Genomic DNA, 72089 nt, shown 5'->3' with positions numbered 1-72089 from the left:
CCACTATACTTTCTCTCATATACATACATTCTCCTTTCACATATTCTCCTTTCACATACATTCTCCTCTCATTCATACATTCTCCTTTCACATACATATATTCTCCTTTCACATTCGTACATTCTATTCTCACATTCATATTAAAGTGAAAATATATGAATGTGAGTGAAAACATATGTATGGGAGAGTAGAGTATATACTGTATATCTGAAAGTACAAGCTCAGAATGTATAACGGCTTACACGGCCCCTCATACTATTAACATACGTAATTTGCATAGCGGGTTAACGATACACAATGTAACCTGCTCAGTCTCTGTGGAAGTGAACTTGGTCGGTCATCAGTTTCTTTGACAAAAACAGCTATAGATCCAATTACTGTTACATGTCTCAAACAACAAAAATATACAGGCAGTACATTATTTTAGAGATATCATTGGCGATATCTTTTATTGAGGGGTGGGTTGGAAATGGGTGTTGGGGTGTGTCAGGGGTGGTGGGTTGGAAATGGGTGTTGGGGTGTGTCAGGGGTGGTGGGTTGGAAATGGGTGTTGGGGTGTGTCAGGGGTGGTGGGTTGGAAATGGGTGTTGGGGTGTGTCAGGAGTGGTGGGTGTGTGTGAGCACAGGTGTCAATGTGCTCAGGAGTCACTGTTGGAAGTGACTCCTCCTCCTGCTCCCTTGGTTCTCAGGTCCTGCTATCCGTCGAGTTCCTCTATTTCTTGTTCGAGGACCTCGTTCTCCTTCTCACAGGCCTTGAGCTTACGGTCCCGCTTCTCCTTTTTCTTCTCCTTTCTCCGTTTAGGGGACAGAGCATTGAAGAATCTTGTCAGCATGGAAGGCTTCTTTGGCTTTTTCTGGGGTTTTTCTTCCAGATCTTTTGTATTTTCCTCTGGGGAGCAGCCCACCTGTGCCTCAGCGCTGTTGTGGAGAGCCTCCTCCGTTATCTCAGAGGCCTTGAGCTGCATGCCCTGCTCCAAGGTATGTTTTTCCAGGAGCATTTTGTTGTTCTCCTCCTGCTGTCTTTGGAGTTCCTCTATTTTTTGGCAGAGGGCCACGTTCTCCTTCTTATAGGCCTCAATGGTCTGCTCCTGGGCCCTCGGCTTTCCTTCCAGCTCCTCCACCTCACAAGTGTTGAGCTGAATGGCCAGCTGTTGGAGTGTTTCTTTGAACTCCTGCACGTCTTCCTCACAGGCTTGGAGCTGTTCCTGGAGCATCACGTTCGCCTTCTTGTCATCCTCCTGCTGCTGCATTAGAGACATAATCACAGCGTTGTCACTGTGGTGTCTCTTTCTGAGCTCCTCCATTTCTTGAAGGAGGGAGTCAGCCTCAGAGGCCTTGAGCTGCGTGCCCTGCTCCAAGGTGTGTTTTTCCTGGAACATTTTGTTTTTCTCCTCCTGCTTGGTCTGGAGTTCCTCTATTTGGTTGGGGGCCGCGTTCTCCTTCAAACAGGCCTCAATGGTCTGCTCGTGGGCCCTCAGCTTTCCTTTCAGCTCCTCCACCTCACAAGTGTCAAGCTGAACAGCCAGCAGATGACGCGCTTCTCCGTACCACTGCACATCCTCCTCACAGGCTTGGAGCTGTTGCTGGAGGATCTCATTCTCCTTCTTGTAGTCCTCCTGCTTCTGAATTGGAGACATAATGTAGGTCTTGTCACCTTGGTGTCTCTCTCTGAGCTCCTTCATTTCTTGAAGGAGGGAGTCTTGAGAGACGATTTTTTAAGGTCCTCAATTTCTTGGCGGAGGGCCACATTGCCTTTGCGGAGTTCCTCGTTCTCCTTCTTATAGGCCTTGTGCTTGCTGTCCTGCTGTGGCATAGTGGCTGTCAAATTGTGGAGTCTGTTTCTGGCCTCCTCCGATTCTTGCCGGAGGGCCTCCTGCTCACAGGCCTTGGACTTTCCGGCTTGCTCCATGGCGCTCAAAGCTTCCATTCTACGGAATGATTCTGTCCTCCTGATGTCCTCCTTTTCTTCCAACTCCTCCATTTCCTGGTTTGGGTGCCAGTCTGTACATTTTTTATGCTTGGACCTATGCGCTGAGCATCGGAGATATGCTGCATTTAAGACTGTAAGTTCATGTTGGAGTCCAAGGTGAGTTGATTTTATTTTTCCCCAACAGCAAAGATCCACAAATCGGCGGTTGTCACTGCCACTGTTATATGCATGGATTTTACATGTATCCCATGAGAAAATATTCATTGATATTGCATAACCAGTAGCTGGTTAGCTGGCTCCCAGCATGTTGTTTGATGTGGTCAAATGTCGGCAGACTGCTTTTCGTTGTTGGCTGTTTGAAAGAGGGAAAGGAATTAGACACACAAAAGTTTCTCGTACACTTCTTGCAGTTTGTTAAACGAGCCATTACTTATAGGCTACGCATAACACACACATAACGTGCATATATACATGTGTTCAAGCTTATGCAAACATTAGTTGGAATTGTTATTGCTTATTATAACCTTGCTATTTCTAGAACACAAAATGAATCACATCCAATGAGTGAATGGGAAAGAAAAAAAGAGGGGGGGCTATTCTGACTTGCTATAATGATATCAATTAAATAATTGTTGAGATTTCTGAAATCATGAGCTGATTTTGATTGTCGATTGTTGTTGTCATATAGTTTACTAAGATCAAGAATGAGTCATCTGTGTTCAACACACAGAATAGCCAGTGACCATCTACAGTACATTAGCTTTTGTTGACACTGCTTGGATCCATGGATTATGGATTAATTGTCCTTACCTACAGTGAGCGCAATGTTTCCAGTGGAATCCAATGGGCAATGTGCTTTGTATGTCTTTGTATTGCACTCATGTTAACTCTTTATCTGAGTGTTGGGTAGTTTTACCCAACAGTGAAATCTTGGGGTTGTATACTGAACAGAGCAGCGAGTCTGTCTGGGGGGAGAGGAGGATTATACATGTCAGAGAAGGTCTTAAAAATGTCCATGGCATGTCCAAAACATATGAATCAAATCAGCTGGAGACTGTTGGCATCTGTTACAGGCCTCGTCAGTACCAGGGTATATCCGGGCCAGTTTTGCCTTGGTCAGGTGAAGTCGGTGAAGAATTTTAAATTGGACTAATCCATGTTGTGCACAAGGTGATGAGGAGTGTACCTGTTCCATAATTGCCTCCCACTGGTCATTAGAAAACTCTAATCCCAGGTCCTGCTCCCACAGTGTTTTTAACTTCGCTATACTTTGAGGGTTAATATTGCATATATTATAATATATATCAGAGAATAGACCTTTAAGGCCCAGACTCAAAACAAGCAAACTATCAATGTCATTTGATGGTGGTAAGTTTGGAAATGTGGGAAATTGTTTTGGGGTAAAATTACGTATTTGCAAATAGTGCTAAAAATGAGAACGAGGTAGGTTATAAGCTTGAGATAATTGCTCAAAAGAGCTGAATATTTTGTCATGAAAACAGTCTTTAATGGTCTTGATCCCACTCTTATGCCACTTGTGAAATATTGCATCTGAACGGGATGGTGCAAAGGCATGATTAGAATATATGGGGGCATAAATGGAAGGTGCCTGTAAACCAAAATGGTTTCTGAACTGAGACTATATAGTGGAGCTACATTTAACTGGAGGAATTTGGAAGTTGTGAGCATGCCAGGGAGGGAAGTTAAATTTGGGTGAGTGATTCAACTTTAACCTAAGCTGGGACCTTTGGTACCTGTTGCATCCAAAAGAGAATTTTAGTGATATTATTTGCCCAATCTCATGGCTGTTTTTATTCTGTTTTGGAGAGAGAATTCACGCTCTGCGGGCACACTGGACATGGGAATTGTGCATGCAACCTTTGCCAGTTTTGCCCAGTCGGGACAGATTTCTCCGAAATCTCTGATGACCGTCTCACAGGCTGTGTGGTACGTCAATCCGCCGTACCCACGCAGCACTGTCATCATCGGCACTGCATCTTGCCGAGCATCCGACCTGCAGATGAATGGTGCCACTGTGCTGGTCCCACCTCCTTTGCTGTGCCAAAATGGTCAATCAGTGGATTGATTGCTGGTTCAGCATATTCCCAGAGCTCTGTGGAACAAATGTGAGTTTTCAATTATTAACAATTAAAGGTAGGCTGTGTGATTCCCTTGTCAGTCTTGTTGCTCTCCAAGCTGCTGAATGTCTCCGTAGCAGGAAAATAAATCCAGTGGATTATCATTAGGCTACACCAATTAAAGGAATAGTTTGGTATTTTGAACCCTGGGCCCAAATAACATGTTTTCCGTCATGATCCCTAGAAACCATAACTTCGCTAGCCACCTGCTCCATCTGTCTGGTAACACCTGGCAGCCCCCACCTTCTCTACTGCAATAGAAACCTAGGGGCATACATCGAGTTCACAGTGTGTTTGTAGCTTGAAACCTTTTCAACAGCTTTCGATGCATCCACTGCGGCCAAAGCAACACGGTGGGCAACGCAGTGCAGTTGGATCTAAAACGGACTCTCCTCTCTCAAGAGGGAGCCAACTCCAGAGTGAATACCAGTCATGATACTAGCCCCATCTGATCCCAGACTGGTCACTCGACTGATATCCACATCTCTCTCTTTGAGGGCCTCCACCACTTTGTTGTAAATGCACTGTGCTGTCCCCGTGTGCACGTCATAGCTGGTTCTGACTGGGGTGGATCTAGCCCTACTTTGCCGGACAGGGTAGGGTTGAAACAATCTATTCACTTCGTCTGAAAAAAAAAAGTAAATTAAGAAATGTGGTTTTGCAAATATGCAATATTAAATAACATTCAATGTACAGTACTTTACAGAAAAGTTTGGATTGCCCATTGTGATTGCATGACACATTTCATGCCATGCCAGTATCCGCAGCAGATGAATAGCTACCTCATCACTTTCAACATATATCCATTTCCTCATGTCCAATAGGAAACCAATTTCATTCTCAAAATCTTAACATGAAAATGACTGATTACAACAACAACTAACTAAACACTTCACTGTAGCTGTAATCATGCCACTGGTAAAACACAATTCAATAAAAAATCAAATACCAAAATGGCGAGCTAGCCTAAAGCTGCACAGCTCGCACACTATTCAATTTTGACATCTCATACCTGCATTCCTTGACCTGCTGGGTATGTTTTGCAGTGTACCACTCCCACTTGCAGCATATGTTGATGGTCTCATCTGGGAGAGCTGCTCGCTCCCACTTCCAGCAGATGTCTGGGTTTCTAGTTGGACAATTCTTATTGCTTCCTCCAACAGCCCTGTGACTCGCTCCCGGTCCATTGCTGAAAGAGGACATGTAATAATAACAATAATGCATTCATGATAGTAATAATATATGCATTTGGATTTGGGTGGGATCACTAATGTACTAGTTGGGTTTGCTACACTTGTGGAATATATGTTAAGTAGGTTAATTAAAAGGCTAATGCTGGCTTGCTGGCTGGCTACATATACGTAGATCTGTTATGAACAACCACAGAAACCTAATCTGAGACCTCTGTTTTCAGTGCTCTGTTATCGTTTGTACATATTAAATACCAATGGACTACTCATGTAAAATACTCTGTTAAGTGAAACTGGCACTGTACAAACAGAACTGACAGACGGACCAGCAAAGGAAGCGATGTCTGCTCGTTCCTGAAGCAGCGCTCAGAAGGGATGGGATGACGTCACACAAAAGTATCAGCCTTTTATATATAAGTGATTTAAAAAATATATAATCTGCTCATGATTAAAAAATAAATGTGTTTTTTTGGCACTTGTGTGGTGTTAACAGTTTTAGAGGACTGCTTTTTATAATGGCCGTCTATGGGGAAAATGCTTTCTGGGCCACATGAGAATTTTAGGCTGCTGTACCAACATCGATCACCACGCCAAATTGGCAGCAAAGCCCATGGACGTATCAAACTCTGGATGAGGTATAGAAAAATGTCAGTCCGTTCATTCCATTCACTCATTCATTCAAACTCGACTCGACACTGCCATGTCGAGTCGAGTTTAAATCGAAGAATCGAATGCTCCAGATGCTGCTCGTCTCGGACAGCCTGCAGATACTGTGTCTTCCAGTGGCGTGCACAGACTCTCTAAGGGGCAGGGGCAAAAAATGAAAAAGGGGCACCTCTTCTGCACACCAATTCTGGTTTGGGGAAGCATAAGCACACACAAACCTTAAGCAAGTGTGTGTCTATCGGTGGCATGGACATGTTCTGAGAAGGCACTTTTTCATTTTTTCTTTGCTAGTGGCTGGCTTTATATACTCAAATAAATCAACACGATGACAAATGTATTTCTTTGGAGTTTCTCTGCACTCCATTTGATGAACAAAACAAACCCTCCCTCCTTTTTATTTATTATTCTTAACTAAATTGTCATCAGGAATAATAAGACAATGCTGTTTACCATTTATTTAGAAAGATTCCACAGGTTTGGGGAAAACAAAAAAAAATAGGGGGAAAACCAGTTTTATCTCTATGGGGGAAACGGTCTCAAAAATGTATTCTACTTTCCTGTATCAGACTGGATTCACAGCAAAATCCTCCTATTGACTTACAGTCAATTGACTTCGGCTTTGTTCAGACTGCAGGCAAATCCGATTTGTTTCTCAAATCTTTAGTTCTGACTGTCCATACTGTTATTTGCTAGTGATCAGGTCGGATTTGTGTGTTCAGGCACCGTTAAGCTATCTGCATTGGTTGCCGTGGTAACGACGTCGGCGTGTGTACGTACGGTAACGTTTTTAATGATTTTTGGGGGGGGGGGAGAAAAGGAAGAATCTGAAGTAGTAGATTCATTTCACCTGATTGAAAGATGTAAAATTATAAAAATGCTATAATTGTGTTACAGTTTCTGTGGCAACACTTTCATTACTTCAATAGCAGAGTTGTAAGTCTCGAGACCAGTGGGCCCTGATCTCGGTCTTGGTCTTGGTCTTGGACCTATTTTATCTTGGTCTTGTCTTGGTCTTGACCTTAAGTCTTGAGGTCGAGACCAATTTTTATTCTTTAATGAAGAATACAAAATTTAAATCATGAATAAAATGGTGAATATAATTATTATTATCATTATTATTATTTTGCAAAAAGGATGACTGACCGCTTCAGCTCGGTCACCTGACCTCCTCTACCTGCTGCTGCGTGCTGCGGCTTGATCACTCCGCACTTTACTGTCGGGAAGGCGGTATCCATAGCAGCCAGCAATGTCTGCGTCCTCTGTGGGAATCCAGTTTGGATTTACTAACCGTAAGGAGTTTGTGAACGCCGTGAAAAAAAAACACTCAGCTGTGTGCCAACTTCGCCTGGTGTTACATTTACAATTGTAAATTGCGAGCGGTCTCGATCTTGATCTTGGTCTCGCACTCTTTCAGTCTTGGTCTTGTCTTGGTCTTGACCATAAAAAGTCTCGGTCTTGTCTTGGTCTTGGTTGGTATGGGTCTTGGTCTTGTCTTGGTCTTGACTGAGACGGTCTTGACTACAACGCTGTATATTACTATGAGATATGATTTTAATGGAGTGAATTACTCAATGTATTAAGTGATATTACTATTACATTATGAAAAGAAATCAAGATATTCAGAGGTTTTTCATAAGGAACAAGAAAACAAGTCAAGTCAGAGTAAGCAGCATCCAGACAGTGGCAGTGAAGATGAGCAACAACCAGGACCTGGAACTTCAGCTACACACCAGAGTATGTCAAGTTCTGCTAGTCCAAGATGTTTAAATTATACCTATTACATTTTAGTCATTTAGCAGACATTTAAACCAAAGTGACTTAGAGGTGCTTAACAAAGTCAAGAGCAACTCTATTGCCGACAATTTGTGCCATTGCGTGGGTAGAAGTGCACAAGTGTCCCAGTCAAGTGCAATAACCAAGAGAAAATTGTCTTGTTCTCTAATATTTCATTTTAGTTATCTGGGACGGTCTACTGATTTGCAAAAGCACTACTATATTTAGAAAAGACAAAAAGTGATGTTATCCATTAAGTTCTAACATATTTATGTCGGTATCCATGCTCAGGCGTGGATACTGATGATGAGGCTATACAGCGGTGTCTGCAGTTCCAGCTGCAAATCAGAACGTAAAACAAAGCCTCTATGAGTGGCAGTGAAGATGAGCAACAACCAGGGCCTGCAATTCCAGCTGCACACCAGGGTTTGTAAAGTTCTGTTAGTTCCAGATGTTTCCTCAATAAGCACATTGCCTAGTTCTTAAGATAGCCATGTATATGTCAGCGCAAAAATGACCCCTTTCTATGCAAATGAGGCTCTAACCCTAACCCTTACAGGATCATCGCTAATTGCAGCTCGCAATTAAGGTGAAATTGTTAAGTTCTTTCAAAAGCTGGTGGTAATGATGTTTAAAAGGGATGTGATGCGCATACTCTCCGGTCACTATGCTGTCAACACTTCAGCTTCTTGCATCTGGCTCCGTCCAGACACCTGTTGCTGTTTGACCTGAAAACATTTGCCAGAAAAAGAATTATAGCCAACAAGAGGGACATTGCTGCAACAGGCAGAGGGCAGAGTGACACCAGCCTGTCCCATGTGGATAAGTCAATTAGACATTTTCAGTCAGTATGTTTAAATGGTAGGTATTTGGACAATATGCACTATACAAATTGTTTATGAATAGTATAATATGCCATAAGTAGAAATTGATAAATCCCACTCTATGCTTAGAAATAGTGGTGCGCATGGTTTACGCACATATTACATACATATGCAATGTTGACAAATGAGGGCCCAGGTTTTTCCCTAGTGGGCCAGGCAGTCAGGTGGTGTGTGGCAGGTCAGAGGTATTTCTGGATGGTTCCAGGATGGCTTGCAGCATCATCAGAATCATTGTCATCAGAGGAAAAATCAAAACTGTCATCCTCAGAGCTTGTTTAAGAAAGCATGACAACTTACCCTGAAGCTTTTAAGCAATGAAATTTTTGCCGCCCCCGTCTCCTTCATCGTCTGTCAAGTAGGTCAAATCAACCTCAAACTTCCTCCACACACACACACACTATTTTCCCACCATCAGTCACTCCTCGGCCCCTCCCATCTCCATCGAGCAAAAACTTGCCCAAAAGATCAACCTGCTTCATGCTGTTTGCATCACACAGATGTATTAAAAATGACATATTCTTAACTCATTTCCAATCCCTCAAAATTTGAGCTCTTCATGTCAAAATGTTGTGAACAGAAACATTTCTTTCCTATGGTTCTTGTCAATTTGTTGTAAATGTGTGCATTCTAATGGAGTTATTTTGATCCAAAATCCAAATGTAATGTAGTCTTTAGCAAACCACCAAGTTGCTATGAAATGACGGTCAAATTCACTTTCCTTCTTAGTCCGTTTGTTGCTGATCAACTATAAGAACTATATGAACTATAGCATCATATTGATTCTTCATAGTTCGAAGAAAAATTTAAATGTGGGACAACTCTATAGAAAACATGAAAATCACCCAAATTGCAGTTGCTAAGTACAACAATAATATGCAGTATATACCAAAAAAGAATATGAGAGCATGAAGAAAACAAAAGTTTCTTTAATCTTTGGACTTAAATGAAACGCAGTATAAATGGTACTTTACGAGTTCCACATGCATGGAAAGATGATCATTGGGAGGGATAATCTTTGTTGTTTTGTATGGGAATCCTTTAGGCGCCCACAGAGCCATTTTCAATCATATCTGCTATCTCTCTTCAACACACTAGGAGTTTCCTGGATAATATTTGAGGATGAAGACAGAGAAACAGTGTCATTGTGTTATTTTCACTCTGCCTGTGCATATTTGGGACTCTACTCATTTTTAGTGTATGTACATGCTGGTTCCTTCGCCGCTTCGTCTGCACAAATACAAGCTCGGTTTGGGTATACTTGCTTAGTCTGGGACAATAGATGGCTTAGTTCATGTCTGCAACAAAGGCAGTTTTAAAGACAAAAGAAATGATGTGACTTCAGACAATGAGCCTGCAGCAATATTCTCTTGTCTGGTGAGTGAACACAATAGAAGTAGGATATAAGGCTGCTGGTTTCTACCCAAGGTCTATGGATTACCAGGCTGAGTCATCATTTGCAGAGGTAAAAAGTGCTGCAGAGCGGGGCTTCTCAAACCTTTCCATGTCACCCTCAAATAGACAGACACCCATTAGAGCCACAAACTCCCATTTGATAAGATTTAGTGCCAGGTAATAGTGGTGAGAGTGAAACCTATGATTACAACAGTCATTTGGCTACATTCTCTAAATGGGGCCATTTCGAGTGAATTAAAGTGATACTGAAATTAAACTATTTTGCTGGGGCCCCCTCAAGGGCCCATTGTGGGAACCACTTGGTCAAACTCTGTATAATTACATAACTGCTGTAGTCTAGATCTAATAATATACCTCAGTGTGACATGATTTTCTGCAGATCCTCCGAAAATCAAAATGATCAGCTATATTCTCTCGACTGCTATCCGATTTTAAAGTAACTTGCCAACTTCTGATTCTTCCTACATGACGTGAATGTGGCATAATGTTGCCGTTCCTGTTGCCAGTTCAGAAATGATTTCAGGCCTGTCCAGACAGATCAGTGGACAAAGACCCTCTTTAACGTCACCGGTACAAATCCGGCGATGACGCGCGTGGCACGCCTTCCCCTCTCACTCTCCACTCATAAATGCAATAAAAAATCATCTTAATAAACAGAAGCAGTTGGCTGGGTGTGTGTGTGTGTGTGGCTCCATCGGTTTGGCCAGGAGGACCAAATGACGTCAAAACCAGGATGTGGAAGTATTTCTGTCCCTGGTCCATTTTTGGGGGGGTTGGGGGATGTGGGGAGGGGGGTGGTGACATGTTGCCAGGAGCAGAAGTGACAACCTTGTGGCTGAAATATTTCTGCCAGACAGCCACAACCTCCTGTTGTGTGTGTGTGTGTGTGTGTGTGTGTGTGTCTGTGTGTGACGAACTGCATTTAGTCATGCTATGGGGCAGGACAAAGATACAAAAAACAGAGGGAACAGTAAGTGACAGTGAGAGGAGGAAGGGCAAGAATGGAGGGATTAGTCATTATCAAGTGGAGATGTATAATATGCACGCACACACACACACACACACACACACACCAACATACCCACTAACCCACCTACCAACCTACCTACACACACACACACACACACACAGCCCAGGAGAGCTTATCATTAGAAAGCTTCATCACCTCTCCCAAGGTTTCTACTAACATACATTCTCTCTGTTTCTCTGTATACATAACTCATGAGAATCTATGACTATGTCTTTTCTAAGTGTGTATATATGTGTGTGTGTGTGTGTGTGTGTAGCCTACAGGGCAGACAGTCTTTGTCCTCAGCTCAATACTGCTGTCACCGGCCCATGAATTATGGAGGTGTTTGGAAGTGACAAAGCACGGCTTACAGCTGAGAGACACTTTTATTGAGTTGTGAGATGTGATGTGTGTGTGTGTGCGTGTGTGCGTGCGCGCATTTGGGCGTGTTTCTGTGTGTGTTTTTGATCCCTTTGACATAGTTGTGATGAAAAGACACAGATCACTTCTTTCTCCCCATACCTCACTGTTCATCCTCTCCTCTCTGTTGTGACAGCGTTGCCATCACAACTTTTCCTCTTTCCAGCGGTTCCTAACATACAGCGAGAGCAAGTGAACAGAAGAACGGAAAATAGCAGCCAGTAGTTTGAATGAAGCTTCCACATTGACAGCGAATGAGAGTTCTGGTTGCGTTGTGTGTATTCCAGCAACATTTCACAGGTTTACCAGTCTCCAGACTGTGGTTACTGGTGGAAAACTGGATTTGTACACTGTACCATGGTTCAACAAGTGATTTTCCCCATGTTAGCCACCTGTCCAACTTCATTCTATTGTTGATTACAGCTGATCTGTATCAAGCAGGCGTATTATCTTCTATGGAGTGAAGCAAGCTTTCCTTATGTGATTGCCATCATCAACAATTGGGAATGTTTCAACCTCTGTATTGAAAAATAAGCTTTTTTTTTTATCATCAAACACATACATTTCCATGACACCTACTACCCATAATACCATAAGCCTCGCCAACTCCCGACCAATCAGCTCTTATGCAAGTATCCTGCTCGTTCCACAGCGCTGATTTGACCGGGTAGCTACGTGCTCCTTAACAGCCCTAGTATCTTTCCACAGCAGTTTGAAGGAAATTGAATCTTACCGTTTGAGTCTGATCCACTGTTCTTTCAAGCGTTCACTCTTGGGGAATCTGTACAATTGTGGACATCAGAGTGCTGGTTACAATCCGGCACAAAACCATTTTTCTGGTTTATAAGTGCTGACCGGTCGATTGAAAACGTCACTGTGGCGTAAAGCACTATATAAATTGTAGTCCTTTACTGAGCTAAGGCTGTTATGTAGTTATCCATTACTCTTCCACCATAAATTCTCTGATCAATTGAATGAGTGGAACCATATGGAGCCATCGGGATTACAATGTGACTAGCCAGCTCTATACGAGTAAGTGATAAATAGCCTATGTCAGCAAGGAGTCACAAAAATTAAGCTGTGGATGTCAACTTTGGAAGCAGTTGTTTAATTTGTTTAATGTTTAATTTTTTATAACAAAACAATATTGCATCAAGTTGTTAGCCTATTATAGCAACAGTCTCAAAATTTTGTGAAATGAGCATAAACTGAAACGTAGAATATGTGTTGCGGTCACGAATAATGTGAAGACTACATTCATCCACCATGAAACAAACAAATAGCATGAATTGAACACACTACTTTCACATGTCCGTCACATGAAAAGTTTAGCTAACAGTTAAAAAACAACAACTTTACTCTAAAAAAAAAAAAAAAATCAAAAAATTTAACACACTAGAAAATTTGTTTCTATCAGTTGGGAATTGAGCCTGGGTCATCGGAGTTGAATGTAAATGAACCCCAACCCCCACCCTTACTTTCCACTGCTCTATTTCAATGTCAAACTACTACCAGTTTCTAGTCGTGTCCCCTCCATCTAATCTTTTACTGTTTAGTAAATGTATTTCGCTCACTTTTCATGCACGGAGCATGTATTTGCATTTTAAGACATCATGCTCATTTCTTGCAAATTTCAGAGACAAGACTCTACTATATGCTACATTTACTGTAGCTATAACTAAACATCAGAAACCAGCTAGCTAAATCTGTAAGCTAGCACCTGTTTGGTCAAGTGAGTAGTAGGATAACTAGCAGGTAGACCAATGTCACTTAATAATTTATACTATAAATTAAGTCAGAATTGGTACAGTTGTCAGACATGATACATTTTCCAAAGCAATATTGTTGGCCATTAGCTTGCTCGCAGTAAGTTAGAAACTGCTGTTCTTCAGATTCCTCTTTTAAAACATTAGGATGTGAAGCCGTGCTGTGACCGCCGTAAAAAAAAAGAGCCACTTCTTAACTTAAATTTACTGTGAAAACTTAGAATAAAAGCATAACTAGATCACAAAGAGAGCCAGAAGCCCTGATAAGCATGCACACACACACACACACACACACACACACACACACAGTCTCTGGGCGTGAACGTGAGTGTGTTCCCTGAAATGCCCTGTGGTTGTTATCTTAAAGTGGCATCATGGAGCTTGCGGGCACATAGCAGTGACATCATCATTATGTGCGTGACTTGTGGAGCAGATTTTGAGTGTTCCCGAAGTGAGTAGCTTACACATACATACACACACACACACACACACACACACACACACACACACAAGTGATGGCACACACACAGACACACACAGGTGAGCACACACACACACACACACTCACACAGATGCAGGCATGTCCATACATGCCAATCAACATACAAATACACATGCACACAAAGTCATATAATCTATATATAAGACTAATAATATGTTTTTGCCTTATTTGTGTGTGTGTGTGTGTGTGTGTGTGTGTGTGTGTGTTCCCTCTGGCAGGACTACAGTCACGTAACCAGGAGGGGAAAGGAGAAGAGTCTAGCCGTCCTCAGCTCACCTATCTATCTTCCCCTCCGTCACAACTCCCTATTTTTACAGCCCTAACTTTCCACAGCCATCCATAAAGCCCACTCAGGTTGAACCTGAGGCCGGCACAATAATAGCTTCATGAGATGTAGCAGCAAATGGAACTGAAAAGTAGAGAAGGGAAATATACGCACCTTTCTCCGCTGGAGTGGAAAACATTGAGTCTAAATCATTGACGAAAAGCGAGGGAAAGTACTTTAGAGGGGAAAAAAAACAAAAAAAAAAAACATGGAGAGATGTCCTTGTAGAATTACAATTGGTTTTCTCTGGTTGCTCCAAAGTCGCTGGACTTTGTTTAAATGTGAACAGATTTTTCTTTCCCAGGCACACTGAAAAGCGGATTGAATCGTTTCTTTGTGATGGGAAATCGCAATCACACTTAACCAGACTGGGGTCAGTTAGGTGAGTTTACAAAGCCTGTGTTGAACACAATGTTGGGCTGGTTATTCAAAAAAACACAGTACTCCGTGACTCATTACTCATGATTTCAAAAATAATATCCCTTCTTTGCTTATTATTCCCCGGGAGCTGTAATTCATTACGCAGCTTGTGTTATTTCCGCTGCAAAAGTCAGTTTCTTCTCCTGTGAATGATTAGGAAAGATATCCAATGTTCTTGTCATCCTTTTATTGTCAAACTAGTGGGAATACTTCCACCTAGAGAAAGTCAATGTTTCTACCATTTCTCTATCTAATCTGGTTTTAGTGTGAAAGGACGATGACTAATAATGAGAAACACAAATCAGGTGATGGGGATAATTATAGTTTTTGGATAATTCAGCATCAAGCAAATATTTAGAGTGGATGATAACAGTAATGACTTTCTTACACTGAAATAGTGTGAAATGTTATCATATTACTGTAATATTATAAGAGCTAGTGGTGTACATATTAACTACTATGACACTGGTAATCTTGCACCATGTTGCTTGCTACTATACTGCCGTCTCCGCACAGGTCAAGCTCTCTCCAGCCTCAGCACTTCATTTCCCTTCATTAGGCGGACTCTTCGTAAAGCTGTCCAGAAGGATTTGACATCAATTCTAATTTGTTGCCCTTTGAAGTCTGATTAATTCACAATTACTGGGAGAAAGAGAAGGAGAGAGGGAGATATGAGAGGAGAGTGAGCGAGAGAGGCAGAGAGAGAGAGAGAGAGAGAGAGCGGTGAACAGTGGAGCTACAGTTATCTCATCCTCAATGCATAGAAGGGTTTGACCGATACGATACCAATATTTTTTGGATTAAAGGCTGCCAATAGCTGATATTTTGTGCCAACATCTTTCAATTTTACCATATTTCTCTTCAGTGTTTACCGCAGAATTAAATGGGTGGAAAAGCTTCTGAAACAGCATTTAGACCATGGGACACTAAAACTCTCCATTGAAACCCAGCACACAATTACTACTACTACTACTACTATAACTACTACTAATAATAATGTATGCATACTTGTATGGAATCTGACCAAAATGTCCCATTAGAAACAATTCACGTTAAGTTCTTCCCATAGACAACCAGTGTAGTTTTGATCAATTCTACCATAAATATGTAATCAAACAAACTATCATATCCATCATATCAGAGGTGGACGACACTATATACACTACACCAAATCTTATTTTTAATAAAATGCCAATATCGGCAAACCCATTTATCAGTCCAGCCCTTGTACCTGTAATCTGGTCATGAATACATAGTGCTGTGCACAGAAGACGATGGGATGAAATGAAATACAGGTCAGGGCCGTTAGAGAGATTTATTGAGTCACGTCCATCATTACAAAGAGCATGGTACAGAGACAGCTTTACTAGGCTGTTAAGAATAGTGAGGGGCGAGGGGCTCAGACAGAGGGCTCGAGTGATAAGGAGAGCTATGCAAAGACATTCAGCTTCTTAGCAATGAGCTGAGACTGGAAGCTCACACTATACCGCCTAATAGAGCTTGACATTCATATGGAGAATCAGTTCCACCAGACGAGGATTGGGGCGAGCTTAAAGCTGCTACAGTAGAATTTGAAACTTGATGACTTTGGCAACCCCTTGAGTTCATTAGTGGTAGTGTTTTACATTACTGTCGCAAAGACGACTCGCCACTCTGAAGAGAAAAGACGAATATGTATAAAGAAGAAGTGAAACTGCCATAATGTAAACTGAGTAATGGAACTGGAATAAACTTGTGTAAGGAGGCGAGTTAGCTTTCGTGTTCATCAGGAGGCAAATAGTGTTAGTCTCGCTAAACTTTACAACTGCAGTGGCTAATACATGCGTGACAAAAAATATTTTTTGCTGGCCAATATTTTAGTTACAACTAGATCGAGCTAGCAAATCTTTTGGAACTGGTGTGGAATTTTTTGAGTTTGCCCAACGCTAACGAAAACGGCGCTCTGCCACCTCGTATTGAGTGACGCTCACTCACCCGGTGTCTCACAATGTGTTTGTTTGCAACTGCAATGGCTAATGTATGCAGGAATATCTTTTACCGGGAAATATTTCACTCATGGAGCTAGCAAAACATGTTTGCGTAACGTGTGGAATTTAAGTTTGGACAATGCTAACGAAAAGTTTTGGTTAACAGGCTACTATGCTATGATACTGACAGACAGCTATCCTACTGGAGGTTAGCAATATTGTAGAGTGGATCTATCCCTACTTGTCTTGACTTCCTGGTTATAGCCTACTATTCCAGGACAACAGAGCAACAGTTGATGCTGCACACCTAGCTAAGCACTGTGGGACTGAACAGCATCTGGAATTTCGAGGCCGCTCCTTTGTGTCACAAGTCAGTCCTGCACATTTTATGGGAAATCATACCTGGAGATAAAATAACCACACAGAGAGCAACACATAGAATAAAACAATTTCCATGTTGATAGTCTCATTTTTCTACAGCCATTATACTATGCTAACAAAAGTAATTTGAGAATCATATATTGAGGTAAATATTCCACACATAGGGGCTCTAATCTCTTACTTGATTCCTTAGATTTGGATCAGGCTTGGGTACAAATTTATTGTTGAAAAATAGTATTTTTGGCATCATATTGTCAGCAACATATTGATAATTTCTGGCTTTATTTGAGTTTGGGCTCACAGAAAGCTTTACCATTTGTGCACAGATTGGCTTTAGACTGAGGCTTTTTCATATTTGTTGACTGGTTTATTTCTTTGGCATTTTACTATCAAAGTATAGTAAGGTATCTGAGACAGAATTTAGACCATGGGACACTAAACCTCAACATTGAAACCCAGGATACTAATAACATATTCATGCATAATTGTGTAGAATCTGATCATCATGTTGGTTTAGAATCAGTTCAGGTTTAGGGCTTCCCATAGACATCAGTGTAGTATTGATCAATTGTACAATAAATATACAATCAAACAAACTGTATCATATAGGAGGTGGCCGACACTGACTGGACCATCTTCAATAAAAGGCCAATATATGATATATCTGTCTAACCCTAAAACCTGCTCACACCCCCCATTTTACCTCCAACAACTAAGCTATGTTTCTACATAGGTGCTGCTCGACCAAAACAGCCCAGGGTCCAGCCCATTGTTAAGTCAGGTCTTGTGTGTTGGTAAAATACTAATGAATCCCTCGTAATAGCGGTGCTCATAAGGCATTATATGGCATCATAAGAGCATTAGTTGAACATTTTATGAGACAACTGCGCAGTTAATGACTTGATACTAAATTGAATGTAGTTTTTTGTCTAACGATTATGTTGTAACAAAAGTTTATCTGTGCTTCTAATGGGATTATAGTCAGCTGGTAATGCATCACAATGCACTTGGGGGCAGCGGCAGCATGGAGAGAAGTGGGCTTGTAATCGGAAGGTCGCCAGTTCAAATCCCCGGACCAGCTGGGAGCATTGACTGTCCCCTCCCTCAACAACTACTGTCAAGGTGTCCTTCAGCAAGGCACTGAACCCCCAGCTGCTCCAGTAGAGCTGCTCAGTGTCCAACAGTAGAAGACTGTGGTTGTACTGGGCAGCTCCCAGTGTGAATATGTGGAACTGTGTGAATGTGAAGCAGGGTGTTGCTGGAAAAGAGCACGGAGCTCAGCCAGCTTTCACTGAATAAAGATTAAAGTGGTAATGCTCCGGGTTTTTTAATGTTCTGCCACCTGGAACATAAAATAGTATGTGGGACATTATGCTGTCATGGTGGTGTCTGTCTGTCTGAAACTTCATGCTTATACCACAGGTTCCCCCTACAGAGTAGATGATCCGATTAGATTTTGGAGCACCTTGCTGCATAAATTTGCATACTAAGGAGGAAAATGGCAAGAGATTGGCCAGCTCAGGTGCCTCTTGTTTGATTTTGTCTCGATCTTTGGTGCTAAGCATTCACTGCTGTGGCGTTTCTGCACTGCTCTTCCCAGAGATCACCTGTCAATCAAAGAGTGAGTCCAGTATTGTGACGTCTTGTTCCTTGGATTTTCTGTTGATGCAGTTTGAGTTTCTCTTTTCTTTGTCTGTTCAGCCATGGTGGCTATCACTGCTCATGCTAACTACCCAGTTCTTCTTCTGTTTATTCCAAACAAACCAGAAATGTAAAACGCATCACCTCCTGTGTGCTAGAGGATTTTTCCCAGGAAAGAGCTACCAGACACCGGATGTTCAGAACAGCAAATGTAAAAGCTTTCAAGAACTGGCTATAGGCTGAATCACTATTGTGTTATATCAATCAGTGATAGAGAGTAGCAAAACTGATATTTATTTATATGAAAATGTCACCATTTATTACCTTAAAAAAAATCTACTAAATTAGTACCAAATTCATTTAGGTGGTGTGAGCTTCCAGTCCTGGTTCTTCAGCAGGTATTCCGTCTCATCCCTCCTTGCGTCCCAAGACGGCGTCGTAGATCTTGCCAGTCTGGCGGTCCTGGATGTGGGTGAAGCCAGCGGCAGCCAGCAGGGCGGCGTACTGGGCGGCCGTCCTCTCACGCCCCTCCGTCTGGACCAGCATGTTGAGGGAGTACAGCTGGACGGTCAGCGGGCCAGAGCCGTCCTCATGGAGCAACGCCTCCACCAGCAACACAGCGCCCCCTGCAGGAGAGGCCAGGAGAAATGTGTGTGTGTGTGTGTGTGTGTGTGAGGGAGAGCGAGAGAGAGAGAGCAATTCAAAGCAAGAAGAGAGCAATTGAAAGAAAGAAAGAAAAAGAAAGAAAGAAAAAGAAATATTTGCTTTCACTCTAAGACAAAAACATAAATGATGCTTGATTCATTTTCTTTCTCTCTTTCTTTCTTTCTTTCTTTCTTTCTCTCTTACGCACACACAAATGCACACACACAAAAACAAGAAAGAGAGAAAAGAATGTGTTTGTGTGTGTGCCAGTGAGCTTGTGCGTTTGTGTGTGTGTCTTTGATCAAAGTCAGGAAGGACAGATTTTTCTGGGATCAGCTGCATTGTGGGATACAATCTGCCATCTCATTTCATGCCCGGGAAAAAAAAAAAAGGCTCATCCCTTTACACACACACACACACACAGGCATACACACACACACACACACACACATACAAACCTGGCTTGCAGGCTTGGTAGACTCTGGTGAGCAGCTCTACGCAGCGCTGGTCTGTCCAGTCGTGGAGGATTCTGGCAAGGATGTAGAGGTCGGCCTCTGGCAGGAGATCTTTGAAGAAGTCCCCTACACACACACACACACACACGCACACACACACACACACACACACACACACACACACACACACACAGATTCAAATGTTCTGGATCTCATTGCTATATTTGTACATGCAGTTATTAATTCTGTTGACAAGCCCATCGGTAATATGACAGCGATTCTGTTAGCACTCTGTACTCAAACACAATTAATACAGTGGGGTGATTTCTGTGACGCCTGTGTCATATCAGTGGATAACAGCAGATATACACAGAAGTATCAGCTAGTCGCTCACATACAGCGGCAGTGGAAGTCCAGGTATGGGGAAAGGAAGACATGTTTGAGGACGGAAGGATCTACGGCCATATAAATGTATGTAAATGCCAATATTCTGCTTATTATAGTCATGTATCACCATGTCAGTAAACAAAATAGAGGATACATAAACCTATGTGACTGAAATAAATGTTGGAGATGCGGTTATCTATGGAGGTACGTTTACCCTCCACTACCCTCCTGGTCCTGGACTGTCCACTATCACCGTGCGACCGCGACATTTTCAGTCCGATAAAACAGCAGCTCCACGGGGGAATGTAGACACGGAGGTGACAGATGACATTTTCGGCAGCGATTTATCCTGCCTTTATTTGCAGTTCAAAGTGTTAAGTTGCTGCGGGGTCTTGCAGACTGACATTTCTCCTTTGATCTCAAAGATTCGGAGCTCCTGCTGTAGTGTTTCCATTGGCAGGTTCATCCTCCCAGGCGTGATTTGACTTTCAGTGGAGTCTAGCTCCTCTTCTCAAGTAACAAAAAAAACATACAGCATTGACAGAATATTTATTTTACTTAAGATTGTGTTGAGAGATATTGCAGAAATGTTTTTACATTTTCTAGAGGCAGAAAAGCTTTTCGCTGATAAAGAAATGATGAGATAAATGGCGATGGAAACATTCAGACAGCATGAAATATGGTCAACATTTGCTAACACCAAAGAATAAGAACAACTTAATCAATTCTTGAAAGACTCTATTTTTCTCTTGGTGTGTTTTCTGATGCAGATCCAGGTTCACAAAGGCTATTTATTCTCTACAGCTCAGCTGATACAGGCTGTCAGCAGGTCCTGGGAAACTGTAGACCCAAGGCACGAAAAGGTCTTGAATACAGTTAAATAAAGCATTGTAAGTCTATTTTTTGTTAAGGTTTGTTGGTATGCTGGTTTTTCCAATGAGAAATCAGCCAAGTCTGACCTATATTCTGATAAGTCTACAGTTGTTTTCATTCATTTTGTTGTTCATTTTGTGTCTGGCATTAAAATTGGAAAGAGGTTAGTGTCAGCACGTCTCAGGATGCTGAATATGAATTAAAAACTGAATTTGGAAAAACAAATTTGAAATTATACAGTAGTTACAAGTTAGATTAGATAATGATCACATTCAGTTTCAAGCCATTGCATTCAATTTCAAATTTAGTTTAAATTTTTGATTTTATTTTGGCAAAAAATCGATTTTCTTTTAATTCACTGGTTCAACATGAGCATGACAGTCAAATGTGTGTAATTCAAATACAATCTCTCCATATCAAAAAAGTTTTTAACAGTCTTAAATTTAAGATCCACTTGGTCAGACGGTGATGCGAACGCACCTAATTCACATTTTATTATTTGCACCATTTAAATTTTCCTTACAAGTTGGATTGAAACAGCCAGTCACATGCAACAGTGTGTTTCTCCGTGTTCATGATGGTGGGATTATGAATGTAAATTGATTTTGCTCGGCCCCGCTGATGTTACCTTCATGGAAGCTTATCCTCTGGTCGGCCTCGGTGACAAAGTGCTCCCTGGACATACGCGCCACCTTGGGCAGGTCAAAGATCGTCACGGTGCATTCTGGGTAGGCTGACGTGCACTGCTTCGCCAATGCCCCGCTGCAGCCTAAAGAGAGAGAGAGGGGGAGAGAGAGAGAGAGAGAGAGAGAGAGATAGAAATACTGATAGTCACTGCAATGAATACACAGAGCCTTCTCACACTCACACACACACTCACTCACACACACACACACACACACACACACACACACAGAATCATACAAGTGGAACAGATGCTTTTAGTTATGTACTGATTTTTATTCAATTGTATTTAGAGGCTTCAGCAATACGGTTCATCTAACATTCATGGCAATAAAGCAGACTGAATTGAACTGAATTGAGAGAGCGACAGAGAGACAGACACAAACACACAGAGAGAGAGAGAGAGATGGAGAGAGAGAGAGAGGGAAAGACAAATAGCATTTATCAAGTTCACTTTCCAAATCCTCTGTTTCAAAGAATCGATTTAACATGCATTTTAGTACCTTATCTTTTATATTCTATTTTATATCCTAACCCTATTGAAGCACTCTGTACAAAAGAGTGCTTCAATAGGGTTAGACTGAAGCACTCTTTTGTGCACCAGTCAATCCTAAAATTAAATATAGAGCTTAATCCCAGATCAAATGTACGTTGAAGGGCCTTGAATATTGTCTTTTGTGATTGTAATGATATGTTGAATGTATGTATCTTTGTGTCCTGTCTTAATTTTTGTCTTTTCTGTGATGTTGCAAATGGAGCTGTTGTGATGCAAGAAAAATTTCAGACTGGATCTGACAATAAAGTATTATCATCATCATCATCATCATCATCATTATATTCGTTTGAACTTCATTGTTGTCTGCACAAACACTTATTGCTTTCACACAGACAACTGTAACACACACACACACACACACACACACACACACACACACATGCACACACAGGGGAGGAAGTAGGGATTTAATGTAAAAATGTGGATCTTTCAACTTGATGCTTTGGCAGCATTATTATCAGCTTTCATGCTTCATAAAGCAAACTGAATTTAAAACAGAGAGAGAGTGAGAGAGAGAGAGAGAGAGAGAGAGAGAGAGAGAGAGAGAGAGAGAGAGAGATAAAGAATGTATGAATGAGACAGAGTGATAGAAGGGTAGTGAGGTGGAATACAGGATCAAAGGATCCCACTTTGACAAACCTACAAAGCAGCCAGACCAGGGCTTGTGCTTGGGCTGGTACAATGTGTATAAGTGTGTCTGTGTTTGTGTGTTTGTGTGTGTGTGTGTGTGTGTGTGTGTGTGTGTACAGGTTAGACTGTCTGGCCCTGTTGTGCCTTCCTTCTAACAAGGCCTGCTGCTTCTGAACCAATCTGTATTCTTACAACGCTCTCTCTCTCTCTTTCACACATAGGCACACACACACAAATACACACACACATACACACACACACACACACACACACACACTTTGGCTCCTACATCAAACAGGGGTCAGCAGAGGAGGGAAATCAAAGAGCAGCAAGGAGGAGTAAAAGCAAATAACCCGGCCCTTATACAGCAGAACTGGAGTGAACAGAACACAGTGTACAAGACCCGGCCTAACCTCACCTGACTGGCTCAGGCTGCTAATGGGAAATCCTTTGATGAGGAACTCCCACAGGTGGAAACACTCAATCACACTTACTCTCCTTACTGAAATTGACAAGCTTGTTTGTGTGCTCATACATTTTTTAGTGTTTTAAAAAGTCAGTAAATTACTTTTACGCAAGTATGCTTTGGCTGAAGTATTAGGCCTACTTCAATACAGTACACACTACCTCCAGAAACTGTAGGCTCTTCACTGCATTGCATTAGAACCTGGACAAAGGTAAACCTCAAATTTATGAATAGACCTTTTTCACAGCGCTATTCCAATGAGCCAGCATGCACAATACCAGGCCCTGGCACTGGAACACCTAAATGGAATGGAACCATCATTAATGTTATTAGTTACACCTGTGTTTACCCTGCTATGACAATGGCTGCTGTGAAAAGGGTCCATTCTCTTTATTCACAGGATGACCATATTTGGAAAAAAATATACTATATAATTGTCTAGAGATTAGCAGAGTTGGAGAAATGAAAGGCTTCAGCAACTGGATTAATGTTCATCCTTAGCTATTGTTAGCGGTTAGCTAGCCTAGTTCTTGTTATACAAACCAGCAGGTCTAATTCTAATTAATTGTCAGCATAAACAATCTCCATCTTTATTATTAGCAATACCCATCGTGTAACATGCTTCATATCCTTAGTGGCACTTTTTTGACAGTTAAATTATTTATGTTAGCTGTCTGCTAGCTAATGCTAGCGCTAGGTAACTAGCAGTTAAAACTACTGTTAAAACTAGTTCTTCTTAAAACTAGTTCTTGGCTACAAGTAACACAATTATACCTAGTTGGTTTAACGATAAATATAATACATGAAATAGGCTAGTTGACTGCTAACATTAGCTAATGTTAGCTAATATTAACTTTCTCAAGCTCTGCTCATCTCCACAATATTGAAGGATAATTTTAGTGTAGGCTACATTTTGATTTTTTCTACCAAAACTTTCCATTGAAACCCAGGGTAATAATAATAAAACATATTCATTCATACTTGTGTGGAATCTCATCAACATGTTGCATTAGAATCAATTCAGGTTCAGGGCTTCCCATAGACAACCAGTGTTGATTATACAAAATCAAACAAACTGCATCATAACCATCATATTGGAGGCGGATGACACTGACACTGATATCGGCCCCTTGTATCGGTCTAACCCTACTTGGACAGTCACATTGACAGACAGATAGACCTCCTCAGCAGCAGGTGTGTACAGACACAACAGATGCTGTGTGAAAGACAAAGTCATAGTGGGACGCTGCAGTCTCGCCCTTCATGCACCCTGCTGTCTTTCTCTCTCGCACACACACATACACACACACACACACTCATGAACACACTCACTCACATATGCACGCAGGCACACGTACACCAAGAGAGTCTTGCTCTCTTCCTCTTGGACTATCTCAGCATGGGATCGTGTGTGTGTGTGTGTGTGTGTGTGTGTGTGTGTGTGTGTGGGTGTGTGTGCATGTGTGTGTGTGCTGGTGTGCATGAATGAGAGAGAGAGAGAGAAGAGAGAGCAAGGAGAGAGTGGGATGGAGGAGATTCCATCCAGTCTCGGCTTAGTGGCTTCACAGCTCCCCCTTGTGGTCGGCTGAGGTGTCACACAGAGAGCAAACCAGTTTAGGAGTAGGAAGGCATCCACCCATGGGTGTCAGTTGGGTTTGGAAGGTGACCCACTCGCCATCCCTTAGCCTAAGTGAGCCCAAATTTGATCTTGTCATTTTTAATCATTGTAATGGAGAGAAAAGATCAAACAGAAATTGTCATAAATTTCTTTGGAAGGCATATCTAAAAATAAAACCCCATCAGCAGAGCATTGAGGACCAATGTTCCCTCTGAGCTGATAGTTTGGTGACCTACATCTAATAATTTATCACTTTGAACAAGTAATAATATCTTGTGAGTCATTATGTAATTAGCTTTGAAACAAAGGAAGCACATAGATTGTGCAACAGTGGGTACAACTCAATATTAGGAAGTCTTAATATTTTGTCCCACTCAGTAGGAATCTTTCTCACCCTTAAAGGCCAGATTCCCTTGGATCCTTTTGATGACATTATCACTTAGCATAGTCCCATGTGTGGACAGAGCCTGAGACTCAGAAAGTCACTTTTGCTGGAGTGTGTGGGAACAACTGATTTCCAAATTATAGTTACCATTATCTACTATTTTTTTCTACTGATTAAAGTTGTCAAACTGATTTAAAATGCCTTGTAAAACGTCTACAGAGTGCCTTTATAGTCAATATGTCAGTCTCAAAATCAACAAATGTGGAATGTTTAACATTGCTGCCACTGTAATGTTCAGACAAATAAAACCTCCATTGTGGCAACATGTCAGCTGCACTTCGGTGGCCTTCATTTCTACACGAGTGGTGACACAATACGAAACAAACATGCACATGTCTGATTTCTACTGGCTTTATCTCCTATTCAAAACAAAGTTCAGCTTCCAACGCTCCTGATGAAATGAAGCCAAGGACACAGGATCAGACAAAGCGAGCAAGGACTGGCAAAATCTCACAGACAAATGTCTTTTTTTCCACATTATGCATCTTATGACGTCTAACCAGGAGATGAAAGCTCTTGTGGGCAACAACAAATTCATTTTTTATTTTTTTTTCTCGATTTTGTTTTGATCCTGTCTATTTGATCCTGCTGTGTCCTTGGCTTGTTCCACAGCATTGCTTTGGAAGCCCTGGCCCTGCATTGTGGAGTATGTGATGTGCTTGTTCATTCGTGTTTTTCCTCTCATTTTTTTTAATCTAAATGTGTGTCCTTTGCTCCCTGTACAGCACTTTGTTAGGAACCTGCTTGTTAAAGGCGCTTTATAAATTAATTTGACTTGACAAAGCAGAATACATAGAGGTGATGAGTGAAGCAAGCTACTTTTTTAACAGTTATGTATCCAAAGAAGATTTCCTGAGTTCCATGCAACACTCTGCTTCCTATTCATACAGTTTCACACATTTACAATGACACTCAAGTCCAATTTGCGTTTCATTGGGATTCGAACCTACAACCTTCCAGTTACATGCATGCTTCTCCCTGTCTTCTTAAGTCTGCTTAAGAGCTCAGAAGCATCAGTTGATTGGGTGTTAATCCTGGGCTAAGGCTCCACAAATCCAAACCAAACTAACTAGGAATGCACAGGGTGTAGGGACTCGGGTTTGACCGATACTGAGAAGGCCGACATCGGTTTCCGCTGATGTTCATTTACTTCAAATGTGACCAATTTACTGCCCAAAAAATCCACAAGGATTCAGTGTTTCCCCCAGGATTGTATTCTTGTCAGGGTGGAAAAGCCACTGAAACAACATTCAGACCATCATGAGACACTAAAACTCTCCATTGAAACCCAGACTAATGAAATTCCTTTAGGTCCTGCTCTATATGGCAGGATGACCCACAGTACCTATTCACCAGAAGGGGAGACTATGGGATACATTACTGCCTTCAAACGAAGAATTAATCTACAAAAAAAAAACATTAGTTAACAATTAAATGGATAAATAAAATGTGGGGGAGGAACCTCCATCATATCAGAGATGGACAACATGACTGGCTGATATCAGATTTTTAATTCAAGACCAATATTGACCCTATATATCTGCAAATCCATGTATCAGTCTAACCCTAATGGTTCACAAGCTATAAATGCATGCTTTGTTTTTGCTTATAGATAGGGAATGACATATTATTATGTAAAGTTAAATGGAACCCCCGTGTCTTTGAGATTTCTGACTGGTTAATATAGGGAAACTCCAGGTGGGGGTGACTTTGAGTTGTGTGTGTGTGTGTGTGTGTGTGTGTGTTGGAAAAGGTTGATTGCTCTACTAAGAGTCATTAACTCAAAGTGAGGCTGGGGGGGCTCTGATAAAGGTCACAGTCCACTGTGTGTGTGTGTGTGTGTGTGTGTGTGTGTGTGGCCAACCCAGCTGCCTCTCAGTTAGTGCATGACACCAACAACTCTAAATGTTAATGATTTTGAACCCACAACCTTATGCAAATGAGATATTTTGACTCCGCACTTGCTCACACACACACACAAACACACACTTACCACCAAGGTCGTAGATGATCTTGAAAGGCGAAAGGTCGAAGGCGGTGACCGCGTCTCTGCCGCAGATGTTCCAAATGGAGTTCATTAGCTGCATGAACTTCACCATCTCCTCGTCAGACCTACACACACACACACACACACACACACACACACACACGGTTACAAAACAGTGAGTCATATTCACTACTGCTGCCTTGCTCTATCGAGGCAAAACTGTAGTTTATTTATCAGAGTTTCTTTAAGCTGTCACCTAGGGGGGTACTTGCTGTGCGTTCACCACACACACACACACACACTCTCTCTCCACTGAAGCACACACACGCTCTCCACTGAAGCAGACACATACGCAAACACACACAGTGCCTCTCTTCCACTTCCACTTCTACAAAGCTTCTCCCCATGGCAGCACAGCGTGTGTGTGTGTGTGTGTGTGTCTGACAGGGTGCAGCAGAACAGAAGAGCCTGTGGTGACTGCTGCTGCTCTGTGGAATCTCCACCTCATCACCCAGCACTCTGGCCTGCCATGGGACTACACACACACACACACACACAATTATCGTCCCACACACATCACCAGACTATTCTCTCCTCTCCTCCTCCTGTCTCCAACTCCGAGCTTCCTGCTCTCCTTCACTGCAACACTAGAACTTCATTTATATCAACCTCACTCTAATGAATTGAGCGGGCGTCTGATACATGAACCAACTCAGAAAGACACAGTGACCTCCACAAGTATTTGGAAAGTGACTCATTGTTTGGCATCGTGGCTTCATACTCCGATTACATTGGATGGGAGAAGATGAAATGACTGTGAGGCTAAACAGCAGACTGTCAGCTTTAATTTGAGGACATTTTTAAATCAGTGACTGCGCAGCTCCAGCAACTCCAGCTCTTTTAGAACAAGATCGTCATATTTCATATTTCAAACTGAAAATTGTTTTCACTAGAGAAGTCAATTTGGCAACTTTTCACTAGAAGCATAGATCAACTTTTCTTACAATATCATCATCAGAAAGAAAAAATCAGAAAATGACATTCAATTTAATATCATGTCATTAACTATACAGTTGCCACCCATATTGTGTTTACTACTGTATATCATGCTCTGGTTTCAATGTTTTTTTAATGCATTCACAATGTGCTTATAATGCCTTATAATGTCTTATGAGCTCCACTTCAAGCAAAGCGTTACAGTCATTTTTTGTATCAAAAATTCTTACTATGCAATCAATTCTAAATGCTTGAGACCCAGAAACATCAGCAGACTCTTATCTTATTGCAGAGATGTCTTTGCAAGCCTTTTTTGCATTTCAAAGTGCGAGAATTCAGCTGCGGGCCAGTGTTAAGCCCATAACCTTATGCAAATTTAATATTACACATTTTAAGCCCTATCGATTATGTATGCGATCATCACATTTCAAGGTGCCAAAATAATTTGGGCAATATGAGATCGTATTCACTGGGGTGGTTTCATTTTTAGGATGGAAATTTCTCACTATGCAGGAAACATCACTAGATTCATGTCTTATTGGCAGGTTTTCTTTACAGGCCTTTTCTACTTTTCCAAGTATGAGAATTCAAGCTGCGGACGAGACTTGGCTGCAAATTACTCTGGTGCAGTACGCAGTACATGGTCGGCTAAATGACTATGAGTAAACAGGAGTCTGAGTCATCCGGCCAGCTTTGAATCATCATGCTCCTGCTACGGCGCTTCAAGAATGCAATGTATGACTTCGGCGGTTGTTTCCCCCTGTTAATTTAGCCCCAGCATTCACCAGGGAAATCAGCAGGGACAAACAACTGCTGCTCTGTATTCCATCAATTACGGGATTTCCTTGGAAGGTATTTTCATTTTCAGTCAATTAGATTTGAGCTGCAAATTCAGCTGCACAGGCTGTATTACAATATGTGTGCACTACACCGTTTTGAATATTTCGAATATTTTCATTTTTCATTTATCCTTTTTTTTAATCACATAGTCTCACTGAGATCTATTTTTCATGCAAGACCTGAGAATCAACAAGTATAAAAATAGCAAAGAAAATGCAATACAATTCAATCACATGTTCCAGCAGTCAAACATAAACAGCATACAGGAACATACAGTTATTGATATAAAGCAATTGCAAACGTCGTAGAACTTGTGAGACAGCCTACCATTAAAACAACACAGCATCTGAATCTGTGCCTTTTGTACTGGCTGGAAATGCAAAAATCCAACAAAGACTAGATGCAAAGGGAGCTCGTACTCACAAATGGAAGACAAAACTTCTCAAATTAAAATGTCTAAATTCAAAGTTTCCATTTTTTCCCCTACACTGAACCACTGAAGTGCCGCGTTTTCAAGTTTATTGCATTGATGATGGGGCTACTCAAATATGTTATACTCATTTTATTGGTGGAATGTAGAATAAAAATGGAAAAATTGCATTGCAACATCTCCGTTTGAGCTCCTTTTGCATCCAGATACCGCTGCTTGGAATTCACACCATGTGGGGGACAAGAAAACAATATGTGTTATTCCACTGTTTTTCAATCCAAACACATTCCCAGTTCAGACGACCTCTGTTCCTTTTGGATTAGCCATGTTCTACAGTGCGGAGCCTCGGGCAGGCCGATCAAAAACTATTAGCGAACAAAAAGTGCAACTTTGAGCGAGTGACCCCTGAAAACTGCTGACCAGCAGATCAGCGGAGCGATAAAACTGAGGGCATGAGCTGCTATAAACACTCTAGACCTCAAGGACAATGGCAGATATATTCTCTCTCTCCCTCTCCCTCCCTCTCTCTCTCCCTTTCTTAAGTTCCCTCACTTCATTGCCCACACCATCTACTCCTCGCACGCCCACTCCCTCCCTCCCAACAGTCATTTTTTACGAAAGGGAGGAGAAGAGAGAGAGAGACAGACAGGGTGAAGATAGAGAGACAAGGATGGAATGTAAATGAGCCAGAAAGTAAGCGTGTGTGTGTGTGTGTGTGTGTGTGTGTGTGTGTGTGTGTGTGTGTGTGTGCGCATTTATCAAACGATCTTACCTGTACAGAGCTTGAAACAGATCTTTAGAGCTGACTCCAAAAGCCTTTTCATACTGGTTCCTCCCCTCTCTGGGACATGGTGAAGACAGACACACACACATTTCTATGGGTGTTTAAACTGTAAAAATGACTTTTATGCTATAAGTGGTATATTTGATGATATTCGACTTGTCATATTTGCCCGTTAATGTAGATGGAGTGTACAATACATCAGGACCACATTCCTAATATTAACTGCTGCTCCGTTTTGTGTGATCTAGGCTTAAAAATGTTTATTTAACCTGTATCCCCTTCATCTTCATCTCCCCTTCACGATTGAAGAAGATGAAATCAATGAGATGTTTGCATGGATTCAGATTCATATCCTGTCTGTTTTGTGGAAACAGCACATGTTCCTACTGCACACTCAGGGGCGAATTCACAAAAGGATTGCGCGGCTGTTGCTGACGCTAAACCTGTGCAAATAAGACAAAAAGAAACCGTGTAATTCACAAAGCACTCGCAAAGGGTGAAATGCCCCGCTAACTGCGCTGCCACGCAAATAGCGTCTCGGTGCTCCTGTGCTATTTGCACGTATTTAAATTAGGTAATATGCATGCATTTGGCGCAAAATTGGCCCCTTTCTATGCAAATGAGCCTCATTGCAAAAACAGTCCAATTCACAAAGGTCAGCGCTAATTGCCACACGCAGTTAGAGTGAAATTATTAGCGTCTTCAGAGAGTTGGTGGTAACTGAAGCGCATTTATAAGGGCTGTCACGCCCAGACTTTATCACTTGTTCATTTAACTGAGAATTGAATTGAATTGACCTTGCAAATGTCTCTGCAACAATTCCACCTTTGTGTGACCTAAAAAATAAAATTGTCTGTAAATAATATTTTGACATTATTATTATTATTATTACTATAGAACTTTAACACAGATTGCTTCACAAACAAAAGCAAATAAATCAGTACACCCAAACAATCAATACAACTCAATTTCTCACTCTGAAAATATTTTCACTTATCTCACTAGTCAGCACAGTGGGCTTTATTTTGGCCTAAAGATTCAGCACCATGGACAGCCCCGCTCAAACTCATTTACAGTATTACCTCCGCCAAGGAGGTTATGTTTTCGGTGCCGTTTGTTTGTGTGTGTGTTTGTCTGTCTGTCAGCAGGATTACGGAAAAACTACTGGCCCGATTTTCATGAAACTTCGTGGAAGGGTGCACCATGGGTCAAGGAAGAACCCATTAAATTTTGGAGCGGATCCGTATATTGGTTGCGCTTGCACATTTGCATATCATAGAAGACTGGATTGGCCTTGGCGGAGGTCTGCGCTCGCTAGTGCCCTTCTAGTTTATTTTGGGACGCAGTAAGATGCAATGACAAACAAAGGATGCAGTGACAGGATGCAATTGTGTCATGAAAAATAAATGAATAAAGCTCCCCTACATTCTCCTTTGTTCTCCGCTTCAAATCATGCCATCTTCTTTTGCAGTCTGAAGGTGTGCGTTTGGAAACACCAACAGCACTGATAGACTGGGATATTAAATCCCAAATATGGTTTCTCGCAGTCCCGGTTAAATTTCTTGCCTGAAGTTTTGAGGAATGCCTCTGCACCTCGTCCGTCAGGACTTGCAGCTCGCGGTCTAAAAATTTCATTTTTCTCTTTCTCTCTGCCATTGTCCTGCCTACTGTGTTCTTCGCGCAAAGGCAACGTTTATACTTTGCCACATTGGTAATTGCAATCAGACGCAAAACAGGGGCAAATTGCACTCAGTTGCAACAGGTTATGGGCGTGTTTGCGCTGGCATATCATTAGCGCAATATCTTTTGTGAATCGGTCCTTGAGACGGAGCAAATAGCGGTTGCAAATGATACGCAATTCATGGTGCTATTAGCGGCCGCAATCCATTCTTTGTGAATTCGCCCCTCAGTGTAGGTATGCCAGAGGGAATAAGTATGTGTGTTACTAGTTCAGTAATTACCTGCAAAATGGCTTTATTCCCTATATATCACCTTACTGAGATCTTTTGTCAGCATTTCTCACTAACAGACTGCACTTGCCAGCCACGACGAAACCAATCACACTGTCCCACATTCAAATATTCAATTTAACTAAGCAGAATACTTATCAGGAGAGAGACAGGGTGGCCTAGTTTTTAGTGGATGGCCATGATTTTTCCCACATTTTGTCAGTAAAAGTCACGGCAGTCAATGGCATTTGCAATGTTTGGTGTGCTGTAAAACATGAACTCAAATGTAGCATCGCTAAGTGCATGTGTGTTAAGTGTGCGAAAGCTGGTAAGGAGCATCCAAAGTCCACAGAAAACTTCAATCATGGCGTGTTGGCGTAATCCCATATGAGGTGAATGCAGCATAAACTCCTTCCAGTGTGAGTGTACTGACCTGACAGCGTCGGTCAGGTAGTGCCAGCAGAGGTAGATGGTCCTGGAGCTATACTGGATGGAGTGGTAGAGGGACAGAGGGCTGGAGCGGGTCAGGTAGGTGCTGGCCTGCTCCGTGTTACTGTACAGCACTGAAACAGATGGAGGGAGAGGTGGAGAGAGAGACGGAGGGATGAGGGTGAATGCGAATGAAGGAGTGGAGGTGTGGAGGAAGAGGTTGACCTTTGTGTCTGTATGGGAGAGAGACAGGTAGACAGGACAGAGGCAGGGGGAGTAGGCATGAAGGTGCTGCAGCAACTGATAATGTAATAACTGACTGACTGGTAATGTATAATGTAATCAAATGTCCCTCTAAATTCATATAATAATCACCACTTAATGTAATAATGTATTACATTATTAGGAACAAAAATGTTACACTATCAGTCTGTAAATGTTATTACATTATCTGGCAATTTATTCCATTAATTGGTTTTATTGGGTATTGGAAAGATGAGTATTGGTAACTTCTGCCAACTTCCACTGAACAATTCTCCAACTTTCAAAGCTGCAGCTTCCATAATGGTTTATGTAGTTTATTGTTTGTCTTCTTGAAAGTCCCGGATGTCAGACTTTCCCACCAGCACTTGAACACAGCAATATACAGTATGTAGTTATGGCTAAAAAGCAATGATAGTCTAATGGTGGAAATCCCATATCTGAATCATCTCAAACAAATAAATAACTAAAACAATATTGCATTTTCAACTCATGTAGTGGGACAAGCTCTGACATCAGTTCTTACATCATGAGTTGCTACAGGTGTGTGTGTGTGTGTGTGTGTGTGTGTGTGTGTGTGTGTGTGTGCTGACCCTGTCCGTTGTCCTGCTGGTGTGTGTTGAGGAGCTGCAGGCCGGTGCAGGCAGCCAGCAGTCTCTGTGCCCCGTCCAGACTGGCTCCGACCGCCTGGCAGATCTCCTCTGCAGACAGGGGGCGCTCCGCACCCAGCAGCACATCAAACACACCCAACTCACAGGCCGTGAACACCGTCTGGGACAGAGGTTGGAAGTAGTAGAAAAGAGCAGAATAGATTACAGTAAAGTAAAATAGAATAGAACAGGGTAGAGTAGAGCAGAATATAATACACTACAGTGGAGAGTAGAATACAGCGGAGCAGAATACACAACATTAGAATGGAACCAAACAGAATAGAATAGAGTGCAGTAGAGCAGAATAGAATAGAATAGAACAGAGTACAATAGAGTTGAATAGTTTCCTCACTATCACTCAACATAGTGTTTGCTAAAGTGTTAGTATGGGGCACAGGAGCCAATGATCTACCGGGGACACATGGATGATTTGGGTGTTCATGCTCTCATCACTTAATGGATAATTAGGTCATCTTGAATAACAGCTCAAATGCCTACAAGGTAAAACATAAAGAACCATTGTAACGCTTCACATTAGCTGGACCTGAGGAATGTACTTCATTTTGCATGTGCATTGGTCTCCAACAGTGGACTGAATTAGAATACGTTCTAAAGTAGGCTCATTAGTGCTTTTATTCTGCATACATGCCGTTATTTATATACATATTTAATTCCTTTATTTATACTTCATACATTCTACTGTTGTAACTCTTGGTTATGTTTAATATCCACCCATTTGCTGTACTCTTATTTTACTTGCTGTGTCTTTTTACCATTTGCTGCTGCAACGACCTAATTTGCCCATGTGGGTCATTAAAATTTAAAATCATACAGTATCATATCTTAATATGACGTACAAGATGATCATGTGTAACCAATGACGTACTAGTAAATAAAAAGGAGGGCAAACCATGACCTCCAGCTGGTGATCATCATAAGGGCCACCAATAGAACCACCATTAGAAACAAAAATCAAATAAGTCAGTTTGATACTACGATCATATTTACTATGAATTTAAGTCATGGAGATGCATGTCAAGCTCAGAGGGAGGAGAAATGGAAACAGAGGGTAAACTGAGTACAGGTGAGGTTACGCTCCTCTTCATCCCTGTATGTGACCTATCAAGGTGTGTGTGTGTGTGTGTTACCTTGGAGATGAGGAAGCCTTCCATGTAGTCCAGTATCTTCCTGGGGTACGTGTCCACAGCAGGTGAACCCACCTCTGGAAGCTCAGCCATGGCCTCAGCTAGGACAGGACTCCCTGACAAAAAGAGTGTGTGTGTGCTGTGTTTCTCCAAGATCCCTCCGTTGGTGAACTCAACTTCTCGAGTGAGACCTCAGCAGTCCCAGTGAAGACAGAACTAGACTAAAGGGACTAAAAACTACTGAAAGTGCCCACCCAGCAGCAGTAACAGTGAGGGTAGCAGTGGGCTAAGCTGATTACAGCCAGATAACCCAGATTAGAGCTAGAGGCTCAGTCTGCATTGGACAAAGAAACAACTCTGTGGCAATACACTGCCGCCTTGTTCATCATCATCACACACACACACACACACGGATGGAGACCCACTCGGTGCATTCTTACACCAGACCTGTTTTCCACAATAGCATCATGTTCAATGGGGTTTTTATGACCCCCAAAATGAATGAGGTGAACACTTGTTGGCATGCCAGAGCTTTGAAAGCAGAGATGAGAAGGATTCTTGGAGAAGTAGATCATGGTTGCCAAAGCTTTTCAATCATGGAAGCTTTTCAAGTAAGCCTTCGTAAAACACCATCTGATTCAAAATGAGCACTTTTGCTTCAACACTACTACCTTTTGCTAAAGTCAAGCAATTCAAAGCTCCAGTACGCTTCAGACGTTAAAAACATCAAATGAACGTTCAAGGTTTTTGAAGGATTTCAAGCACTTGTGGGAAAACTGCCCCTTATAGCAATAAAACACACAGTACAGCTCCATGGAAAAAAAAACAAGTTCTTTCAAAGTTTTCAGTTTTGAGTTTTATTTTAACAAATTAATCCCAACTTGCTGTGTGTCCAAGACATGCTCTAGTAGACGGTGAGCATATACAGGCCAAACTGGCTTTGCTCAGACAAATAAAAGTGAAAATTCCAATGGAGATGTGGCCTTAGGCACAGAAAAAGTAGGATCCAACTTCCTCAAAGCTCAGACTTTGACCAACTAAGAGCATACTTTTTACAGATACAATTACTAATGAGGCATGGAAAATGTATCAGATACTAAATCATGTATTCATAAAAGCAGAGGTTGCATTCCTAACATCCCATTTTCAAGTATAGTGCATTTTGACCTAAATCCCTAAATACAGATGCTGGTTTCCTAAACAATGGTTAAGCCTTATCCTAGACTAAAAGAAACCTCTCAAAGGAATCTTTGGACTGGTCTTAAATCCATATCTGGGATACAAGACCCACATTATGGTTCAGGCCAAAGGCAATGCACTACTTACAGAGCAGGGTGCAACAGGTCACATATGGAGGCTATTATTTGAGAATCATTCAAACTTTGAACTTCAATTGTTCACTCAGCTCACACAGATTCTCTTCAGTCAAGATGTGTTGTTGTCACTGAAACGTAAAAAACAACAACGTATGTGCTAATCAAAGAACGCTGCTGCTTGGTCAAGCTTATAGTCTTTGGCCTCGTCTCTGTGAAATGATCGCGACCAGGAAGTCAAGTCCATTCCTGTAGACTTCGGTTTGTGTGTTTTTCCAAACAGCTTCGACACAGAACACAGCCAATACTGAAACATGATGTCAAGAAATAGGCAGCTAACATGAGGAAAATGAAGTCAGTCATTCTGCTTGTCTACATAAGAGAAACATAAAAGGTACATTGCTTACAGTTGGTACAGAATCTTCACATTTCTAAATGAGCAGCAGTCTTTCGTTTTTCAAGTAGTCCACTTAAGACCGATTCACCTATGACAGCCTTAAGGAGGAGTTCAGCTGCTTGGAGGAGGCCCGGTCTCAAAAATGTGCGTTTGGGGCTTCATGCTGATGACATGTCAGTAACAGATGCTCTCTTTATTCTCTATGGTGAGACTACTAGTGTGGAAGGGCCAGAAACTGTCGCTATCTGTACTTGCTCCTTCCTAGCACCCATTGCTATTCATGCACAAAGAGAAAAATGTTCAGAGAAAACGAAGCTGACTTGTGAGATCAGGCCATGGACAGGTTTTTGGTACAAGGTGATATGTTAGTTTGCTAATATACTGGGCCAATATTGGCCTTTTATTAAAAATTGGTCATCAGCCAGTCAATGTCTTCCACCTCTGACATGATGGATATGACAACCTTAACCAGAATTTATTCTAATGCAATATTTTACTCGGGATTCCACACAAGTATACATGAGTTTATTATTATTATCCTGGATTTCAGTGGGGAGTTTTAGTGTCCCATGGTCTACATGCTGTTTCAGGGGCTTTTCCACACTGCAAGAACAAAATTATGGGGAAAAAGGCTTTTAATTTTTTTTACTTTTTTCCACGAAAATGGCCAAAGGTAAAGACACTGAATATCGGTACAAAATATCGGCTATCTGTAGCTTCAATCTAAAAATATCAGTATAGGTCTTGAAAACCCATATTGGTCGATCCCTTGTACAAGGCTAGAAATGTGGAATTTATCAATCAGTAAATTGATTATATTGATGAGTTTAGTGTCGTCTAGAGCGACTCCTGTCTCTACTGTGGCTGTGCCTCCTGTATCTTCTGTTGTTATGACTGTGACTCCGCCTGTCTCTACTTCTGTTGCTGCTCCTGGAGCTGCCTCTGCTGTATCTACGGCGGCTATGCCTATGGCTCCGCCCCCTGCTGTAGCTCCTCCCGCTGCTGCTCCTGCTCCTGTCCCGGCTAGAGCTTGAGCTGCTGTGGCGACGGCTGTGGCTCCGCCTCCTGCTGCCGTGGCGACTGTAGCTTCTCCTGTGGCGGCTGGAGCTCCTTCTGTGGCGGCTGGAGCTCCTCCTGCTGTGGCTGTGGGAGCGCCCCCTCCTGCCACGGCTGTAGGAGCTCCTCTCTCTGCGGGAGTGGTCCCGCTCCTTCCCCCGCTCCCTGCTGCGCCTGCTCCTCACCACTCCTTCTCTCCTCTCTTCCCTGTCCTTCTTCCTATCCTCCCCTCCTCCTCTCCTCTCTTCCACCGCTCTCTTTTTTTCCGGAACTTGGGAGCGGACGCTGGATTTGTGCGGCTGCCTCTCTTTGCCCTCGACCGCCTTCACTCCGTTCACCGAGGCCAGGACCCCCAACATCCCATCGCTGCTGCCCGGAACGGAGGCCTCGTCCCTGGCCGCGGCGTCCGCCTGGCCCTGGGCGCCTGCGGCTCCTCCGCTGCTCTTCTTCAGCAGGTTGCCCAGCAGCCTCTCCCTCAGCTCCTTCTCTCGGCGCTGGAGCTCCAGGGCCCGCTCCTTCTCCACCTCCACCCTGCGCAGCTCCTCCTCCTGCTTACGCCGGCAGGCCTCCAGCTGCTGAAGCCGGGCCAGCTCCTCCTTCTGTCGGGCCTGCTCCTGCCTTTCCTGCTCCTCGCGCTCTGCCCTCTCTTTCTCCTGCTGCTGCTGCTTCAGAGCCTGGCGAGGGGTAGAGGAGGATGTGGGCAAAAAGGGAAAAGAGAACCATGGCACAACTTTGACTCTAACTCAATATAATGGTCTTCAAAATCCAGATTGAATCTCAGTGACTTTTGTAAGGCATCATTGGTTTTATCCAAGTTCTTGATATATATATTTTGTTATTTGTTCTCATTAGAGTGGAATATTTATGAAACTTCGGTTGGTTAAAATAAAGTTCAGTTCTGTGACACTCATGTTTTTTCTTGTTTTCCATGGTATTATAGTATCAATTTTTTAGACATGAAACTTCATTATTAAAGTCCAACTTTTGCATTGTGACACTAGTGTCTACCCAGTTGGAGGTGTGTTCATGTATGTGTGTGTATACCTTTGCCCTGGCCAGCAGCTCGGCAATGAGCCGTATTGATTCCAGGTTGCGCTGGGCCAGCAGCAGCCTCCTCTCCTCCATGGCGATCTTCATTTGCAGCTTCTTCTGCTCCTCCTCCTGCCGTCGCTTCACCCTCTTCAGGTTCCTCCGCTCCTCTCTCTCCCGCAGCTTCTGCTCCCGCTTCCGCAGCCTCTCCTCCTTCCTCCTCTCCTTCTCCTCCTCCTCCTGCTCCTTCTGCTTCCTGAAAAAAAAAAAAGACAACTTTGATGAGTTTGACATCAAAAGGCGTTGGGTAGTAATGCATTACGGTACTGTTATTACTTTACCCGGTAATGAGTTGTGTACCGTGTTACTTTCAGCAATATATTTTAGCTATCAACCCAAAAAAATATGTTTATTTTTTATCATCCCCTAAAATATCAAGCTAGTTTCGATGAGAAATGGTAGAAAAGTTGACTTTCTCTGAGTGGAAGTATTTCTACTATTTTGATGAGAAATGTCTTGACTTGACTTTCTGCCATTTTAAAGCCACCACTTTCCATCTGCCTTGCTGCCACTCCGTAATACTTTATAGTAAAAACTGTGGTGGCAGTTTGGAAAAAAAAGCAGAATAGTATGAACATGCAAGGCTGCTGTGAGAGAAAAGGGATAGATGTAAATGTAAAAGCAGGCAAACCATATAGGCTGGAGAAGCCCTACTCATATTGCTTCAACCCACACAGTTCCTACATAATGACAAACGATGGAAGACCTCTGCGGAAGAAGACTAGTCTGCCTTTCTTGTGTATATTCACTCCAGCGGGAAATCACAGAGGACTACAGACATAAAACATCACAGTAAAGGAAAGGCCTCGCCACACTCCAGCGTGACTACACGATTCAAAGCAACGACTTGGAAGTGTTCCCGCGTTCAAACTGAAGCTGCCAAACGCCATGACTGAAGTTTTCTGTAGATTTGGTTGCTCCTGATCTGCTTTTTCACACTTAACAGATACACTTAGTGAGTGATACATTTGAGTTGACGTTTTACAGGAAACCAAACATTGCAATGTCATCCACAAACAAAAAATACAGAAGTAGTTGTGTCCTGCCCTGGCATTTTAGGGTTAGAATCAGAAACTTTGCTAAAAATCATTTTGGTTGTTTTATCTAAGAGCTGTGGTTACAAAAAGTTCCAACTGTCGGATCAAGAAAGCCGTTGAATGTATACCGTAAAAGAATGAGCCAATTTGCAGCAGCAAGCAGGGCTTTAGTAGGCATGTCGTCCATCTGGCATTGACAGTTCATTTCTGACGTTGTGGTTTGAATTTCACAGCCTATGATCAGAGATTAGAACCAGTTTAATGTATTGGACAGAAGGCAGAGCCGATGCTGCTGCAGTGAAAAACTTTCCATGCGCTACCAGTGGCGGTAGGTGAGGAAGCACCTCAGTCATCAAGCACACAATAACATTTAATTTCTATGTTTGGATAAAACCCAGGATTTATTTACACATGGATAGGTTGGCTACAGTATGTCATGCAGCCATAAGATCAATCTGTTAAACACAGTGCTACATTGGAATTTTACTATTTATGCTCGCTGTGCACTTTTACATGATGTGCTATTATTAGTAGGAAGTGGGTAGTATGCATCATTTTAATCCACGATAGGAATCAGCCCCAGAGAACCTGATTAGTGATCAGGATAATGAGCTGAGGTATAAAGGTATTTTCAAGTAATTTACCAGATGAAAGCTCAGGTGAACGGTATTTTATCTTCAAGTAGGAAAGCTTTTATTTACCATCTTCCTCATATAACATGAAAGAAGCATCACACCAGGGGTTGGGAGCTGGCTGCCCTGTTTCACACGGTCACATTCTCTTCCTGGAGTCTTCTTTCATCACACATAAGCTGCTACTACTTTCCATTTCTCCACTGTGTCCCGTCGTACCTCTCCTCCTCCTTGCGTCGCTCCTCCTCCTCCTTCTCTCGTCGCTTCTGCTCCTCCCTCTGCCTCTCCAGCTCCTGTAACTTCAGCCTCTCCTGGTTCCTCCTCTTCAGCGCCAGCTCACTCAGGTGCTTACTGGTGTCAAAGGTCACCTGGAAAAGACACACACACACACAGTGAGAAAGATGCATCTAACCAGTATTTTGATGATGTGAGTCCATTCCAGTCAGGTGTTTTGAGATTAATCAGCAACAAATTCAGATTGTGTCCAGTCCCAACCATGACATATAGACCTAATTAATGATCAGCTGCCTTCATCTCCGCAGACATAGCTTATAGCATATTAGAAACATATAGAAGCACTGCTTATACAACAATGTGGTTTATTACAGACTGAGTATGTGTTGTCTTACCAGCATAAAAAGATTTAGCTATATGTATCACTGTATGGCAGCAGTCCATGTAAACTAATAGATGAAGAATGCAGTATAGTAAAGTATGTTCTCTCATTGTGTGCCATCATTTAAATTCATTTGCAGGAGTGGGAGTGAAAAATCACAGCGAATATGCAAAGATTTATAGTTAGTTCAATTTTCACAATAATACAACTTTTATGTCCTTTTATTAATTAGATACTGCTCAATAAAGAACAAATGCGATTGGTAGAAAATGTTTTTTACCACAGCATGATGTACTGTGATAGCGTAGCAGTACAGAGAGTGATGCAGGTTGATAGTGTATTGATGATTTGCCTCGTTATGACCACAGCGCCGTGGTAAAACAGAAACAATAAAATAACTGATGAGGCTGGGTTATGAGGCCAATAATTTACCCAATGCCTCAAGTCACTATCTAGGCTTTCTCACTTCTCACTTGTGCATCTATGCAATTAAACAACAGAGCCAACTCATCTCCTTTTCCTCCTCTTCTCTTTTATCCAGAGCCTCCTTTGCTTCTCCTCCCTTCATTTAGATTTTACAATGAGGCTTTATTCTGTGGATTAAGGGACCGGGCTCCCCACCTCCCCTCATGATCCTGGGAATGATGATGATACAGTCTTGTTCCTCATTACACTAAAAGGTCTTAAAGCTGCGGTGTTATGCTGAAGAAGACAATCTCGTTGCTAAAACTGGCTGAGCTAACATGTGCTTTGTCCTGGCTCACACTCAGATAAAGGCCAACCCTTCACTTCTGGCCTTATCCATAAAACAGAGGCATAAAGATCATTGTTCTGCCCCATGTCAGGTTGAAGAATGAAGAAATAAAAATATTCACCCATTATTAGGTTAACGCTGATTTGCTTTTAGGGATGCACCGATACCGTTTTTTTACTGCCAATCCGATAACGATACCAGAATTTTGAATATCAACCGATACCGAGTACCGATCCGATATTGACGCCTTTTTTTCTTCTGTAATTACACAGCTGCATACAACATGTAAATAACATGGGAACAATAATTTTATTGTTAAAAAAAAGAAAAGCAGCAGGGCAAAAGAACTGACCAAAATAGGAATGACAGTTCCTAGGATATATAAAAGATTGCTGCAATATAGGGATACAGTGCAAAAAAACTCACAAAAGTGCAAAAGAGCAATAAACTGACCAGTGCATACTGCTACAAAACAATATTGAAACAACCATACAGCCTTTGCTTATATTTTTTTCCCTCTTCTTTAGTGTGAATAACTGACAGAAAAAATACTGCTACACATAGGCTTTTTCTGGGCATAACATCCAGTGTGTGCCAAGTCTAGTCTAGTTTTAATCACTTAAGGACAAGAGGCAGGTTTTTCTTCAGAAACAGAAGCATCTCACCTCTCTCTGCTGTCAGCCTGTTCCTCCGTTCACTGACAGTGTTGACAGTCACTGACGCACGCACAGGTCACGTCAGCGTCATCAGCGCGGTAGCATTAGCTTTAGCCCCCATCTCCAAAAAGCTTCGTTTTGTGAAAACGGAAGACTTAATTGAAACCTTTATGGTGGCGTGTACATGATACTAAGCCCAAGGACACTCGATGTAAGTTTGAGCTAAGGAGCAGGCGTTTGGAAGGCGTCGCCAGATGAAGTTCTTGGTAAAGTGAGTTGGATAAAGATCTTTGGGACGCTAGTAATGGCATAGCCATCTAGCATCCCTTTGTGGCTAAAATAATTCCCAACCGCTGACATGTTTACATCCGCACATTGCCTGCACGCTCGCTTTCTTTTTCCAACTTCTTCACTCACTCGTGTCGCGTCACGTGCAAACTCAGGCATGTTTTACGGCAGGCAACTACGCCCGTTTATTACTCCGGGGGCTCGAACTGATTGCTCTGGCTCGGATCGGATTATAACGTTAGCTGCCACCGATGTCCGATCCAGCATTTTAGGCCAATATCGGCCCGATACCGATACCAAGTATCGGATCGGTGCATCCCTATTTGCTTTCCCTTAATTTGGTCAGTGATAGCTCCTCCCTTCAGCTCTCAGCATCTCTCATTCCAAGAGAGTTACTGAGCTGCACAGCCATTAAAATAATGATTTTCTCTTTGTTAAAGCTATGTTAATCAGACTCCTAGTTAGCACTAAATGACACAGCTGAGACCAAATGAGAGAGATATAATTAATTAATTACTGCCCGTTTCTATTTGAACTGCATACATTTGAACTTGTAATGGTCATATTGAACTGCTGTTGAACACATATATACACAAGTTTAATTTATAAGGCACTAATCTCTTTCCATAAGATCCAGACACGCTAGATCAAATCCAAACACCATTGGCCAAATCCGGACACACACTCTTTGATATTAAATTTCATATTTAGCTTCTCAAATATGTATGATTTCATGTCACTTTGCCTTTTGGCAGGAAACTTAAATTTGCACTAAAAGACTGGAGACCTCATTAAAGAGTGTGCCCAGATTTGGACAAGCTTGTCCAACTTTGGTCACTGTTTCAATGCAATTAACATTTGAAGAACTCTGAATCATTGTGTCTGTCCATAAATGTATGTGGATGGGTATTTCCGCATGTGCATTTATTTGTGAGTGTAAAGTGGATTATTATCAGGAACATAATGCTATAAATGAGAGGATAATACCGTACCTTGATGTTGCAGGCCACAGCCTTGCCGTCCTCTCCCTTCAGCATCAGCTTCATGCCGCGCAGAGTGTCCATGGCCTTGGTGAAGCCGCAGTACTCCTGGTACTGGACGTAGGCCTCAAAGTTCAGGTGACCCCCGAAGCTGAACGTACTGAAGTTCTTGTCCAGCATCTCCTCCCTGTATGGGTCCAGCATGGGGATGTCCACATTTCGCACCTACAACCAAGGCATATTCATTTCTTTAGGAGGAGACAGAGGTGCAGAATGATTTTTAAAGCAAAAATCCAACCTATAACTGATTCCACATCTATTGTTCCTGAGATCATAGTATAGATCAGGGGTTTTCAAATGTTTTCATGTCACAGACCCCCAAATAGATACATATTAGGGTACTGGACACCCGTTTCAAAACATTTTAACCCAGGTACCCCCATGAGGAAAGATTTTTGTGCTTGTTGATTCAGTATTGAATTATACTGTATAACTGTCTAAACTACATGTGGGGAGATAATAGCAGCGAGAGTGAAACCTACGACAAGAGAAGTCATTCTTACACATTCTCTAATCAGTGGTGTCCAATCATGTGCCATAGAAGGCAGAGAGTGTGCAGGTTTTCCTTCCAATCTATCACTACACCAGGTGATTTCACTGATTAGTTCATCCCATATTTCAGTAAACCTGGTTTCAGCTCATATTTCAGTAAGGGAAAATTATATATTATATTGTGCTTATATCAAGGCTGGATCAGTGAGGTCATCCAATGAAACTGTCTCCAGGTATGCAAGGCAGAACCTACAAATAAAGTCTCATCTGACAAATGTGCTTTTCCTCACCAAGGCTTCAGAGCTTCTAGCCGTGGTTTATGGACCACTTGTATGCCAAATTCACCGGTTAATACCAACAATTCAGAAAAGGTCTTGAGTGATGTTCAACTAGGTAGGCCTATGTCAAGTTTGCCGAGACAAAAGGCCACTACAAGAATAGCATCTCAGATGGAGTTGAGCATGACTTTATCTAAATACGAAAGAGAACGGTGAGCATCTGGGCTAATGGACAACACATTCTGCATTCGGGTGAAGTTCCTGCTTCATGCAGAGAAGCAATCAGAAACATGTCCCACCTTGCCGAAACCCTGGAAGATGGTGGTGAGGACCTCCTCAGAGGGGCGGTCTGGGTACTGGCTGTCCCTCTGGCTGAACCAGCGGCAAGGAAGCCCCTCCAGGTGGATGGTGTCGGGCCTTTCCCCCGGCAGAGTCTCATTCATGTCCTTGGCGTCACGGAAGAAGGAATCCCAGTCGTGACGGGTCGGGAAGTCCACCTTGTTCTCTACCGCACGAACCTGGGGGAAAAGAGGGAGGCAAGAGAAGTGAGAAACAAATAACAAATAACAGCATTACTGCCATTTTAAACCTGTCTACATTGCTTTTGGTAGCCACCAAGGAAAGCTATGAAGTTACTATTGTAGCAAAACGTGAGAACTTGCATGTTGGAATTAACACAGTGTACTAATTTACTGCTCCCCGCAAGTAGAGCAATATTATTACTTTTGAAATGATTCATGAATAACGAGTAATACATTACATTTTTGAGTAACAAGTCCAAACCTGGTCCTCACTGCATTTAGAGATGAATGCAAGAAGAGAGGACAAGAGCAACCAGCATAGTTTCTCCCCTCCACTAAAAAGCCAGTCCTACCTTCAGTATGTCGGTGAAGCCGCTCAGTTTGATGCTCTTCCCATCCAGCCGGCTCAGCAGGCCCTTGACCACCCCCTTGTTCTCCACCTCGCCCTCGAAGCGGATGAAGTCCATGGTGCTCTTGGAGATGCGCAGGGCTGAGAACTGCTCTGGAGCCACCATGCCCTTCACCCTCTCCATCACCTCCCAGTTGGAGATGCTCTTGCCCGGCAGCTTGAGCTGGGGCAGCGCCACGCTGATGGTCATCTTAGCAATGGGCTTGAGGTACAGGTTGTACTCGGCACAGAGGCACACTGCCTCCGTGGTGTCGTGCACTATGGTGGTCATTGAAGCTGATTGGAAAAGAAAGAGAGTACAGAATGTGAGCACATGGATAGCTGTGCTTGAAGTAGCCCTGAATCAGCACACCACTGTTTTCATGTCCCAATATGAAGAAATCCAAAACAGGGGTTTACAGATTGCTTTTAGCGATTTACAGATGCTTCTAACAGCCCTGATATGTTCTGCTCTCTCTTGTATGGAGAGTTCTTCTTGTCAGTCTGGCAATTAAGTGTTGCCTGCCTTGTTGATCGGCAAACACACACACCTCATAGAGCATAGCTTATGGCATTTAATAAATCGTCAGTGTCCCCTGTTAGATTCGGCATACATCAAGTAGCACATATTTCAATAACATTTAAAGTTATGTAATTGGTTAGCTTGTAAATCCCACAATATTCTCCCACCAAAGTACAGCGTGCTGGGCTGTAGCGAGCAAATTTACCAGACTGCCCTAGTTAGTCTTAAACCATGTCCTCCGGGGTGTGTACTTTAACTGATAACCAAGGCAGCATTAAATTGCTCCATTTGTGTAAGGAGTCTGGCGTTACCTTGTTTCCATAGAGAAAACCGCACGTATCATAAGTTCTGCTTCAAACCACTCATAAAGCTTAGCTAGTAACTACACTAACTAGTACTTTAGTGTTCTGTTGACAACTCATCGTGCTAACTTAGTTGAAATGTTGTATAAAACGATAGCGGCTAATTAAACGCTAGCAAACTTTGGTAGCTACCTATTGTAACGCCGCAGCTAAGTTGCTAGCTTGTACAGTTAACGTTAGTAGCTGTAACGTTACTAACTGGTTAGTTCCTGACAGAGGGCCGTCTGTTATGACTTGCTTTTGCCGAACACCTAATATGCATCATTCATAATGTCTTGATTCAACTGCGATATGTTAGTGTTTAATCACCCCAAACATTAGCTACTAGCTAGTTAGCTTAAAGTGTATACTAGCTAACGGTAGTTAACTACGCCTGAGTTTCTAGGCACAGCATTATTATAAAGTTAATTGTCACAGTAAAATTACCTACCTGACATTAGCTTGCCGCCTGGTAAAAGCAAAATAAATGTGTTACATTGATTTATTTAGCCTAACACTGCAGCAGAAGATAACTAACTGCACAGCCATTACTGTCTGTGCTAACTGTGCACACTACACGCCACTTCCGTATCCAATGAACTTTGACCTTCAGCAAAAAAATCAACGCGCAGAACCTCCTTGGCAAGGCCGCTTTTACAAAATAGCGATACCGTGTGGAACAAAGTGGTATGGAAAGAGATTAAAATGTGTTTTTTTTATTTTTTTTTTTAGGCCTATATATTTTACAATTTATTTTAAATGTGTTGTTAGGGTTAAAAAATATTATTATTGTTCATACATTAGGTTTTTGTTTCTATCTGTTTATTTGTTGCTAATTTCTTTCTTACTTGTCTACTTATGAAACTGAATTTTGGACTGTAGCCTGGTGGGAAGCTTTGGCTTCAGCATCATTCTCCACAGGCCTTGTTCAAATTCTGGCTGCTGAGGATAATTTTGCACCCTCTGTGGGATATCATCTGAATAAAACTGCACCCTTGCAACTAGATCCGCAGTTTTCTCCACAGGACTGACACTGTGGGTAGCCAATGTGTCATGAGACAATAGAGTAGTAACATCCGGCTGACAGTGCACAGTTTTGTAGTTTGATGCCTGGTTGGCGCTCTGTTTGCCCCATGTTAGGCTGGGGGCATCCTCTAGATAGTCTATTATGCATTAATCACTGTTTAAGCTTGTGCAACTGTTTGGGGAGACAGAGAAAGTGAGAGAGAGAGAGAGAGAGAGAGAGAGGAAGAGAGGAAGCGCTTCTGTGGATAGATTGCACATGAATTAGTCCAACAGTGGAAGCCCCAGGCAAAAAAGTTGGCACACTTTCCCTGAAAAGATGGCAGAGGAATTTACATAATAGGCATTATTCCTTTCACTGTGTATGTAGGTCAATAGCTGCAGTCCACTCTGCTCCATTCAGCAGTCATCTAACAGATATGCTGCCTAGGGCAACTGGACTATTGTAGGAAACTATGGGCCGAGTAGGCCTAAATAGCCCATCCCTTTAAACCTCTATGAATCTAAAAGATGATAGGCAATAAGAAATAACAGTGCTCACTGATTACCAAGACTCAAGAGCTTCTACATTTTCCCGAGCAATCCATTTGAGTTTCATAACGGTCATTTTATCCCGCAGGTCTCCTTTGTTACATAGATTGGTTGATTTGTTCTAGTAAACACAAGGTGGAGGACAGAGGATATCCAGACAGAGAGCCAGAAGGGCTTCAGGCCTGCAGTTATCTGTATGATCCCAGGCGCTGTGTACATTGACTGAACATATACATTATCCCTCTTGAAGTTATGATGGTTTATAAATATTTTTCTTCTACTTGTTAATTTTCTACTATTGAATATGTCACTTGGGATAAGAGGCCAATTTACCAACATTGCCTAACAATTAAAATCAGAACTATTTGCATGCAACAAATATTCCCCTGACCCTAGAATGATCATGGATGATAGAGGAGTGCTTAGAAAGGAAATAAGAAAGGTAGAGAGGATTTTTAAGCGCTATCATTTTATGTCGGCTTTCCTATTGAGTGATGCCTCTGATATAATGCCGTGAAAGCATTTGCCTCTTGTGAAATATCATATAAACCTATCTGGAGAGAGCAAGAGTTGCTTCTGCGAATCCCCTCTTGAACACTATTGTCTTACAGAAATATAATGTTCCTTACATGCATCTCCCTGTCTTACACAGACTGACTGACACATGGACACACACACACACACACACACACACACACACACACAAACACACACACACATATTTGCTTGCTTGAGCATGAACATGCACAGCCTAAATCACAAAGTGGGGCTGCAGCAGAGAAGAGCGTCCCATCCTCACTAATGAGATGCTGTAGATTCGCTCTATTTGCCCAAATTAAATTCTGGTGTTTCACTGGTGGAGAATCTTCTCGGTGCACAGGGAGTGATGAATCTAAACTGAAGAGCAAACCCTCCTAAACAGCAGTGACCTAAAGCTGGACCTAAACCTCTTCACCACTCCACTCTCAGCAGACACAAATGTATGTTCATGTGCTGGTGGGAAAGTCCACTGAAAGTCCGTTGAAAGTCTGCTGCTAAGTCAGCCGCTAAACAACGTGACATTCATGTGGTATTTTATTGGAAAATCAATCCTGCAGCTCAACAAGCTAATTTGACAAACTTCATTCAAACATGTTAGGTTAGTCTGGCTGACAACAAACTTAAGGTCAAAGGTTAAGGTCAGCATTGCGTCCTAACTCGGAAACTCGGACAGCAAAATTTTCTCAGTTTCCGACTTAATCATCCAATTTTGGAGTGCGTTCATGTGAAATTTGCAAGTATTAAATTCATTTGCCGATATATCCAATAGCACATGAATGCACAATAAAAAGAAATTTAGTTTACTGACGTCTCCCTACAGGATTTTTGGTTAGCGAAGGCCTTCAAACGTTCAAAAATTTTAACAGTTATGTCTCGCTGCCACTTGGGGCCGCCAAAGTGCAAAGTGCCTGGTCTAGTCGGAACCTTAAACTTACCTTAACCTTTTCCCCTTACCGTGACCTAAAAACCTAATCCTAATTCTAATCTTAACCCTAGTCTAGTAACCCAAGTCTTAAACCTAAACTAACCTCTTGTAGAAGTGATGACCAGCTAAAAAGTCCTCACTTTGGAGGTTGCTCTGATCTTTCTGTCCTTGTGAGGGCATTTGGTCCACATGAGGAGCTCACACACACACACACACACACACACACACACACACACAGACACAGACACACATACACACACTGGACAGGTGCAGAGTGAGAGTTGCTTGTGAATGTAGCAGGTGCAGTGTTTCATGGGCAGCTTGTGGATAGGAAGCAGTGGACAGGAAATGACAGGCTGCTGGACTAAAGCTGGCACAGGGGGTCATCAGATCATCAATTATTCAGCACCACCAGGCAAGGACAATCACTTGGCCTCAGTAGAATGGCAGGCAGGAGAAACAGCCTGCTTCACTCTCAACTTTGGTTTTGTGAGGGTGTGATCGTATTAAACATGCAATCACAATAGATAGTGATAGGGTTGGACCGATATATGGGGCCGATATTATTCATAATTGGATGGATAGGATGCAGTTTGTAGGCTATATTTATTGTAGAATTGATCAATACTACATTGGTTGTCTATGGGAAGCCCTTAACCTCAATTGATTCTAATGCAACATTTTGATCAGATTATTATCATCATCCTGAGTTTTAATGGAGAGTTTTAGTGTCCCATGATGGTCTAAATGCTGTTTCAGAGGCTTTTCCACATTGACAAGAACAATAAAACACTGAATACACTTTTTTTTAATATCTTAAGCCCTAGCTACTGATACTATGTTCCCATATTTTACCATCCACTTGCATAGTTGTATCAAGTACAGTGTAGTAATAAAATGACTTCATAGATTTTAGTTTTCTGCAAATAATTATTGCTTTATTTCCCATACAAGAAAGAGACATAAAGAGACACATGACAGTGTTTTCACATTATATAAGTTCACAGTTTTTGACAGATAAGACAGACACGATAGACTTATAGACAAACAGGCAGTGCACAGCATTTACATTTCCCCCTATTCGTGCATAACAAAAAGTGACTTCAAGGTACATCTGTACAATATATTTCTATATCAAAGTCAAGCCCTATCATTTGAGTGGGAAATTTACAACCCAAAACACTAAGAGGACATTCATGAAATCAAGGAAGCATCAAAATGTCATCAATCCAACAGTTAAGTAGCTGCTATTATAAGTAAGGTTCACATATTTGGGAATGCAGTTAAAAAGTCAATGTGTTCCTCAGCTAAACATACACAGTCTGGAGCCTTTATTATGTACAGATGACACAAAAAAAGGATGAAAAAATGATTGTGTACAAAGTAGGGTTAGACCGATATGGGCTGATATTGACCTTTTAAGAATGGGATATCAGCCAGTCAGTGTTGTCCACCTCTGATATGATGAATATGATGCAGTTTGTGTGATTGCATATTTATTGTAGAATTGATCAACTACACTAGTTGTCGATGGGAAGTCCTTAACCTGAACTGATTCTTATTTACTTATTTACTTGATTACTTATTTATTTTATTGGATTTCAATGGAGAGTTTTAGTGTCCCATTATGGTTTCAGAGGCTTTTCCACCCTGACAAGAATAAAACTATGGTGGAAACACTGAGTACTTGTAATTTTTGGGGTTTTTTTGGCATGAAAATAATCAAATTTAAAGATGTTGAATATCAGCACAAACAATATCAGCTATTGGCAGCATCAAACGCTATCTGCCTTCAAAATCTCATATCGGTCAAACCCTTGCACAAAGCAGCAACGTAATAGACAGTGAGCGGACCAGAGTCAGAGGATCTGAGGTACATTACGGTCAGTAGGAAAAGGTCCAGCTAAAGGTCAGCTCTCCCTGTCCTTACACCATGTTAAACAGTCACATTATGTAAGTCATCCAGTGTCTTTACATAGGTAATTGCAGCCTGGCAATATTCCCCATCTGTGTAACTAACTGGCTCTTAACCAGCCCACCACACCACACTTTTTACCCTCTCTCAGTGGAAAGCCTCAACATTACAGTAGGTCAACAAAGGAAGTGAAGGGTACATAAGAATACAACTATATTGTCACATTTGCATTTTATATATATGTGGAAAGGTGTAAAAATTTGATGCTGCAACTTCCACTCCCTTGTCTGAATACAAACATATGAATATGATATAGGACCAAAATCACATTATAGCTGTCATGGTTTTAGTTATCAACTAAATTATCAACTACTGTCTTCAAAGTGACACGTGCAAATACAAAGAGGATGATGGTAAATGGTTGTTAGCACACGATTCTGTGGTTAGAACAGTTTAAATACTAAAATCGACGACTTATAAAATAAAAAAAGCAATCATTCGCATTATATTAATTCACTAGAAAAATGATCAGCACCGTCCAATCCAAGGAGATTGACATCTACAAAGTGAGTTATATAAATCTACGTTCTTACTCTGCAAAGGAACACAGTATTGGGAAAACCTAAGTGCCATTTACACGCCTCTACGCCACTCCCACCTGTGAAAACTGATTGTGACCCATTGTGAACTTTTGCATTAGTGTGAATAGTTTCCATAGTAAGGTGTTAAAATCAGAGAGCAAGCCAATCACATATGCAAAAAATTTTGTATAGAAAATCCCTTTGATAGAAAGATCAAGTTCAAAACCAATTCAAATAGTAGAAGACTGACGGTTTCTAGTTTTAACTCAGTGGATTGTTCTGACCAGTGATGTAGTGGTAAGTAAAAAAATGGGTAAACTATGAGCTCCAGTCGGTGATTATCATGAGGCAAACAACCACCAATACAAAAAAATCAATTATATTTTCAGAAAAGCATTCTTTGTGCTTTTTCCCCTTAAGATGTATCCTATGAATTTAGAAGGTTTATTTCAGCTTATAAAGGTGTTAAACTCTATTCTGCAGATCAAAAGGTGGGTAAATAGAGTTTAGGTGGGTTTACCCTCTACTACATCCCAGGTTCAGCTTCATCCAAACAGGTTGGACAGCGGTCGGGTCCGGAGCGGGCTGCTGGGGAGGTCGTCCCCTCCCCCCACCTCCCCCGCGTCCCTGAAGGAGGCGCTGTGGATGATCTGGGTCCGGTGGCGTCCCCGGTGCAGCCGGGCGTTCAGCCGGCTCAGGGACGACTTCCTCTGCACCCCGCCCTTGGCCTTCCCCGTCCCGATCGCCTCCCCCGCCGCCTCGGCCGGGGGGTTCAGGAGCCGGAGGGGGTTCAGGTTGGCCTGGAGGACTCGGGGTAACCGCCAGCCGCGTCCCCCGCCGCTGCCGTCGGCGTTTTCGCTGTCCGACTCGGCGCCCGGGGAGGTGACCACTCCCTCCTCCTGCAGGTCGGCGGCCAGCGGCGGGGAGAGGTACTGGATGGCTCGCCTCCCGCTGTAGTCCCTGGCCTCGGGGTCCGCCTCCCAGTCTGACACCAGCACACGAACCACCTGTCAATCACAGCACATCACACACAAGGAAACTCAGTGCCTCATTGGAACATTTTTGTTGGTTGGTTGGCTATAATCATATGTTGCTTTACTAAGCAGGTTTAACACACTGATACCCCACTTTCACCACCATCCCTCCAGCCGACCTGTGTGTGTCCGTGCATGGCGGCCAGGTGCAGGGCGGTGTACCCAGCGCTGGATCTGGCGTTCACGTCCACGGGCACGGCGCTCTCCTTGGCGAAGTCCAGCAGCCGGGACAGCAGCTCGGCTTTGCCCTGCTTAGCCGCCCAGTGGAGGCAGGTGAAGCCGGTCACGAAGTCTCTCTTGGCCACCAGGCCGGGCTCGACGGCTAGCAGGGGCTGCAGGCTCTCCCACTGGCCGTCCGAGGCGCACAGCATCCACTCGTGCTCCAGCGGGTCCAGGGCGACCGAGGCACAGTCCTCGTCGGTGGCCGAGGACGAGAGCAGCGATGCCGAGTCGCTGTCGCTCCTCACCGAGTCCCGGAGGCGCGAGCCGCGGTGGATCAGAGACCTCCGAACCTGGAGAGGGAGAGTGGAGAGCGTGGGAGTAAAGATGGGTACACTTCCTAAAAAAGGGTTCTATGTAGCACCAGAAAATGATTTCTGAGGCTTGTATCGTAGCAGAACACTTTATGGTGCTACATAGAACCTTTATGGTGCTGTAAAGATTCATTTAAGAACACATGAAATGCTCCAAACCAACAGTATTAGGAGAACTTTGCTAACCTGAACCACATGGATTCTTTATTCTGATTTGTGGAGGAAAGATCACGCAAAACTTTCGAACCAATGTTCCCTCTATGCTGATAGTTTGGCGACCTACATCCAATAATTTACCACATTGACCAAACATTACTATCTTGTCAGTCAAAAACAGTTGGAAGTTTTGGTTGTAAATGATATGTGATAGAGGGACTTGGTTTAGTAAATTGACACCACTGGTGAAGACACTATAAACACAGAGTACAGGACAAGTATAGGGCCAAAAACTCAAAAATAATATTATTATTATTTCTTTACTTAGCTTCTTCTCTGTTATTCATGATCATTCTAGGGCCACAGGAATAGCTGTGGGTGTCTATTGCCTGGGTTCTGTGACCTTTGACCCTTGAGCTCATTGCTGTTGGCTGCTTATAACGTTGAGTGTCTGGGAATTAAAGCTTATTCTATTGTTGACATCATTGGAAGTCAATAAGGATAAGAGCATCAAGCTAAATAAAAAAAATGTAAATATAGACTAGAAATTATTTTTGTCCATTTTGCAGGTTGTTGCCTTATGATGATCACTAATAGGAGGTCATAGGTCATCCACTGTGTTGCAGTGTTAGTCTATATGAAACCATTTTGAGACAGAAACCCAGTGTCCTACCTGAGGAGAGCTGCTCATCATCAGCTCTATGAAGTTCCTGCGGCTTCCCTTGGGGGTGTTGACGTCTCCGCCGGGGTCCAGCCCGTCCCAGGCGCTGTCTTCAGACAGGCCGCCGCTCAGAATGGCCCGCTGGGAGCCCCGGGACACCCTGCGGGCCCCCCGCACCTGCTGGCCGTGGGACCCCCCGGGGTGGGCCGGGTCCGGATCTGCCGTCCCTATCGCCGGGGCCGACTCCCGCCTCCTCCTCAGCTTCACCTCCCCTCCTCCTCCTCCACAAGTGGGAGTCTCTGTGGCGGCTGCAGGCTGCTCCGCCACGCATGGTTGTCCATTGCCGTTCGACTGTTCGTCATTGTCCAGGCCGGCAGTCTGTGATCTGGCTGCTCCTGGGAAATGAAAGGGAACCGCTGAACATGTGTTTTTTTGTAGAAAGTTGTCTGTATGCCATTTACTGTATCTGTGAGTTAATGTTACATGGTTTTTGTTTTGATGTCTGTGTGTACTTGATGCAATACAAAACAGAACAGGTAAAAGATGTTGGGCACAACGTGAATGTGACTGTTGTTGTTGTTATTATCATTATTATTATCCTGGGTTTCAATGGAGAATTTTAGTGTCACATAGACCATGTGACACTAAAATTCTCCTTTGAAACCCAGGATAATAATAATGAGGCTTTTTTGCCCTGACAAGAATACAGTTCTGGGGGAAACACTGAATCCTTGTAATTTTAGAGAATTTTATTGCAAGAAAATTGTCAAATTTAAATATTTTAAGATTTTATGATGAATATGGGACACAATAGGCAGCTTCAATCCAAAGATTTTGGTATGGCCTTAAAAAAAATGTTTGAACCCTAGTATGAAGTTACTTGATGTTTTATGATCATATTCAGTGGCCCACTGTTTGGTTGTTATAGAGATCTGTAAATTAATTAATTAAATAAATTAAAATATGTCAAATCAAATTGAAATGAAAAAATTATAATATAGGCCTTCAATAAATACATCTGAATAATAAACAGAAATATAGAAAAGCAATAATATAAACTGAATACTACTGCTGCAACTACTACTAATAATAATGACTAATAATAATTAGTATTATTACAATAACAACATCATCTGGGTCCCCTGTGTCTTCCTCACCTGTTTGGTCTCCGTTGTCGGGGTTCCCGTTGACGCACTTGTCAGGTGTCTCTTTGATGTTACCGTTGCACTCTGCATGATCGTGGCCGTCCGCGTCCGCGCGCATCACCGAGTCCACGCCACCGTCCACCTTCAAACACACGAATTTCACGCCGTTTTCCAGTGTCACGAAAGCCACTGTGTCCACGATGCGTTTCAGGGCCTCTCCAACTACCGTTTCCCTCGACGGCTCATTTTCCCCCGAAACTGATTGGAAATGATCGATGAGCTCCATCTGTTTGACCCTCCCTCCCCTCTCCATCAGGAACTCCAGCACGGCTTGCTCTGTGCACTGGGACGCCATCGTCGTCATCATCGTGAACGGCTTTCACAGAGCGCGCAGACGACTAAACCACACGAAAACGGTTTAAAATGACTCTACCGTCATGCTGCAGTCGTTCATTAGAGTCGCTGATAACGGATGACAGCATCTTCTTCATCCATAATCCTCCTCCTCCCCTCCGAGAGGAAGACAAGTGTCGAGCTGTGGCAGACAGGGGTCGCAGTAGCAACCCAAACAAGCCTCCACGCCCCTTTTACAGATGGCGAAACTGGCGCGCCTGAGCGTCCATCTTGGGTCTGAAACGCACGATAAACCAATGCTACCTTCATATGCTCCTTGTAAACTCAGACTTCAATGTGAAAAGTCGTTAACGCGAATTTTTGCACCTTCAAGTGCTTTTCGTCGGAAATAATAGCAAAATGGACTATGCCAATAAAAAGTAGTTTTTGGTGACTGTTTTATTTTAAAAGTTGAGAGTTACGTAATGTTATAGCGGCAGAGGTAAGAGGAGAAAATGTGGATCAGGCTTGTAATTGATGTTTTAATTGATTAGCCAAAAGTTGTTGTGTAGGCTATTTGTTTCACTAGACTTGTTAGGGTGCCAGTAATGATCTAGGTCTTCATTACATCTTTTGTAGCAATATAAAGAAACTCTTGGCTAAATAGTATTTGCAGCTGTTGTCTCTTCAACACCAGAAGGATTTAAAAGTTAAAAAAAATGCAACAGAGTGAAAATAGAGATATATAAATACTATTTATTTACATACAATGCCAAATTATAATAGATAACAATGAAATACATTTCTTTTATATAGAGCCTGCCACTGGCAAAAAAAATATCCGTACTCTTGAATTAGTAACCCCTACTCTCGAATTAGTAATATGTTCCCTCAAATTAATAATATGTGCACATGATTTAGTAATCCATGCCCTAAATTAAACCATGTGATGATTTGCAGGCATTGGAAGGGGCAGGTATGTTTAAACACACTAGGTTGTTAAATGAATATAATTCAGAACAACAAATGTGTTTAACCATACCTGCCCCTTTCCATACCTGCATCAAATGATTATGCTGGTACACTTTTCTGATAGTACTTGAAGGCACCATAATACAACGAGGTGCCCTTGTTTGAGCCAACATGGCAGCGTTTGCGAAAAGGGAGTTGCGCTGTACCATTATGCAAAAAAGGGGTGGTGGGTGTATAAATTACTACAGTAGATGCATATATTATGCCTAAATTTTATATTTTAGTGCAATTTGTTTTGGAATAAGATAAACTTTATTATTTTATTGGTTTGTTTATGCTTTTTTAATGCATTTTATTGTCTTTTACTTCGAAAAAAGAAATTTAAACTATCGATGTCACCTAATTCCTATCTTTTTTGCGGGGTTGAGTCTGTCTAGTTGTCTACGCCAGACTGTGATGAGGCGGGTCTGACCAAGAATCTGAAATAACTGTTTTTAGTCGTTATTATTCCGGACTCCACCTGGGACATTAAAAACTGCTTTTCTGGAAAAGTATGGCTTCTTCCGATGTTGCTCGGCAGCCGGTTAGTATTTTCCTCTTTGTGATTGACAAGTGACATTCTTGACAGTTGGGCAGGGAGTGTCCGACTACCATTAGCTACCGCTAGCCCCGACACTTTCCGTCCTACTGAAAACTTGGCAGTTTCTTGTTGTCTTTCTTATCGCCAAACGTACATAGATATTATACTACTATTAAAGACCTTTGACGAATGGTTAGGATCTGTTCTTCACGTCGGCATACATACAATGCACCAAGCAGTACTAAAATCAACAAAATTTCAACTTTTAGAATTGCTTCGCCTATTATTCCCACGATCTTCTTTCACCAAAATACACCACGGAGGGCGGTAGCGAGCACAGAGAAAGATTCTAAAAGTTTAAAATTTACTGAAATAAGTGCTGCTTGGTGAATCACTTGTGTGCCGAATTTACCAGTGGACACCAACGATGACTACAAGCTCTTATGTCATGTTATACCAGCTATACATATATGTCGATAAGCAAGGCACCACTAAATCGGCAGATTTTTCAATTAAGGTTGGTGTAACGTACTCTCCATAAGAGAGAACTGCACGTACCAGGGCTATGCTACTCTGAATTTAGCTACCGCCTGGCACAACTTAAATTGGCTAGCTAAAACACAACAAAAACTTCGCTAACTCGTTATAGAAACTTCTGAGAACTTTTTGTGGTTGTCCACAGTTTAACAGCAGACAAGTGCAATGTCAGAAAGTGAAAGAAGTTAAGTTTTAAAAGTTTCATTAACGTTACTATTTCTAGCTTACTGGCTAGCTAACGTTAGCACTCTAGCTCAGCTGTTAGCAGAGCAAGACGTCATCTTTTTTCCTTTGTTTGTTTGTGAGACTCTTCAACCAGGCTCAACCCGAGACCTTTTGCGAATGGTTAGGAGCCACTCTTCGATTCGGCATACATCTAAAACACCAAGCAGCACTTAGTATTTCAATAAAATGTCAACTCTTACAGTTGATTCGCCTGTGACCCCCACAGTCATCCTCCATCAGAATACACAGTGAAGGATGGGAACAGTGGGAACCAATTGTAAAAGTTGACATTTATATTATTTGCTGCTGAAATTACCCCATTTCCCCATGGAGATCATTACAATATTGTCGTATCTCTTATTTTGGCGTATCTACTCTGAATGTGCTGTGTCCTCCTCAGGATAAGGGACTCCGGGGCCTCTCCCTGTCGGGCCATGTGGGCTTTGACAGCCTCCCCGATCAGCTGGTTAACAAGTCTACCTGCCAGGGCTTCTGCTTCAACATCCTCTGTATTGGTACGTTACCACGTACACACACACATGCCTACCTATACACATCCACTGAAACACAGTTATAAATGTGAATTCTCACACACACTACTGCTCCAACAAATTCAGCATCAATTGGAAACTGCACACATGCACACAAACTCGCACAGTTATCTCAATACCACTCTCTGATGCTCACCGTTTAATTTTGGAACACAGCCATGAAACTAAATAGCTAAAATCCGCCTCCCATCTCTTTCTGGTTCCAGGCGAGACGGGTATCGGCAAGTCCACTCTGATGGACACTCTGTTCAATACCAACTTTGAGAACTTTGAGTCGTCCCACTTCGAGCCTCAGGTGAAGCTGCGGGCTCAAACCTACGACCTGCAGGAGAGTAACGTCCGACTACGCCTCACCGTGGTCAACACCGTGGGCTTCGGAGACCAGATGAATAAACAGGAGAGGTGGGAGGAGGAGGAGGGAGTGGGAAAGTGTGTGGGAGAGTGACAGAGTGTGAGAAATAGTGAGTGAGTGAGGATAGAGGAGGTGTGTGGGTGTATGGATGCAAAGGAGGGATAACAATGTAACTTACTGAGTGGTTTACATTTGCCATTGTGAACCCAGCCGTATTTATTTGTTTGCTATGCATTTTACCATCTATACATACAAAATCTCTCATCACCCCTGCGTGTCCCACTCCTGTAGCTACCAGCCGGTGGTGGACTACATCGACCGGCAGTTCGAGAGCTACCTGCAGGAGGAGCTGAAAATCAAGCGCTCCCTCCACAACTACCATGACTCCCGAGTCCACGCCTGCCTCTACTTCATCTCCCCCTCAGGCCACTCGCTCAAATCCCTCGACCTGGTCACCATGAAGAAACTAGACAGCAAGGTGGGGGAAGGGTGGCTGAGTGTGTGTGTGTGGTGTGTGTCTTTTAGAGTTTGACTGATGTATTGGTTTACCGATACCTGCCTTAAGGAGCTGCTAACCCACCTAAAATAATTTCATTAGTTTGGCTTTCAATGGAGAGTTTTAGTGTCCCATGATAGTCTAAATGCTGTTTCAGAGGTATCATTATTGGCCCTCAAAGTGGAACGGTATGTTCAGTACATACCTTGGAATTCAGGGCTGTAGTTATAATATAATAAGACAGATAAAATAGACAGCAGAGTCATTGAAAGCAAGCTAAGAAATATAAAAGCAAGGCAAGAAAAGATTAAGGAAACCATGAAAGTGAGGTCAAAAACAACTTAGACAAGATCATTACATAAAAGCAAGTCTAAGCTTCAAAACTGCACTAGGCACGATTTTAACAAGTGTTTGAGAAGATAATACTAATTTAGCCATCCTAAACTTTAAGCTCTAAATTTGCTGTGTTGTGTGTGTGTGTGTGTGTGTGTTTGGTGAAACCAACATGCTGCCTAATATTTCATTTTCATTTTTGCTTGAAGGTACTATGAAATTCTATACTTTTTCCATTATATGGGAGGGAGAAGCATGGATACAACATACCTCTGATGTATCTATCCTGGGGAGAACAAAGTTGCCAAGAGTGAGGATTAGCTAAAATTGCTGCTTGTTTGTCACTGGTTGAGGACACAGAGCAGAAATAAACCCTTCCTGTGGTTGAAACAGTAAATCTGTTGACACTTAAGTCTAACCGCTCATTTGGTTAGATGTATTCCCAGGGCTTGCTGGGGATTGAGATGCCATTTTTGAATTGGCAGCAGCACTGATTCAGCTAACCTACTCTGGGACCGAGTATTACAGTTTGTGGAGAGATTTCATCGGTGTAGGACAGTAAATTCAAACAGTTGAAGCACACTTTACATGATGGGTTTGCAAGTTTACTAAAATGAACACGGTTTAGCCATTGGACTCGAGCTATGATGCATTCATGTCATATGGAAATGACGGTAGATACGAGCTTCCTACATGAAAATAGTGTTCACCTCAGCTTTCAGCTGTACTACTTGTTAGTAGTTGTTGGCAATAGACCCTGGTTTCTCTGATGTCCTCTATTGTAGTCAAGTGTAGGGTTTGTATTAAAACAAAATTAACATAGGTCATTTTGTGATAAATGTTAAGACTAGGGTAGCCCATCTGGTTGGGTAGGAAAATGTATCGGCCCCAAACATCCTGATCGGAGCATCCCTTGTGCATCCCTAATCACAACTGTTAAAATCCCATAATTGTACACAACTACTTTTCATTTGTGGTTGACATTGCAATCTTTGGTTTACTGTTAAACATGAAATCAAATACATCACTCACTAAGTGCATGTGTGTCAAGTGTGAGAAGCTGATCACAATCAGCCAAAGTCTACAGTCTCTTTAAAACTGCAATCATGGTGTTCTGATGGCTCCAAATAAGTTCAAACGTGTGAACACTTTCAAGTCGCTGCTTGAACCACAGTCATTCCCTTACGATGTGAATTCAGCATGATTCAAATTAGTATCCATGATTAAAGTGGAAATTATCCTGATCATGTTTATCCCAAAACAAACCTGATGTTGATGTGGTTTTTGATAGGATTCAGTGTTTCCGTGTGTGTCGGTAGTTAGTTGAATTTGGTTTGTGTTTGTGTCTGTCTGGCTTGATCTGTAGGGGAATGCATCCAAAAGCAAACCCAATATTATCGACATGTCATCTTTTATAATATTTCTTTGCTCCTACATTTGTTGCTTACAACCTTAGCCAGTATATTGTGCGGTAAAGAGTGGTTAGAAAGAAGAAACCTCAAGAGGCTCTATTGGAGTTTCTGGTATTTTTGCCAATACATACACAGCGGATGCCGAAGAACCAGATGTGAACATTATTAATAGCTTTTGGAAACTGATTACAAACTGGTGTGGGTGTGAGAGAAAGAGAGAGAGGTATGAGGGAGTATGTGGTGGTTGTTTTTCAGACTTTCTTCTCAGTGTTATTATTATGTCTGGCTGTTGGAGAGGCTCATTATCCAAATAACAAAACCGTTCCCTTCACCTTTGTGGTGGGCTGAAACTTTCCCATGCTCTGTGTGTGTGTTGACTTGTGTGTTTTATGTGTTTGTGTGATTTCTCTGCTGTAGAGTGTGAGTAACGCAGGGATTTGCATGTCAATGGAGTGGAAAGAGTGGTGGAATGCTACACTCACCACACACACACACACACACACACACACACACACACACACACACACATTCTCTAGCTGTCCTTTTGTGTCACTGTACAGATAAACAGAGAAAGGGGCATTTGTTGAATCTACACCACTAATGTAAAGAAAGACAGTCAGTCATTCAGACAGTTATTGGAATGCTTCTTACAGCGTTTTCTTTTCTTTACCAGAACCTGTGTGTGTGTGTGTGTGTGTGTGTGTGTGTGTGTGTGTGTGTGTGTGTGTGTGGTCGGTCCAGCCTAGAGGCTTGTGTAGCGACAAGGACTCATTCCAAACATGTCTTGGGTACAAGATGACAGACAGGAATGGAATGTCGGATAACTTGGACAGCAAAATGGGCTGTTGGGCCAGTAATAATAATATGAATAAACTTGATTTACATAACGCTTATCTAAAAGCAGAGTTTACAAAGTGTCTTACAGGAAGGGATACACAACAAGAGTATTGAAAGAGGATATACAAATAAGAAACACATTAGTCACCTCAGTAAGTAAGTAAGTAAAATTGTATTTATATAGCACCTTTCAAAACCTAGGTTACAAAGTGCTTTACAAAAGAAGAAGAACAAACGATGAGATTTAACAACATTACAACAACAAAGCAACAGCAGTTAAAGGCATCACAAATCAAAATCGTGTACATGATCACTCAATCATAAAAATACTTAGAAAAAAGATAGGTCTTCAACTGTGACTTAAAACACCCAAGAGAGTTAGCTGACCTGACTCCCAGGGGGAGACTATTCCACAGCCTGGGACCCAGGAACACACAGTCCCCTCGTGTTGTCAGTCTAGAACGAGGTACAACTAGCAGGCCATGCTCAGAGGACCTGAGGGGCCTAGCAGGGGTATAAGGCATTAGTAGTTCACCAATATACTCTGGAGCAAGACCATTCAAAGCCTTATAGGTGAGGAGGAGGATCTTGAATTGAATCCTAAATTTAATCGGAAGCCAGTGTAGTGACATAAGAACCGGGGTGATGTGAGAGCGATATGAGGTCTTAGTGAGTAATCTTGCTGCAGAGTTTTGGACTAACTGTAACCGGGTAACAGCGTCTTGGCTTAGGCAGGAATAAAGAGCATTACAGTAATCTAAGCGGGAGGACACAAAAGCATGGATAACCATTTCCAACTGTTGGAAGGACAGCAGTGGGCGTATTTTTGCAATATTCCTCAGGTGGAAGTAGCAGGACTGAATAACTGACTTAAAGTGTTTATCGAATTTCAGCTGGTAGTCAAAAATGACGCCTAGGTTTTTGGAAAAAGATTTTCTATTCGTAGCCAATGGACTGAGTTGTTGGAGGATATTAGTAGAGACCTGATCTGGGGCGAAAACCAGAACTTCAGTTTTACTGTGATTTAATTGAAGAAAATTTTGAGACATCCGGTTACTAATCTCGGCCAGACAGAGTAGTTAAGTTTGAGAGGTCACCGGGCCTAACGGATATGTAGAGTTGTGTATCATCAGCGTAGCAATGATAAAACACACAGCCAAATTGACGGATCAGGTGCCCTAAGGGGAGCATATATAATTAAAATAAAATGGGTCCAAGAATTGACCCCTGAGGCACCCCACAAGTGAGAGGAGCACAGGTGGATGCCTTGTCATTAGCTGATACAAAAAAACTTCCGGTTGGATAAATAAGAGGAAAACCAGTTTAGTGCTACACCAGATATCCCAACCTCAGGTTACTCCTTGCTGCCCTGGAAAACAAAGAAAGAATGGAGGAATTTCCTGTTAACTCAACCACAATAACTTTAACTGTATTATATATTACTATAACTGTAATCCTCAAGTTCCTTGTTTTATTGATTTTGTCTCCCTCTTTGGTGCTAAAGCGCTCATTGCTGTGGTGTTTCCGCACTGCACAAATGTCTGTGATTTTGGTGGTTAAATTAAATTCCATTGAGCATTAGCTTTCTGAAACCTGCAGATATTCTGAGTTAATAATGATACCAGAGGAACAAAAATGTAACATGTGCGTGTCCCCTCCTCCTCCTGCAGGTGAACATCATCCCAGTGATCGCCAAGGCCGACACCATCAGTAAGAGCGAGCTGCACAAGTTCAAGATCAAGATCATGAGTGAGCTGGTCAGCAACGGCGTCCAGATCTACCAGTTCCCCCTGGACGACGAGACCGTGGCCAAGGTCAACACCACCATGAACGTAAGAGGACCACACACACACACACACACACACACACACACACACACACCACCATGAACCAAAGTGGGACATATAGTGTCTTTCTAATGTGTCTAATTTGTCTGTTATGCCTAAAAAAAAAAGTTTCATTTTCAATTAAGTGGCATTGTGATTTGCGTGCTATATGTTTTAGCATGTATTCATTCAAAGTTGTAATTGTTTTTCTAGGGTCACTTGCCATTTGCTGTAGTAGGCAGCACCGAGGAAGTGTCTGTGGGCAACAAGATGGTGAAGGCTCGCCAGTATCCCTGGGGCGTAGTGCAAGGTAGGACACCTCACTGTGTGTGTGTGTGTGTGTGTGGGTGAGATGGAGGTATTGTGTTTTATTGTGGTTGTGTTTTGACACATCTTTTTATATGCACAATGTGTGTGTAGTGAAAGAGTCAGTGTTTCTTTGCCAATGTGCTTGTATTGCAACAGATCTCACTGTTGATAGTAGGGTTACACCGATCTTTCAGTTTGCCGATGCCTTTTAATAAAAATCAGATATCGGCAGTGTCAGTGTCGTCCACCTCTGATATGATAGAGGTTCCTCCCTTCAGCTGGGTGGATAACCATATGATATGTCCATGGTGTGTGTGTGTGTCAGTGGAGAACGAGAACCACTGCGACTTCGTGAAGCTGAGGGAGATGCTGATCTGTGTGAACATGGAGGATCTGAGAGAGCAGACACACACTCGCCACTATGAACTCTACAGACGCTGCAAACTGGAGGAGATGGGCTTCAAAGACACGGACCCAGAGTGCAAACCTGTCAGGTTAGCCTTTAACTGACACACACACACACACACACACAAACACACACTGTGAAAAATGACAAGAGACGACAGACCTGTGTGTGTGTGTGTGTGTGTGTGCGCAGCCTGCAGCAGACATATGAAGCCAAGCGTCAGGAGTTCCTGGTGGAGCTGCAGAGGAGGGAGGAGGAGATGAGGCAGATGTTCGTCCAGAGAGTCAAGGAGAAAGAGGCTGAGCTGAAGGATGCTGAGAGAGAGGTACATGGATACACACACACACACACACACAGACACACACACCCCTCCCTCCCTATAGAGCTGGAATTTCCTGTGGTACCGTGGTTCTGGAGGAGTTTTTCCCATTTTAGCTGAACACCCATCTTAATTGTGTTGGTGATTATTACCTAACAGTATCAAGCAGGCTAATGGTGCTTTCACACCAAGCATGTTTGGAGTGATTTATGTGAACTGTGCAGCGTTTAGTCCTGTAGTTCTTTTCCACTATGGTTCTGACAAAAGAAAATGAAATATAAGTGTGATTGCACTGTAAGAGTCCTGTACTGGGAACGGAAATATTTGACAGTCTCGAACCGTTGACTTTTTTTCCACATTTTTCTTTAATTTCAAAATGCAAATGCACTTAGTTCAGCCATTTGTCTTGTCTTGTACACTCGAGGACTGATAAAATGAGTGGAACCACACCACAATATTTCTTGGACTCCAGGATTACCATTTCACCTCTGTAGACTTTCTTCCAATGTCAGACTTTTATCTGTTGAGCAGTCAGCCAAGAAACGCAGCCACACAAAATATATTCTATTGATTTTGTGTACTTGGTATAAAACATTCAAACTGCAAATTAGACTACAGAGTGTATTCCAATACATGTTGGCATGCTTGACATTTTCAGTAAGCTTTGGTCAGCAGTTTCAATTAATTTCCCTGACCAACCTGGTGATGGTTCACCTCCTCTGCTAAATACTCATCAGTCTCACCAGCAGCCTCCAGCGTGTATCTTGTCCATATATCACTTATTACTCATTTCAAAAGTGTTTTTTTTTTACTTTCTTATTATTCCCCGGGAGCAGCAGTTCATTACACTACTCATATTGCTTTTTTGATTCAGTTCCAAAATTGGCCATTGCATCCTCTCTTCTCTTCTAAAAGCAGGATGCCAGTATCCTCTCCTGTGAATGATCAGGAAACCAAAACAGCGTTGGTGTCCAATGTTCTTTTACTGGATGAAATGAAAGTAGTGGGAACACTTCTACCCAGAGAAAGTCAACTTTACCACCATTTCTCATCTAATCTGGGTTTAGTGTGAGAGAACCACAACTCATTATGAGGGAAAATGTATCAAGGATGATTCGTTTTTGGTAATTCAGCTATCATTTGCTACTTAAAGTGTCTGATCTTTTTAATTGGTAACTGCAATATTACCAAAATTGAAATAGTAATTCGTTCCAGTACTTGTCACTGGGAAGAATAATGCCATTCCTGTAAGCCATCCCCGGTCTCGTCCATCTGTCCCTCAGCTGCAGAGCCGTTTTGAGCAGCTGAAGCGGCTCCATGCGGACGAGAAGGCGGCTCTGGAGGAGAAGAGGAGGCTGCTGGAGGAAGACCAGAGCTCCTTCAGCAAGAGACGAGCCGCCGCCCAGCTGCTGCAGGCCCAGAGCCTCACCGCCAACGGCAAGAAGGACAAGGACCGCAAGAAGTAAGGGACCCACCAATAGAGTTTGGTATGGGTCTTTGAAAGCCAATACAAATATTGCAAATATTCAGGATCTCCAAATGTAACCATTCTCATGCCAAAAAAATCCAGAAAATTACAAGGATGCAGTGTTTCCCTAAGGATTTTATAGTTGGAAAAGGCCCTGAAATAGCATCTGGAAACCCAGGATAATAATAGTAACATTCATGCATACTTGATCAGTTACATGGGAAATATGTAATCAATCAAACTGCATCACATCAGAGGTGGATAACACTGACTGGACCAGAACCGATCTCTAATGGGAAGCTAAATATCGGCCCCATATATCAGCACAGTAACACAGCACTAAGCCAGGAATATACTGGAGCTTTTACATTCCTCACTGTAAATCTGTCCTTCTCATTCCCTCTCTCTCTCAGTTCTGGCTTCATGTGAAGACCTTGTGATCCGAAACACCTCCAGTATGACCAGTATGACCAGTGGCATTCAGCCTGATCACATCCTGCTCTCCCCTCCTTGGCCAGTCTCCAAACACTAACCAGGAAGAACCCACACAAACCAGCAGTATGTGTGTGTGTGCGCGTGTGTATGAATGCGTGTGTGTGTGTTCGTGCCAAAGTTGAGCTACTCTACGGTTTTGCTTTATGGTGTCTCAAACACCAAGAATCGTGTCCACTATACCTTGGTGTTTTTTTTTTTTTAATCTTTTTGTGGGATTTATACCTCTTTTTACTGTCATCATTTTATATTTATCCTTTCATTTTTATATGAAACTTTTTTTTCCCATATACCTCCATTTATTTTTGCCGAGACTGAAGGGCACCTCGGCGAATCGATCCTCACAAAGCCTCCTTAACACCTCACTAGATCCTGTACGTACGTGACAGTTGCTTTTCTATAAAGTAAAGGACATCTTCACTAATTTTTTCTATCACTACCATATTATAAGATAAGGGTACTCTAAGGTGTTATGACTAGTAGGAATTGCATCACTAATAGAACTTATATCCTCCAACACATCTTTCTGGCACTTTTTTTGTAATGTTATGGTCATTTTGTACTATGAGACAGAAAAATTCTGACTTATTACACCTTTAACACCTATGCAGTTCAATAACAATTGTACATTTTTCTGGGAAGGTGAGGCTGAGGGTTGATTCTGGATTGGGTACATTTTATATAAATATATATATATATATATATAATGTATTTTACCTCCTCCTGTAGTTTTCTTACTGCCACAAAATAAGTTCAAAATGCATTCCTTCTGAAAAGAGCCGGCGAACGGAAAGAAAATGATGTCGGGTCAGCGTTTGAGGAAAGAGGGAAGGGAGGGAGGGAGGAAGGATGCATTTATGACTGCGTTTTATATTCACTCGTCGTCCTCTGTTCCCTCTGGAGTCATGATGGGATAAGGTGGGTGTCGGCGTTACAGCAATACGACCGTCTCGGCCTCTTTCAAGGCCCTGACAGGCTTTCACGCCTCCTAGCTTTTAGCAGCCCGGACAGAGTAAGCTGTAACACCGTGCGGCTGGTTTCCAGCAAAGTGTGACTTTAACCGACATGTACTCACAGACGCCACCAGTTTACATTTACACTAGTGCTTAAAATGTGCGAGTGCCTTATCCGTGTGAAGCTTGCCTACCAACACACTATCCATTTGCTTGTACACCCAGGGAAACACACCGATGCCTGATTGAATACTTATCTATGACACTTTTTTAATCCACTTGTATTTAAGGAATAAACAGTGTTATCTGGGAGCTTGTTTTCCTAATATCTAAATAAATCTTTGTATTTTTGTCAGGATAAATTCTGCCTATCTCTTTCTTATCTCATGACTGTTTTTCTTCTCCATTGAGTTGTAGAAAACTGAGCAGAAACCTTTGCAGGGTTAGACATAGGAACAGAATCTAAAAATCTGATATTTTCATTATTGGTATATGTTGTGACTGCCAGCTTCCCTTTCTCCATCTCGAAAATCTGAGAAAGGTAAAGCCTTCCATGGTGTGAAAAGGGAATGAGGGATATGAGGAATGTAGGGAAGACTTTGAACCTCCAGTCCAAGAGGTTCAGGTCCAGTTTATATTTTATATAATGTAGGTTTAGCATAGCAGTGAACTGAATTACAACCATGTGAGGTCTGGTAAATTTCAGATTCTGTACATCTCCATTGGTTCTTTGGGTTGTAGTGTTATCCTTCCAACACTAGAGGACACTAAATTGAAAAGTTGTATATCAAACATGACTGGAATTCCAGTTACAAGGTATCTGCATGTTTCAGAAACCCAAAGACTTTTTAAGACCTTTTTAATAGCAGCTGGAGTTGAATTTCAGACTAAATTACAGCCAAAATAAAGAAACAAAGCTGAACAAAGCAGCCTTTTTCTGATTCAAAACAACTAATTCAAGTTGTGAAACTATAAATGGGCAGAATAAGAAAAAAGACAACAGGAAAATAATTAAGGGACATGAAGTCCAATTGTGTTTAGTAAAGCAGATGCAATACATATTGCACTACTAACCCTGTTCTGTATTAATCTAAGAGTGAACATGCAGTGCAAAGGAACCTGTCATTAGCCTACATGGTGAAGAAATAACTGGATTTAATACATTTTAATACTATTTAAGCCCTTAAATTTAGATAATTAAATATTTAACCAGACTTTTTAAGGATCCCTGACTTAATTCCCATCTACCACTGTGATTCATACTGAATCTCAGGTCTCACATGGAGAAGTCTGTATTCATTTCTTGCAGGGCAAAGACTGCTAAACCTCCCACTTTGTCAAGAAATGCTTTCCCCTTGATTTTAGAGAAAAGTTCTGCAGAAAGCAAAAGCTGAACACCGTCCACTGCCCACCACTTGCTAAATCTGAACCCCCTGTATCGCCTATAGAGGCCTTTGTTCCCTGCAGTGTCTCACCCTCCGGCTCCGCTGCCCTTCATCTGACTGTGAGAGAGCTGGCAGACAGACCGGGAGACAGACAGACGGGTTTGGCGTAGAGCCGAGGAATGCTGATCGATTCCCCGCAGCGGCCGGTGGCACCTATAGGCCTAACTGTTAGGAAGAGAAGAGCCGTTTTACCAGGGCAAAGCGTGGAGGAAGAGTGTATGTGTGTGTGTGTGTGTGCACATACACCTACAGCTTCTCTCTGGGTGGTATAGCATCTTGGTGGGAAGTGATTTCGCCCAGTTTTCCCGCCAGAGTCGAGCGCTATCTCCGCACTGCAGAATCGGGGGAAATCTAAATGTGCTGTTTGCCCGCGCCTTCCATATAGAGGTTCGAGTTTGTGCATTGATGTCAAGTTTTTTTCTGTGTACACTTACATCCAAGATAGCTGTCATCCCCCCCTTGCGCTTGCACACACACACCCACACACACACACACACATATCCTTGTCACCTTTCGCTAGTCACTCTAAATGCAAATGGAGGTGATTATTGGAGACAGGCCCGGCTGCCGGAGAGATGAGGTTGTCATTTAGGGGGGGAGCGCCGGCGACGCTCTGAAATTACCAATTACACACCTAGTGTTAGCATGAAAACACAAGGAAGAGCGGGAGAAAAGGGGGAAGGAAAGAGGGAGGGGAAGAAGAAAGGGGGCATGGGAAGGAGGAGAGGAGAAGATGGAAGGAGGGAGTGAGGAGAAGAGAGAGGGAGAGAGTGTCAGCATTATTCCAAGACATCCTTTAATACCTTTCTAGCATGTCTGCCATTGATAAGTACAGTAACACACTCTAGCAGGCAGTTTTAGTTGAAGTGCTGCTCAAAAGGCATTAAGGCAAAAAGACACCGTCCTTAAAACAAAGGCATTTATTGCGAAAAATGCACTTGACATGAAAAAACCAATCAAATCAACCACGGGTCATCAGTACAAGACGATGTATCATGATCACATGGTAGAGAGCGCCGCGGCGCCGCCAGCGCAGAGCATGACTTCAAATGGCACAAAAGGCCTATAAATATTCTGCACAATATATAATTATATATATATATATCTATACTTTTTTTTAGTTTTTCACTTCTGCTGCTGCTGCTGTACCATTTAAACCGACCCGACTCAGTCCCGGCGAGGCGTGAGCCGCGCCGAATGTTTGTTTTTTTCTCATAAAGTTTTCTTTTTCATCGTAAAGAGCTACATACAGAGGTCTGCCCCCTCCCCTCCCCTCCCCCCCAACACACACACACGCACAGGCCCACACTCACACACACGAGTATCCATAGGAACAAATATGGCCGACATCTAATCCAAGATGGCAGGGTGAGCGTTCTGGCTTCCTGGAAGGACAAAACAAAACAAAAAAACAAAAAAAGGCAGGAGTGGACGGTGATGTCATGTCGAATCAAAAACAGGGCGTCCCGCCAATGTGCAATGGCAATGGTTTTATGCTGCGTTCCGGTCCTACAGGAAAAACAGTTAGCGTGCTCAAAATTGATTGAAGTTTTCTGTAGACTTTGGTTGATCCTGATCAGGTTTTTACTGCTAAACACGTGTCTGAGAAATCTGGGTTCATGACCAAACCCACGAGTTCCCAGGTAGTGTATAATATACAACCTGAAAACTCATATCTACCGTTTGTCCCATAGAACATGAATGCAGCGTTAGCCAGGTTATTGAAAATTCTCCCTTCTCGCTTATGATTCGACATCAATTCCGAACCGCTCCCTTTTGCCCTTGGAGCTTCGGACCGGATCTCAAAAACCTTCTAAGGAGGAGGAGAGAAGGATGGGAAGCCGATGGCACGTTAAGCAAAACACAACTGGTATGAAAATGCTCGTCAAACAGGTGGGTCAAGTCATTTGATGCAAAGTGACCGCTGTGCTCCTGATGTTTGACTCTTGTAAACTCGACCCGTCCTTCTGAACTCCTCTCAGAAAGAAAAGACTCTCGAGATCCTCGGTCTCCGACACGGACGAGGACTTGTGCTTTTTGTTTCTTGGCTCCGTAGACGCGAAGAGTCCTTCGTACGCCCAGGGTACAGACGGGACGAGGAATCCGCGCTGCTCTGGGATCTGCTGGTTTTTTTTGGGGCGACAAACAAGTCAGTCAAGTCGACGCGGCGGAGCTGAGTCACAACCGCGAAACCGGCTGGCTCATCGTGAGGAAGAGGAGGGCTGAGGTGAGAGGCAGATGGGTCTGCCTTATGTGAATGCTCAAGGTAGAGTGTGTGTGTGTGTGTGTGTTAGCGTCAGTCTGCTCTAAGGTTCGACTGATATCGGCTTTCGAAGGCCTTTACCGATATTTTTGGATTGAAGCTGTCGATAACCGATACTTTGTGCCGATATTTGATATATCTAAATTTGATTAGATTCCAAAAAATTACAAGTATTCAGTGTTTCCACCAGAATTCTCTTCTTGTCGGGGTGGAAAAGCCTCTGAAACTGCTTTTAGAGCATCATGGGAGACTAAAACTCTCAGATGACCCAGATGACACTCACTGGCTGATATCTGATTTTTAATAAAAGACCTATATCGGCCCATTATATCGGTCTAACCGTAGCATGCACTCATATCCGTCCTTGTTCATTTGTGTATGAGTGTGTTGGAGTAATCTATGCGTGTTTGCAGAAGGGTGTGTGTGTGTTACAGTGTATGCTTTACTTCCTGTGTGTGTGTGTTGTGGCCCTAGTCCTCATGGGAAAAACATCCTAATCTCGATCTTAATTGCGCAGTGTGTTTTTGGTTTTCGTCTGTCGCTCCAGATGCACAGGATTACCCATACTGCACTGCCAGCCGCCAACAGATGATAGCGGACCACGCCGTTTTCCATAATGACTGTGTTTGTGCTTGTGTGTGTGTGTGTGTGTGTGTTTTCACTTCATAAAGTGTCTCTCTCTCTCATGCAGCTTTGTTGACTGGTCTTCACAGTTTTGAGAGATCAGGGTCAAGGTATCGGTTGCCAGTTAAATATTCTAACTCCGTATCGAAAACGGAAAAATGGTCAAATTCATTGCACAAGTTCAGCCATCTGAGAGGAGGAAGAAACATTAAATTGCGGTAACTCATACTCTGTGC

The 72089-nt window shown here is 42.5% G+C and overlaps 4 protein-coding genes across 4 annotated transcripts; 1 reads left to right on the top strand and 3 right to left on the bottom strand.

Annotated features, from left to right (window-relative positions):
• Positions 1-18810: 18810 nt before the first annotated feature.
• Positions 18811-34718, bottom strand: asmt (acetylserotonin O-methyltransferase). Its single transcript, XM_071898880.2, has 8 exons — positions 34659-34718; positions 33454-33631; positions 32604-32733; positions 30210-30278; positions 27178-27296; positions 21414-21554; positions 19529-19651; positions 18811-19051 (listed from the first exon to the last, which is right to left on the bottom strand). Exons 1-8 carry the CDS (start codon positions 34680-34682, stop codon positions 18834-18836), a joined length of 1002 nt encoding a protein of 333 aa, XP_071754981.2. The 5' UTR covers positions 34683-34718; the 3' UTR covers positions 18811-18833.
• Positions 34719-35508: 790 nt separating this feature from the next.
• akap17a (A kinase (PRKA) anchor protein 17A) lies at positions 35509-46637 on the bottom strand. Its single transcript, XM_071898876.2, has 7 exons — positions 46528-46637; positions 45178-45509; positions 44603-44821; positions 43486-43698; positions 40399-40547; positions 38466-38706; positions 35509-38095 (listed from the first exon to the last, which is right to left on the bottom strand). Exons 1-7 carry the CDS (start codon positions 46532-46534, stop codon positions 37193-37195), a joined length of 2064 nt encoding a protein of 687 aa, XP_071754977.2. The 5' UTR covers positions 46535-46637; the 3' UTR covers positions 35509-37192.
• Positions 46638-52136: 5499 nt separating this feature from the next.
• Positions 52137-55475, bottom strand: sowahca (sosondowah ankyrin repeat domain family Ca). The gene is made up of 4 exons (XM_071898884.1): positions 55133-55475; positions 53988-54370; positions 52745-53137; positions 52137-52598 (listed from the first exon to the last, which is right to left on the bottom strand). Exons 1-4 carry the CDS (start codon positions 55473-55475, stop codon positions 52137-52139), a joined length of 1581 nt encoding a protein of 526 aa, XP_071754985.1.
• Positions 55476-56869: 1394 nt separating this feature from the next.
• On the top strand, positions 56870-67883 carry septin10 (septin 10). Its single transcript, XM_071898870.2, has 10 exons — positions 56870-57008; positions 58168-58282; positions 58525-58720; positions 58962-59148; positions 63419-63580; positions 63788-63884; positions 64209-64377; positions 64482-64614; positions 65892-66070; positions 66490-67883. The coding sequence occupies exons 1-10, from the start codon at positions 56979-56981 to the stop codon at positions 66503-66505; spliced, it is 1284 nt and encodes a 427-aa protein (XP_071754971.1). The 5' UTR covers positions 56870-56978; the 3' UTR covers positions 66506-67883.
• Positions 67884-72089: the final 4206 nt, after the last annotated feature.

Source organism: Centroberyx gerrardi, chromosome 10 (genome assembly GCF_048128805.1).
Source record: "Centroberyx gerrardi isolate f3 chromosome 10, fCenGer3.hap1.cur.20231027, whole genome shotgun sequence".
Taxonomy (NCBI): domain Eukaryota; kingdom Metazoa; phylum Chordata; class Actinopteri; order Beryciformes; family Berycidae; genus Centroberyx; species Centroberyx gerrardi.
The sequence above is the reverse complement of the archived record's forward strand: the minus strand, read 5'-3'. Positions and strand labels throughout refer to the sequence as shown.

Bases quoted from the DNA above. Each gene is read 5' to 3' on its own strand.
- asmt (XM_071898880.2), bottom strand. From the start codon at position 34,682: ATGGAAGGCTTCCTCATCTCCAAG. The intron at 30,279-32,603 runs GTCAGTACACTC...ACCATGTCCCAG, and splicing joins TACCTGACCGACGCTGTCAG to AGAGGGGAGGAACCAGTATG. The intron at 21,555-27,177 runs GTAAGTGTGTGT...CTCTCTCTTTAG, and splicing joins GATCATCTACGACCTTGGTG to GCTGCAGCGGGGCATTGGCG.
- akap17a (XM_071898876.2), bottom strand. The intron at 44,822-45,177 runs GTAGGACTGGCT...CTTTTCCCCCAG, and splicing joins GCTTCACCGACATACTGAAG to GTTCGTGCGGTAGAGAACAA. The intron at 38,707-40,398 runs GTACGACGGGAC...TTTTTTTTTCAG, and splicing joins CGACGCAAGGAGGAGGAGAG to GAAGCAGAAGGAGCAGGAGG.
- sowahca (XM_071898884.1), bottom strand. From the start codon at position 55,475: ATGGCGTCCCAGTGCACAGAGCAAGCCGTGCTGGAGTTCCTGATGGAG. The intron at 53,138-53,987 runs GTAGGACACTGG...CTCCCTCTCCAG, and splicing joins TGATGAGCAGCTCTCCTCAG to GTTCGGAGGTCTCTGATCCA. The intron at 52,599-52,744 runs GTCGGCTGGAGG...TGTGATTGACAG, and splicing joins CCATGCACGGACACACACAG to GTGGTTCGTGTGCTGGTGTC.
- septin10 (XM_071898870.2), top strand. From the start codon at position 56,979: ATGGCTTCTTCCGATGTTGCTCGGCAGCCG. The intron at 58,283-58,524 runs GTACGTTACCAC...TTCTGGTTCCAG, and splicing joins CTTCAACATCCTCTGTATTG to GCGAGACGGGTATCGGCAAG. The intron at 59,149-63,418 runs GTGGGGGAAGGG...CTCCTCCTGCAG, and splicing joins TGAAGAAACTAGACAGCAAG to GTGAACATCATCCCAGTGAT.